The following is a 72,089-nucleotide window of genomic DNA, read 5'->3' on the forward strand; positions in this document are numbered from 1 at the left end:
TACCTTTAAGAATAAAGGATATTTCAGTGGCATTTTGCTGTTGGATAATGCTTTGAGTTCTACAGATGGAATGTTATAAGTGAATGGTATATTAGTCAAAAAAAAAAAAAAAAAAAAAAAAAAGTTTTAATCTTGTGATTTTATCAGAACAATGCATTTGTGAAAGGAATTTTTTACATTGTGCTTTGAAAATTTTAATGTACAAGGTTTTGGATGTTGGAGGGAAGAAATGAAGACCATGAGTGTGTATACAAGTGAGAGTCAAACCCATCAACTCTTGTTCTCTTCTGTCTTACGGGTCAGTTCTTTGTTTGTCCTGGCACATGGCTGCTTGTAAATTTGATAATAAAGTATGGTACATAGAGGCCTATAATTCTGTTTTGGACTATTTTTCACCTTTCCCCTTGGTCACAATAATTTTCCTTGACTAACAGAGCAGGCAATGACTCATAGAGTGCAAATGAATAATACACTGTGCTGTCAGCCATTTGGTATGTCTGCCAGAGGGAAAAGTCAGCTTTCCTTTACTTTCAGCAGGTAAAGGAACCTAAGTGGTTTTACATCTACATGCACACACCATCTCCAGAGTGAGAGAAAGAGAAATATAGAGCAGTTTGCTGCTTTCCCCCCAACCACTTTAATTTAATTTTCCTTATTTTTCAACTGCTCTGGGAGAATTCTCTCTCTCTTTTAATTCACAAGACTACAGGGTGCACTCACATATATCTCTGTGAATGATTCAGGCCAGTAAGAGAAATTAAATTTAAACGTGGAAAACTAACCTTTGGGTAATACCTTCCAAACTTGGTAGTGACTGTGTTTGCCTGATGCTTCCTGTGTAGTGCAAAGAAGTGTCTGATGGATACTTCTTTTACAGAGGCTGCCACCAGTCGTAATGGGAGTATGTGTGCTCTTTCTCATTAGGAATTTCATGTAACAATCTAGTGAGAAATCTCTTTATTACATCTCTCTCAATTTGCTCCAAACTTTTACAAATGCAATAACTACCTCAATGTGCAAATATAGTCAAAATTCAACCATCTCCACCCAGGATTTTTACTTTGAGAAATTCCAGTGAAATAAATGTTTTATCACAGTTTTTTCCAGCCAGTTCTATTGCCTGGTCCTGTGCTTCTGCTCTTTCAAAAGCAATATGACATGAGTCCTGAAATCCATCGCACAGGATGACACCAGTGATAAACACGGTAATTTGTGTGGAGGGGATGATCTGAGGATACTGTGAGCCTGAAATCTCATACTACCCCATCCATTCTAGTACTGCAGTCAGGGCGTAGAACTAGATTATGGGTACATTCTCCATCATTTCTAAATACAGCATTCCTAGTGGGTTGATGCTGCTGACATTTCTGTCTGTAAGCGTTGCTGACATGGGTAGTCTGTAAGAGCAGAGGATCTGGGGCTTGTCCTCAGTTCAGAAACCTTTTCTTATCTGCCACTTGTCACTAGAGTTCAGTTAATTTAGTCTGCTGTTAGTAAAGTGTGAATTACTTTTCCTCATTTTTCACCAGTAGTTGGAGTGCCTAGTACAAAAGAATAACACTTTCATCTATGTCCTGTAACTTTATAGCTGCTCATTTTAGAAAAGAGTGAGGATATGTTAAGCTAACCATGGTGCCAGCTTTGAGAGCTGTAGATCGGCTCAGATGTTATTTTTGCAAGACAAGATCCATCACAAGCCACTCTTAAAAGAAATCTTTGAGCATGAAAATTTGCTGCAACAGTGTTTAGCCTGTAGCCAGAAGAAGCTTATGCTTTCACAGTCCTAATTTAATTTTGCCCTAACATGCTTATCCTTCTCTGGCTTTCTCAGTAAATTCCTAGCTGCTTCAAGTATGCAAATTTTTCTTTACTGATGGACACAGGATGGTGCTGCTATTGAGATGAATAATCATTAACTATGGAGGTGGCTTGGGTAAAATAAGAATCTGCCTGAATTTTCACTTAGGTGCTTTCACTCCAAGTACTTAATCTTAAACCTACCTGCAGGCAGACTTCTGCTGAACTCTGGCTCATTTGAGACCTATGTTTCCCATTCAATCTTGAAAAGTATAATGAATTTCTCTTTTGCTGCTTTTACGTTTCCCCTTTGACTGAAAACTCAGAATCCAGCTATGTTTCCTTGTGTCTTTCTGTCTCACCTATAACTCTTCTTTAAGTTTCTGTATAATTGACAGCCTTCCCATGGACCTTAGATGCATACCTCTTTTTGTTGTTGTTGTTGGGTAATTTAGATTTGGAGAAAGATCTGAGTCTGCTGTCATCTACTTGACTCACCTCAAATGAGCTGTTATGTTGAAAGCTATCCTGAAGAAGTGTTTAGCAGAGCTTTGAGCATTTTTGGTGTTTCATAAATATTTACCTATGCAAACAAATGAATGCTTGATCCTGTTGGTAGAATTGCTGCTGAGGTTTCCAAAATCAAGTACTTTAAAGAAATACCTGACTGAGTGACTGTCCAGGGGGAGTTCTGTATAAATGTTTTGTTACTGTCTTCAATTGCCTGATGATGTGTGGAATATATCAACTGCATATTTCAAGGTCCCTACCATGTTTAATGAATGGGTGGACTAAACTCAGACAATTAGGCAGGGCCATCTACTGAAAATTGTTTTTATCAGTAAGGTGCTTGCATGGCAGATGGTGGTATTTTGTGTGAGAGCCTGGGACTGCAACTATGTCCTCTTGTAGTTTTCAGTGCTCCTTGCAAGACTGGGGTCTGCCAGAATCTCTGGAGTGATTTGGAGCAAAGCATGCTAAACTTCCCATAACTGCCTGAAATGCAGAGCCCAAATTTTCTGTGCAGTCAATGGAGAGGGGTGGTGATTGACAGCTCTAAAGCCAGATGTCTGAATATGAATAATTCTCGGTATGTGTTTCTCACTTCCTGGGTGCACAAATTTAGCCTCTGAGACTATTCCTGGCCCCAACTTAAAACTTTTAAGAGTTGTTATCAGAATGAATAATGTGCTCCATAATGCTAAATCCTGTGAATAATCAGACTCGTGAATTTCAAATGTAACTCAAAATCAGCAGAGACAATTCCACATCAGAACAATTCCACATCCACCTCCTTACCTCTCCTGGAGGCTGCAGAGATAAAAGAATTGCTACTCACATGTGGCAGAAATGGGTTCCACAGAAAATCTTATGCTGAAATGCCCACACCTCTAATCAGAAGAATGAAACAGCATGCAGTAAATGAGTCATAAGACCATGTACTGCATGATACAGAAAAGGAATATTATTTATTTGCTATGAGGCAGGCCATGTGGCAGGAATGTGCAGTGGCGATGGAGTTCATGAACTAAGTAAGCCATAGGCAGGAGGCATTCTGTCAGGCTTGAAAGGATGCAGGCAGGCAAGAAAGGATGTCATGCAGAGGGACACCCATTCAGCAGTGGCAGATGCCTTTGCCCAGCATCCATCTGCTATGAAGATGGTGGTGGCAGCATGCACAGGACATTGTGGTCTGTGTGGGTTTACAACTAGATTGATAAAAAACTATATAGTCGATGGGTCACTTAGGGTAGGGGTTAACAGATTTGCTCTACCAGGGTACCTGTCCTGGGGCTTGTTATCTTTATCTGAAGGAGATGACAGAGTGTGCTCTCATCAAGTTTGCAGATCGCACCTAATTGGAGGGGACCAGCTGATGCATTGAGGACAGAGCTGCCCTCCAGGGAGACCTAAACATGCTGACAAATATCTTACAAAATTTATCAAGGACGAATGCAAAGCTCCGTATCTGTGAAGGAAGAACCTTGCACAGTGCAGGCTGGGGACAGGCTGCCTGAGTCACAGCCCTGCAGAAAAGTACCTGGGGGTCTGGGGTACAATGGGCTGAGCATGAGAGAGCAGTGTGCATTGGCAGCAAAGAAGGCCAAAAGTAACCTTGATTGTATTATCTAGAGCATAGCCAGTAGATCCAGGGAAGTGATTATCTTCATCAGTCATTACACTACATTTAGAGTACTGTGTCCATTCAAGACATTGATAAATGGGAAGGAGTTCAACAGAAGGTGAGCAGGACAGTTAGAGCTTGAGCACTTGCCCTGTGAGAAGTAGCTGAGGGAGCAGCTCTGGCCCAGCCTGTAGAAGAGGAGGCTTTGAAAGCACCTAACAGCAGCCCCCAGCACCACTGGAAGGTTACCAAAAAGGCAGTGCCAGGATATTCACAGCACAGTGGGAGGACAAGAGATGATGGGACTATGTGGGAGCAGGAGAGGTTCAGACTGGATTTAAGGAAAAGCTTTTTCACAAAGAGGGTAACCAGGCAGTGGATCAGGTTGCCCAGAGAAGCTGTGCAGTCTCCATCCCTGGGGGCTTTCAGAGTTTGATTGGATAAAGCCCTGAGCAACCTCATCTAGCCTTACAGCTGACCCTGCTTTGAGCTGAACTGGAAACCTCCTAAGGTCCTGTCCAACCTGAATTATCCTATTATCTTGTGACATGACATAAGGGATGCTGGAGAAAGAAATGGCATTGTATAACATGGACACGGGCATGTGAGCAAATAAATAAAAACTCACTAAATAACGACGATAAACTAAATTACTAAAGAGCTTTTTAAACACTGAGCACCATCAATGCTCTGCGCTGAGGAAGGCCTGGGTCCTATACAAAGATACAATGTGAGGCTTTTTAATTACTGGCTCATAATGAGTATTACCAAAAGAACAAAATTGATTTCATAGGCAGTCTGAATTTCAACATTTCCTGACATTGTGGAGCTTGACTTTTCAGCCTTAATGTCCTTTTAACACAGTTTTCCTGTAATACTCTATAAACAACAATACAAGAGGTTTAACACTGAAAATATGTTTAGATGTTTTTTGTTTTGTCATTCTGCAAAAGGTTCATCTCCTTGACAGATTGTCGCACTGATATGGCTTGCTTTCCTAGCACTTAATCATGCATGAAGCATAAACAGGGTGAAGGGTGTTTTATTTCAAAGTCTATGAATGGTAATCTTGCTGGCTGCTGCACTGGCCAAGTACATTAGGATGTTATGCAGTCTTTTGGTTCAAGTGGCAGACATGTTAGTCCCAGGAGATAAATGTCCATATTTGTGTATCCTCATGTTGGTCTCTGCCAACTGGACCTGTGTCAGGCTGTTTTTGGATGCTATCGTCAACAGATCAATGCATCTGTATTCACACTCACATCAGTCATCTTTTCTATAATGAGCTAAGTCCCAAAATCCCTGTCTACAAAAAACTCTCACTGATATCATCAGGAAGGCTGCAGGATTTGATAAAACAGTAACTGTTAAAAGCAGGGAACATTTCAATAAAACCTAAAATACTGTTCTGCCATTAAATATAGAAAACATCTCAGTACAGTAGTAATCTGTACCTAAAGAAACGTACCATGATCTTGTAGTTATGTACCTCTTCTATACTTCTGTACAGCCTCTGCTACTGGTAACCCCTGGTCATCTGGGCCCAATCCATGCATGGAACTTGTATAACATATTCCTCTGGCTAAGAATGTAGATATACAGCACATATGAACTGTTATATTCCACGTAACTACTTTTGAAAGCAGGAAACAGGGATTATTTGTGTGTGTATACATACACGTGTAATTTAAATCAAGACAATGTTGACTTCTGAAAATAAGTAAAGGTGTGAAGATGAAAATGCAACCTATTTTCTAGTGCACAGTACACTCCTGTCCTGCAAGATAGGCATATGTCTGCTAAACTGGAACTACTGCATCTTTACTGATGTTTCTGGTAGTGCTTATTCATCTCCTATCAAAGAGCAACAGCAATGACAGGAGCAAGGTTTGCAGAGTTGATTATTATAAATTATCTTCCTCTTAGGTGGCAGACTATCCTACTTATAAAAAAATACATACACAGGAAACATTGTTTGCATCACCACCTGTCACAATAACATCCTTCTATTTTTAGAAATAAGATTTTTAATAGTGAGTGTATTAGTCTTTTGCCAGAGTCTGCTACAACTTGTATTGTACAGAAATGTCATCAGGGAACCAACCTGTGCTTGGAGGACCTAAAGCAGCTGAATAGGTCTGATGTAATTGGTGTCAGATGTCACAAAACCTTTGTAACTGAAATTTCTGATATTCTGGTTAAAATGGCAACTAAAAATAGCATAAAGTCAGCTTTTGCTATTTTATTTTTATTTAATTGCTAAGATTTCTGAAGATTTAGTGTCATGAAACTGTAGTTGGTCCTTCTTATCTAGTATCTGGTTTCTCACAAGGCCAGAAGAAGGAACAAAGTTGGAATTTAAGAACTCACTTGCATTTTTCTAACCTAACTGCTAATGGCATAAGATTTCTTCCATCAGTAGAGAAGTACACTACTTTTTCAGTAGCTTTAATAACCATCCCCTGTCACTTTAGACTACATTTTCAAATCTGACACATATTTCTGACAGCTGGGATCAGTGGTTAAGGAGGAATAACTGTTGTAGTGATGTGACCATGCAGTTCACTGGTTTCAGACGTATGCATGTGCAGCAACTGCCATCTTAACTGTTAGGAGGCAGTGAATAGACCATTTCCAGCCCTAAAAATATAAGTCTCTTCAGCTTAAACAGAAGGACTACATAATGGAGATTGAAAATGTGTATAATCTAGAGATCAGGAAGAGAAAGGGACTTAAAAATCCAATATCCAGCAGGTAACCTATGGACCCTTGAGTAGTTTTTCTTAGCGTATGGGAATTAAATGTTGATTTAGTAACATTATTTTAAAGGCACAATTTATTATAAAAAACATCGTGGCTGAGTTCCGAATTATATTTCATGAGCTAAAGATTTTACCTGAGAACAATGTTCTTGTTCTGAACACAAGACATATTTATTTGGTTTGCCCAGAAGTATAGATATTTTACTGCTTATCTCTATTGAATAACATGTTTCATTTAATACGTAAAGAGCCTACTTACATGTAAAATTGAAATCTAAAACTGGGTTCATGAGCTGCTTGGAATGCAAAGATACCAATTTTTCATGTTCAAATGCCAACTGGAACCCAAAAAGATGCAGTTAATGCACAACAGGTGCGCACACACAAATTTTACAGAGATACCTTAGGCCTCACACTTTCAAAAATTTGGCAACTCTTTGGTAGATACAAATCAGATCAAAGCTATCAAATATCATAGGGCAGTGAAATACCATCGTGTAATTTCCAGTGCTGAAAATACTCTCTTGAGGTATGTGTATATCCTATAAAAGAATTTGTTTGTTTCTACATGAGTTCAGTTGACACATTCAAGTGAGTTGAAAGGTAGGATTTATATACAAAGTTATTTCTTCTGATAATTATTCTAATGATTTTTAAATGCACTTAGATTGTTAGGTAATTTACAGAACTACAATATACATAACATAGTTGTCTGTAATGAGCAAGAATGCATATTTTAAAATGTCAGACCTAAAAGTGCCCTCAGTGCTTCACTGTTCACTGAGAGATTATTCCACTGTTAGTGTTTCTAGATATTTGCATGTCATGAGGGATTCATGTCAAAGGAATAAAGGAAAAACACTTCTAACTACAGCTGGTCTTTTTGTTTTTCTTCAGAGATAGGTAAACTCAGCTGAATCTCAGCACCATCCTGGAGTTCTTAGGTCAGGTAGGGTACTTAGGTCAGGTAGGGTAGGATACTGCCCCTTTTAAGAGAGAGAGAGTCCTCTCTCTCTGAGTTGTCTGTCACTCCAAACTTTAAGATTTCTTGGGAAAACAGGTAATTTCCAAGCTGAGCAGATGAGGGAAAGAACTTGTGAATAACACTTAATTGTTTTTTGTTTGTTTGTTTGTTTGTTTGTTTGTTTCTATAAAACTCTACAGTTTCTAAGATTTCAAAAGTCTGATCTGAATGAAGACAAGGCAGACACACTGTGGCAAAGCATATCTCTGGCTCCTCTTCCTACATTGAATGGCAAGGGTATAGATGGGGAAAGGCTCAGCCTGAACAGGAGTGGAAATGTATAAGGGATCCCTTATTCTGTATTCCCCACCAGACAAATTTATAGCAACACTTGCACCCTACTAGTTGGGTGACTTCTTTTGGTGAATTGGTCAATCAAAAAAGCCTCGATGTTCTCATATTGGACTCCACAGTCCTCTGGGAGGATGCACTGTTCAGAGCTGTGTGCAAAGAATTTTATTCCTTAGGGCTACTGTTTCATGTTCTCTGCACACTCAAGTGAATGACAGTTTTTCAGTGCATTAGTCACATTTTCTAGCTCTCTAATGCTCTCTTTTTCAGACAGAAATGTGGACTATTAGATCAATCTAGATCATATTTATATCACTCCAGAGCCATGGTGTGGATGTTAAATTCTTCACGCTCCATCTAGCACAACTCACACATACTGCTCAAGATGTAATAAGTCTTAAATGTGGTGTTTTCTCTTCACTGCAATGCAAGTCAGAAGGGGAAGGATTTTTCTGATTGACAGAGTAAGTGTCAGAAGTTGTGTGAAAATGTGGCAGACTCTAAATGTGTCACTCAGATAAATCTGGGCCATAAGTTCCAAATTCACTCTTATTTGTATTTTATGTCATGAGTTGAACATGCAGGTTTCAGCTTCATCATTAGTTCAGGGCCTGTTGTTGTCGTTGTTTAAAAGAGGTCTTTTTAAAACTAAGTAAAAAAGCTGCCTGGTTTATTGGAGAATTTGCTGGGCAAAATCCTCTGCTATACAAGAGGTCAAGCCAGATGAATGCGTTGGTTCTCTTTGGCTCCAAAATCAATAACTCTTTGGAATTATTGCAAAGACTTGGTGTGCTACTGCCAACTCTTCAAAAGAAAAAATCTATTTTCTGTGTCCTTATACTCACCCTGGCCACTTTTAAATTATACTGCTCATTGACAGAATTAATGCAAGTGCAGTTTCCAATTTAATTGAAGTAGCATTTTTTTTTTTGGTGTAGAAAATACAATTCTTTGTAGTAACTGATTTGTTACAAGTAAATAAAGGGTAATTATGTAGCCTGCTGTTCATTATATTACACAATCCATTTAAGTTCCTGCTATACAGATGTTTAAGTCTATACAGATGCTTGGCAGTAGACTAAGAATGTATTTATTGTATCTCTGCAGCTAGCAGGGACCAAAGTCACTAAATCTGTACAATGTGGTAAGAGATCACACAGATTTTCTAGCTGGTGTCCAGCATTTCATAGATGCTTTGTAATGGAGCTGCACACAACCTACTTAGTCCTACTTGTGAAGGCATTAATTAGCTGAGGGAGAGTAACCTACAGATAAAGCTAGTCTTGCTTTCAGATGCTAACTCTGTCTGCAGCTTGTCTGTGTGCCTCAGCATTAGAGCTCCCTGCACTTCAATTTGGATGCCAGTTTTTCCTCTAATCTAGTGTCAGCTGTTTGAAGGGAAGATTTAGAAAGGAAAGCAACCAATGTAAAAGAAAATTAATATTTTAGAAAGTTTAGCTTTGCCTGTGTTAAAAGTGAGGCTATGTACAATGACCTGTAAAAATATGGCAAGCAATGACAAGGTCTCAACTGATATTATCTATGGGAAATAAACCCCTGAAGAAGCCTTATCTGGCTGTCAAAACTAGCCTAGACACAATACACATGGCTCTTATGGCTAAGAACCTGGAACCAGAGTGCTCTGAAGTGCTAAACCAGCTTTTGACAGAACTGGCATCTTGCAGGACAGAGAAAACATTTTTTCTTTCATTTCAATGCATTTTTTAGTTCCATTCAGTGCATATGTAATTCAAACCTGGAAAGCCAGCTGGGAATTAAAAAAGCAGAGAGGCTGATATTCCTCTTCAGATCTGTTACAAACTGGAAGGAGAAGAGAAGGAGTCCTACTACCACTTCTCAGAGCTTGGTGAAATTGTGACCAGAAAGAACTACTACCGTCCAATTCACTAGTAGATATTATTTTCCCTGTTTAAAAGTTAGCTAATTATAAAAGTGAAGCTATTTTCTCATTTTAAAGAAAAAAAAATGTTCTCAGTACATTTCAAGTAGATTTTTCTTCCTCTCTGTGATTTCTAATTGTGTTTCAGTTGTTCTTCCTATGAAGCTTGGTCCAAATTATCAATAAGAAAGGAACTAGCATCTGGTAAATAAGAAATGAAGTGGTTTCACAACTTGTAATATAATAGAAATACTGGAGATGGAGAATAAGAATAAATACTAAGCTGCTTCATTGTTTCATTCAGGAGGGTTTGACTTGTGATCTGCAAGGTCTGTGCAGTCTGCCAAGACAGCTCCTCTGGCTCACAGCCCATCCCTCATTGCTGTCTTTCCTCGTGATTTCTCAGGAGAAACCTGCAAGGCAGATGAAATAAATGCTTTGTTGGCAGATGCTTCATCCAAACTACCCTCTTTCCTAGGAATGCTGACACTGGATGGGTGCACATCCAGGTGTGTTGCAGGATAGGGACTGATGGAACTTGGGGAACGGTGGCAGCTGAGGGTACACGTCAAGATTTTACAACATGTGAAGCTCATGGTCCAATGGGACCCAGATCTCAGGAGCCCTGAGGAACCTTTAATCAATGTGCTAGCAAGTAACTTTGTCCGTGTTTGTGAGTTATACATGCTCTCATGTTTAGGCCAGAAAACCAGCCCATTTCTAAGCAGAGAACAAAATAATGTAAAATCATTGATTTCCTTCAGGGGATTTTTTCCTCTGTGTGTGAAGAGGTTCATTAGGAGACTGTATTACTTTTAGCATATCTGAATGAGAATTTAGATTCTTGCAGCAGAAGTGCCAGCCATGAGGTGGAATGAGACATGTTGATTAAAGGGACTCAAGAGAATGAAAAAGTATTGGTTTTTCAGAGGTGCAAATTGCAAGTCAGGTCATGTCAAACACACTGCTTGTCTGCACTGTTTATTTCATAAGTTTTAAACATCAAAATTCATTTTGGAAAACTGGCAGATTACTGGAGCTGTGGTAATACTTCGGACTTCACAGTTTTTATTCATTTCAAGCTGTTTCTTCTCACTTTTATAAAGGTTTTCTAGATAACAAGAACATAGCAATAGTATGATTGTACTGGCACCACTTACATGACAGACAGTGTCTTGACAACAAGTCTTCTGGACTTTAATAGATCCTAAATGGGCTCTATTCTATATAAGGCTATCAAGAAAGTCTTGAAAAAATCTTTGCTGATAGACAAGTTTTTTTTTTTTTAAATATATGATGTACAAGAACAAAGATATAATAGTAATTATATTGAAATGTAGTTTCTCATTATACTTGCAAACAAGTTTCCATGATGATATGTGCTGGGGACCAGTTCTGTAAGCTAGATAGACACACTTGAGAATCATGACCTTATATCCTCAAATTTCCTTAGGCATACAAATTGTATTACCTAATTAGGCTTTCATGATGAAGGAAAGGGAAATGCCTCTGACCATTTGGTAGAAGAAGCAGACAGTTAATGTTGAGGTGGAACAGTGATTTATAATAGCAGAAAATTTCTATTCCCTAGTATCAAGCCAGTGCCAAGTGCAGGAAATTGCTAGAAAATAATATTAAGCATTGATGACTTGGGGCTGAGTTTTACTAAATTGTTGATCATCTCCAGCATACTTTATAGATTTTCATTATATTGTACAGAAAGTAGTTTCATTATCTGGCTCTGTCATTAAAATCATCCTCATGTTATAAACAAGATAGATAACTCCTGCTAACTTTGATTTCTGAAAGCTAAGGAGCAACTCTTCCCCTTTCAAAAGATTTGCAAATACTCTATTATGTTCCTCAGATAGAGGGTTGTTGTGGGAGGATTAAAAAGGGAGATTTCAGAGCATGTACCATTCTGCTTCTGGCTTCCTGGAGTTTTTGTCTGCTGTACTCATTTTCCTGTTATTAAACCTCCATTCTGGAAACAGTGAAAGCATTCCTCTTTGTTATTAGAAAACCTAACCTGTCCGAGCATCATTTAGGGCAGTAGTCTCCAAACTGGAGTGTGCATACCTCAGGGAGTGTGGAAGAAAAGCCAGTGGGGTGAGGCAATGAAATATTGTTTGCAAAAAAAAAATAAAAATAAAAATAAAAATAAATAAATAAATAAATAAAACAGTTTAGAAATTGTGTTTATTTCATCTTTATCTAATTTTTATGTTAATTTTTATTTCTCTTTATGTTTTATACTTCACATAATATACTAGTACTGGAATGAATGTATGTACTTTATTAATAAATATGCATATATTGGGGTGCATAGTCAAAAATCCATTACTGATACTGGTGTATAATCAGAAAAGTTTGGAGACCACTGGTCTAGGGCAGTATATCTTGCAAGCCTTTGACACTTGTCAGTATCTTATCTATTTTTTCCTGCATGTAGCTGAAATATAGCTAGAACAGCAAGGATTTTCCTCACAGTGCCAAGAAGTCCTCTGGGGATTCTGCTTGGCCAAAGAATAGTTTGTTTTCCTAGCACATACTGACTTTCACAACCCAACATTTTGAGCCAGGTCTGGACCAAACAGAGGAGGAGGACATGGCTGCAATGTTGATAACTACAGCACTGATTCTTCCAGGCTGGCAGATACTATGTGCTGTGACTGTTGGAGAATTGTCACCTTACAAGCAAAACACCAAAAGGGTGGACATACTACCTCAGTAATTGCATTGCTCCATTTTCCTTTCCAAACTACTTGGTGAGTTTTGTAGATGTGGTTAAGTGTTTACATTCCTATGAAAGAAGTGTTGGGTGTTTGTTGTTATTGTTTGTTTCACAGGATGGGGAAAATTCAAGGAAAAATTTATCCTGTTGTTCACAGGCTAGGGAATGGCTACCTAAGAAGTTTGAAAAATGTTTTTTAATAGCCAAGGAGAGATAAAGACTTGATCAGAAATTTCAGTTGAGGGATTAAGAAAATGCGACTCAGGAATAATCTGACAGAAGCAGTTTTTCTGTGAACAAATCCACAAGAATGAGACACATGGAAAAGGACTGACTTGAGATTAGGAATAATGCCAATGTATAGATAATGCCAGTATATAGACAAAGGAAAAGTAAAGGCATCTGATGTATCTAAACAACTTTTATATGTTTAGGCAGAGACTTTCCACTTCTGATTTCAGACAGACATGAACGTTGATATTTCTTTCCTTATGTTTTGTGCTCTGCCATTCTTTTGTTTTTCTTGATCATCAGTCACTAGTATTACAAAAATTACACTATTCAGTTATCACTATTGTCACCTCATTTTATCTATAATATCCTGATTTGTTTTTCTGCCCATTTTAACACATGACTGACATCTCTTAAAACATAATTTCATCTGCTCATTCCAAACACAGGTAAAGTGTCAAGTGAGTTATGCATTGCATCAGTGGATGACATTGCAGTATTCCAAGAACATTAAGCTATTAAAATAATGAAAAAACAAAACAAACAAACAAACAAAAACAACAACACCATGAATGAGAATTTACGTGTAACATCTGAACTTAAAGGGATTTGTGATCCGGCAACCAATAAGGAATAGAAGGAGCTTCAGTATGGAAAAGTGTTTAACTTTTGCAATCAAAACACAGTCTAAGGTGTTTAGAGTAACAAGGTCAGTGGTGTGAATGGAAAACACCAAAGTGGAGAGTTGGCAGATCCTGTCTCCTTGACTTTAGAATGAGGGTACTGAGCTTGATTCTTCATTTTCTCCTATCCAGGCTTGCTGATCTGAGAGCAAAATGGTAAGTAGGCACAGCATTTCCCAGCTTGCCAAGGCTGCGGATGGGTAGGAGCAAAAGGCAGAGTGCCTGCAGTATGTTGCTCTACAGCCCAGACCCATTGCATGTGTGTGGGTTGAGCTCTAGATGATGCACACTAAGTCCTTGCCTTGCAAGGCAGAAGGAGACACTTGTCATCATTTGTGAGCAAGGCAGCACCAGGACAGGCCATGGATAACTAACACAACCCACATGTTTAGCACACGGATTTAAAAAAAGAAGCAAACTTCTCACATGCCTCCATATGGTCACGTGTGTCAGCTCCTAGTACTCACTAGGGAGGGCAGCTGCAGGAGAGCACCATCATCAATCTCATCATCCATCTGTGTTTGCAGGCTTTTATCTATTAGAGGATGAAGTTTATGGTGGCTATAAAACCCCACCCAGAGCTAAAAGGCAGAGCACGTATGGTAGGCTGGAAGCCATTCGTGGAAGCATGCATCTCATATACAAATGGTTACTCAGAATTGAAATTCTCTTTCCAGCTGCATCTGCTTTTTGAAGCAAGAATGTGCAATTTTTATAGATAGCTATGTAATGACCTTGTTAGAAAATGGGCATTATATAAGCAAGATGCGCCATAAACAGTCATTACTTCCAGCACTTACTGAAAAAAAATACCAATATTGACAAGGATTTGAACAACTTCAAAAATTAAACTTAGATGATGAAGGCCTTAGAATGCCATAATAACAGCTCTTCCAAAAGCCATATATGATGGAATAATTCTCTCTAATGTGTTACCCAGTCATCTGGACATGCTGCTAAGTATCAAATACAGCACAATGATAGATCTTTCTCTCTCAAATCAAGATTATTCCGTTTATGATTTCCCTCTGGCTATGTCATAATGTAATTATTTTGCTTATATTAAAATTTCTTGCTGAATGTTTTTTTCTCACACTGCAGCTATTTACAGTCACGTGGTGAGATTTAATCTTCTTTACAAAATAATTTAAGAAGGCTAAAAATAATTTTAAACAAGCTTTTAAGCTCATTTTCATTTGCTTCTAAAGCATAAACAAATAACTGTTTAGCAAAAACATGGTGTAAAAATTGAACTTACCTGGCAGAGACAGATACTTTAAATAAAAGAAGAAATATTATTTTGAATTCAGAACATTCCTGAGGCTTCAAACTAAAGAAAACACATTTCCTGAATTTCTTGAATTTTCAACACTTTCCTTCATATATTTAGTCTTAGAAATATAGTTTCTTTCTAAAAAATGTAAAGGGTAAAATCAATGGGGAAGGTAGCAACACCATAACTAACAAGTGAGAAAAGATTTTCAGAAATAGTTGATTGTGCAGTCTTTCTGGATCAATTTTCCAATTTCTGAAATGTTTACAGATGGGAACAACCAATATCTTCCCTGGTTATTTTATTTTGTGCAGTTACATTATTTGTAACTACACAAGCGATCATTTCTGTTTATCTTGAAAATCTTTGTGAAAGACGCATCTTTAGATCTTGTATCTGCCTCACTAAGCTACCAACTTCCCCCTTGTAAAAGGGAGTTATAGCATATTGTAGCAGCCCATTGTCCTACAGAAGTATAAGCTAATGCTTTAACACTGCCATCTGTGCTAAGGCTACATCCACATTAATATACTAAACATGACAAGGACATACTCACAATGCACTTTATTTGTTCATATACTTCTTCCGTATAATTTTGACCAAAGCAGAGACAGTGTGGGGTCAGAGGACAGCAAGGGCCAGGGACTTACTGTCCTGTGGGCATCAAATGGGCCCAAGCAATGTAGTGGAAGATAATTTATCTATTAAGGTACAAACTATGCAATAACACTGCCTACTGGGCTAGAAGACAGGTACCATAACACTTCATTCACATGCTACTAGGCTACCATGATCTGTGTGTTTAACAGCACGTTTAGCAGTATGGGACAGGGTCTTTCTGTCACAAAAAGGTGTGTGAGCCAAGAAGTTTTGAAGCACATGTTTAAACTTACACATTGCTGACAAAGTTGTATTTTGACACGTCTTGGCTAGTTGAGATGCCCAAGGCTAAAGCATAATGTGCCTGTATACATAGAAGTTTGACAATACAGTAATTATTTGTAAAATATAGTTAGTGTGTTGTGATGTGGTTTATGAGAAGTTTGCTGGTATTTATTACAGGAAAAATATCATTTTTTGGTTACGTCCTTATTTTTTGATTTTTCCCACCTGTTTTAACATGCAGTCTTCATGCTGTCTGCTGGATCAGAAAGCAATCAGCACTTGAGTTGTTAATACATAAGCAGGGCAGGATAAAACAAGGTGTCATTGCTCCCTGGCTTCCTCCTTCAGGCCTCTGCATACCCTCACACTCAAGAATTTTTGGTCAGAATTTCCAAATTCTATTATCCTCCTTTACCCACCCCATTTTAAATGCCCTCCCGTGGTTGCTGGGACTCATGGCTTGGTGCGCCGTAGTCCTCATCAGCTGCTCCAAGAGCCTGCTGATGTTTGCCTCCTTCCCCACTGGGAGCCCTTGAGATGTATGCCACAAAACACACACAGACTCTCGACAGGAATCCAGCCTCCTCCAGTGAGGAAGAGGAAGAAGATGAGGAGGCAAGGAGAAATAAATGCAGCCTTCAGCCCCTTCCCCCATGCGGCCTGGCCCAGCAAGGCTGCCATCAGCTGCCTGCACTCCCCTCCTCCCTGCTTCTGCAGAGGCTACATGCCAAACGCCTGCAAATCGAAAAACATTTGTTCTGTACTATAAAAACCAGTGGCTAACAGCTGCACATGTTGTCTCCAGTGTTGTAAACCTGTCATCAGTGCTGTATTGTTTACATATGGCTACAAGGCCTCGTAGCCCAGGATCCCCGCACAGTGCAGCGGCAGCGGAGTTTTTTGTGACAGCTGTGTCAGCTGGAAGCAGCACAGCCAGCTTATTTGTTTCGGCAGAAGCCTCGGTAACCCCCACCCCAAAGACACAAATCAGATTCTTTCATTTTTTTAATGAGCTCACTGTTAATAATAGCTCAACTGCAGTGCAGATGCTGGAATGGAAATAGCTGGCATTTCCCTAACAAGGCACATAATTCTATGAGAAATAATGGATTTCAACTGAAATAGTTACAGCCAGCCAGGCAGCACTTACAATTCATGACCAAGTGTCCAAATGAAATCAAAATCTGGGAAACATGCAAAGGTGCTAATTTTCTACATCAGTGGAATTTATCAAGTTCCCACTGATTAATATGAAAAGTTGTTGGGTTGTTCAATTGATAGAGCTTTGTTTTGCTTGCACAGACATCTGAAAGACATTGATTTAGATAACACAGGAACTTCTAGATTGGCAGAATGCTTTTAAAACAGTAAATCAATTCTCTCTGCATTATAAGTGGCAGTTATCAAATAGGGGAAGGTTTTTTATTTTATTTTATTTTTTCATTTTTTCCCCCTTAGTGACAAGTATTGTCACTAATATATATTGAGGTAAAGAGAAGGTGTTTTTTGTTTGTTTGTTTGTTTGTTTGTTTGTTTGTTTTGGTGTGTGTGTATATTTTAAATATATATATACACACACATATGAAGGCTTTTCTTGAAAAGCTGGATTTTCGTACATTGTTTCTTCCACCATCCTCTGTAACCTTCCCTGTTTAAAGGGGTCATTTACCCAAGGTACTTTGCATAGTATGATTTGAAGTTGCTCAGCAAGAGGAAAGAATAAAAGAGAAATATATAAGTACACATCCACTTCAGAGTACATGCCATTCCCCATAACTCACAGCAAGTCCCTAGATATTAAAACTGAGGTTAATTTGTTTACCTTCATGTCAAGGATTATTCCAGAGTTATTCCTTAGATGTAAAAGGAAAAAGCACAGGAACATGTTCTCCAACTCTGCCAGTGTACATTTTATCCAAATGCTCTAAATTTTGCTAAACAAAATCTCCATTCCTTTTGTGATGGAATAGTCAGAGGAGTTGTCACATGGTGGAACAGTGTCAGATTGGGAGTAAATATTATCACTAATTTCTGGAATGAAGTGGTCTTCTCTCTTTGTTTTCCAAGGACTTTATTTTGCATACCTTCATGACCTTTAGGCCTGTTGACAACCTGTAGTGAAAAGCTGCAACATTCCCAAGTCACTGTCAACAAGAGCTGGTGCTGGTACCCGGCACAGAATGGAGCAGCATTGTGGGTGCCTATGTGAGCTTTGAAAGCACTATATGCTGTTAATGCTTTGCTGATGTGATTATTTTGTTTTGGTTTCTGGGACAGATTTGGGCAGCAGGCACTGGTTTGGACTCCACTGCGTGGTGCCCATAATCCCTCTGAACACAAGCCTTTAGAATAAGTAAGACCTGATCTTGCAGTGTGCTAAAATGTCTGAGTGAAGTGCAAAATATTTCATACCTCAGAGGTTTGCAGCACCTTGCAGCATTGGGGTCTCCTATACTTCAATTCCTCAAACATTACTAATGCTGTCCTTAAGCATTACTAATACTTCAGTTAATTAGGAGGGGATACTTAATCACTACTGTAATACATGTAGTCCTGTTTTGATAGTCTTTTCCAATTTGGGCTACAAAAGCCATGTTTTTTCAAAGCCCTGAGACTCGTACAAGAAAAATGCAGGCTGAAATGTTGTAAAGGTGCTAGAAAATTTCATTGCTAGGAATGGCTGGGAAGTGTGGTCTGCAGATGGAGTTCTTGGATAACATTACTCTATTTGAAAAGGATGATTTGAGTCAGTTGTTCTTCTGTAAGGACATGTTTTGGAGCAGGTCTCAGGAATATTGTCTGATTTTTGTGTGGTGGTGTGCAGACACAGTAGTTGGACTCAATGATCCTTGTGGGTTCCTTCCAATTCAGGGTATTCTTTGACTCTGACTCTAGGTCAAATACCTGCTGAGCACAACTGTGCTGGGCAGCCACCACTCCACTCCAGTGGACACTCCACCAGTGACATCCGTATGCTGTGGATGTGGGCTCATTGTCCTGATGGCCCGTGTTGCCTAGGAAAAATGTCAGCCCTCACAGTTATCTGGACAGCACACTTCCTCTACCGAACCACAGTCACTTTGGGTGCTGCTTTGATTAGTAGTCCCTGGATCGATGGGTGGTCACCACACTGCTAACTACTCTTTAGTCTTTGTTCTACCCAAAGGGCATTGATTCTATTTTATCTAAAACATTTTATTTAAAGGTTTTACCTTTGAACCAGGATTGAAAGCAGCAGCCTGAACTATCGTTTAGTCTTATGTATTATAGATTATGCTAAATTAGATAGGATTTGAAAAATACTTATAAATTTCTCATAATCATTAATCATTATCCGGAGTCCTTCAGCCCCCACAGGATGATCAAAGAACATTTGTTGCCTCTGTAGTGTGTTGCTAGATACTGGTAAAGGTTATGATATTTTCATTCAAATGCATTTCATAGCATTAATGACAAAAACAGGCAGCAAAAATATAACATTTTTAAAATAGATTAATTTTATCCCCTATTTGTATTCATTTGTTTTATTAAGAGCATCACATGTCATCTGATACCGTCTGGCATTTTAAAAGGGAGGATGACATTCTGATGTAAGGGCACTTACTTAACTGATAAAATAGTAAAATAATATCGTATTGCAGCAGATATCCACAGATCAGCATTTCTTGGAACTAGCTTTACTGACCAGCCATTTAAAAGGGAATGAATCTGATTTACTGTTTTATCATTTCTATCTAGGAATGTGTATATTAGTCTTTATGTGAAAAATATACTTAAGTGCCAGGGCACCTTTTTCATAACCTTAGTAATTAGCTGTTGCTTGATGTGAAGCTATGACACTACTTAAAAGCAATTATAATGTATCATGTATTGGCCCAGTCCAAGATTTAAGTTCGGAGCTTTTTGGCAAGAAGTACTACAGTTTTATTAGTTGGTTATACTGCAGCTGTTCCACATAGAACAACCAAAAATTTTCATGAACAGATTTTGTTGAAAGAAGAGCATGAAAGCATAGTAACAACAACTGTAGTTGTAAAAAAGACACACAGTTTTGAAATTTGGGGTACCCTCAAAATAGCATCAATCATTCTTCTCCAGAAAGAACATATGGAATGCATCACCTGTTTTAGATGTTAGGCGTGAACAAATATGGAATTGTGTTTTAAGACCCCTTCTAACCTTGCCTTTTTTAGAATATTCCTCTTTTTCTTTACTTCTTTCTTCTGTCATTGTTTATTTTATTTTTTTTCTTACAGAATCAGCGGGGCCCCACAGTTACATATGGCATCACATTTTTAGGGGTTAATTGTGTATAACTCTGAACCACAGCCTTCCATTGAACCAAGGTTTATAACTAGAGTTCCAATTTTTGAGATGTTATTAAAATTATTAAGATTCAGATAATAAGAAATGGATCAATTTTTGAAAAATGATTACAGGCACTTTTCAGGCATCTGTGTTTGTATTTGAAGCATAAGTACACAGTGAGCTAATTACATGAATTGCCTTAATCAAATTCAGTCTTCATAGTACTTGCAAAGGTAAGTTCAGCAATGGAAAATGAAGGATAGAATTGAAAGTGTCCTAATGAGGATGTGGATAAAAGCATAAAGCAGGAGTTGTTGATGAACAGTCTTGGGTATTTTTGGATGGCAGAGATGAAAAATATTGATATCATGTAAAAGTTTTAATGTAATTTAAATATATCATGGCAAAATTGTGACTTTCTAACATCTCAGTGCTACTGGAGCTGAACCAATGAGCAGAAATATGTTGAAATGCCACACTGATTTAATTGCCTCTGATTAGATTCTAAAATGGTACCCAAGTCTCTAGCACCAACAGGTTTCAGTACTAGTAAGTTATAGTAAATGAAATCTTGACACTTGTGTGTCTTTTCCGGTAAGGAAACAGAAGAAGGTTCACTGGTATGAAGTACCATTGTATTGCTATCACTAGGGTTCAAAGAGCTGATTATTTCTTTTAAAATAACACATCTTTTAAACACAGTGATATGCAGCTCTGTATAATCCAGATTTCTGTCTTCTGTGTAAATTGTATATGTTAAGTCCTGATTTGCTCTGTCAGTTTGGCTTGAATACATGTAGGTGTTCTGAAAAAGAGTCACATGATCATATGGTTGCTTGCTTTAAAACCACCAGTAAATTGTGTAGTTTTTCTCTGTTCTCAAATTGATCAAGCCTTTCATGAGTCAGAAAAAACAAAGCTTTGGATTTTTCTCTTTGTACCCTTGTTCTGACTTCGTCTTGATGTCCAGTTTTCCTTTTTTTTTTTTTTTTTTTGGTCTGAATTACACAGTTGGTTTTGTTGTAATTTAGCTGAATCAAAGATCTGATTTCATGAATGCCACCAAACTGGCTGAAATCTCCATTTCATGGAGAGTGCAGCTGGCCAATACAAAGGTGCTCTATCAGTATTGATTACTGTAATAACAGAATATTTTTCCAAACAAATGGTGCTAGGGAAGACCAAAAAATTAGGTATAGTCAAATCCATAATTTGTGTGATTAGAAGAATAAATACAATCTAGTGGATCGTATGAATGTAAGGATTTATTTTCAGTGAAATCTGCCACTAATATTGGTGTAATTTTTTCATTTATAGGGACAGAGCTGGCATTTAAGAAGAGTGATTGAAAAATATCAAGTGAAGGATACCTCTGTTATCCTTCCTCTCAGGCAATGTTGGCGGCAAGCACACACACAGTAATGTAAGAAACTCTAATCTTGAAATGGCTTTCCATCTTGAAATGGCATATTCCAAGAGCAATTGTATTACCTGTACCAACAGATATGTGAATTTGTGTTGCGTTTGGCTGTAGTTACAAGCTGTATGCTGTTTTTCTTGGCATAAGGAAAATCCACATTCTGGAATGTCACTGCTTGTTTGCACACCACTCCCTGACAAACTCTGGTGGCTCCTTTGGTGATCTGCTAGCTTGAAGCAAGGCAGGGATAACATAGAACAAGTACATAAGATCTATGTAAAATAAACCTAAATTCTAAAGACACCAAAATCAGCACCACAATTGTTGGAGTCCACTCATTCTGGTATCTGAAGCCTGCACTCGTAGAGCTGGGGTCTCAGAAAGCTGTGCTCTAAGAACTGAGAATGCAGAGATGGGCTGCCCCATAACAAAACAAAACTGTGGGTTTGACAGGAAGGAAATGTCAATTCCCTTTAAAAGGCTATATATGTGAAGGTTTCAGAGGAAAGATTATTCACAATAAATTTTGATTTGGAGGTTCCTGTTCAAGTTTCTTACCCCTTTGGCCTGTCTGTCCAACATAGACAAAGAAATATCCATATGAAGAGTTCTTTTAAACCTTAGTAAGAAAAGGATCTGCTTAACTTAGTATGTTGTAACAAGCACAAGTAAACCAATGAGGAAAGCATTCAGAACAAAAAAGAGCAGGTTTGTAAAGAGCAGAGCACTGAATTTCAGACATTTCCTTCTAGGAGGGACAATGCAGATGAAAAACTTGAAAAAGTTTTATGATGAGGGTCATGAAAAGGATTTACATGACAACAAGGATGTACAGGCATAGTGAGCAAGGATGTCCCTTCTCTCAAGTTTTCCAACTACATTTTAAAATATGTACCCTTACCTTGAAGTAGTTCTGGAGTAGAGACTAGATTCAGCTCAGTGGGCTCCCTCTTTTAAAACTGATATTATTGTACGTGCCTATAGGCATAGATAAAAAAGTTATGAATCAGTGCTTTCAGTAAGTTACGTAATGAGAATGACAGCTGAAACAAATGTGTTAAAGTCCTCTCCTCTTTGTGCAAGGCTAAGCAACACTGCTTGTAATCAGTTATGTAGGTTGCGTCATGGGATCCAAGTTAAACTCAGAACTTTTGACAAATCTGAGTGGTTTGTATACTCCTCAGAATGTCTGCTGTTTCTAATCTAGCTGCTACCATCTGAGCATGTGAACAAGAAAATGCACAAGATCTTTGGTAAGCTAAGTCAAGTGGCTCCCACACCACTTCCAACAGCAAAATATCTGTAGAGTGAAACATGGTAAAGTATGCAATTGCTTTTTCATTTAGGTTGAATGGTTACATGCATTCAAGGGATGTACATTATGGTTCATACCCTGAAGTGGGTACAACATTATAGCAAAATTCTCTTTGAAGTTGTCCAGCAGCTGTTCACACTGTCAGCAGTTTTCATGGATTTTCAGTCATCCTTTCCTTAGGCCTTAGCTTGAATGAGAGCTTCCCTGTGGAAAGATCTGAATGTGGTCTTTGCTTATTAAATGACAAGTCATTATTACTGTGAGCCATGAAGCGAATAGTTCTCACCATTCTGGCTTCTTTAAAACATATACAGCTATTGTTTCTCCACGTTTTCATGTGTATACATAAATATGAATATTTGTCAGAGCCCTGCTCTATAACAAGGAGCAGATACAAAGCAAGACACCATGATGATGTTTACAGCACTGCTAGTTTTCATATATCTTGTTGGGTCCTAAGGAAAGCTTTTATGTAACCAGTTCTTCTCACCCTTGAAAACTGCACCTTAAACTCTGTCCAAGATCAGGGACATGCTGATGTAATGAAGGCTCTGAGATCAGAGTGGACATGTTTGGAAAGAACATGATCAGTCTGCTTTTGCTTAACCATATCACTGCTTTGGATGCCTTCCTGTCCTACTTTTCTTTCTTTTGGTTGATGGCGTATAAGATATACTGAAGTTTTTAGCTTGATATAATTATATAATTCCTGTGAACTAACAGTAAAGTTATTATGTGTTTTTGTGTGTGTCCCCTGAAAAAAAAAAAAAAAAAAAAAAAAAAAAAAAAGTAATAACACATTTTCAATGTGTCATTAATTCACTTTATTGTAACCATAAAATGTATTGACTAGGAGTAGTATTAAGTATATGTTTTTCAACCAATTTTTCTTACTACAGAAATAATGCTTCAGCAAGACTAAATTTATTCTACTTCGTGCTTCATGCTTCCTGCACAGTCATTCTTCTACTAAAATAAGTGAGGAAGTTATGATGCTGAAAGCAAAACTTTCACCTTCTGATTTTTCACTCTGAAAAGGCTGTTTGATTTAGTTGCTCTCTTCATTAGTGTAACTGAAAAAGGATTAAAAATGTGAAAGTTGCTACCAAAGGGCAAAAGCATGATCTATTCATAAATCAGTAAAGGCTTGAGGACCTTTAAATTATTTATTTTTAATTATTATAGTTAATAATAATTTAATGTAGCTAGAATAAATTAATTGATTATTATTGATTTTTGTGATGACTTCAGAACAGAGAACTCTCACCCTGGCTTAACAAATTGACTGATAAACTGACTACATTGTTAAGCATTAGCCTGGAAGTAAAAGATAAGAAAGCGCATGCTTTGTCCTCTGATCAAGCAAGTTGTCAGTCAAAGTTGCAGAAATATAGCTAAAGAGTTTAAGAACTGAGGGAATATAAGTTCAAGACCCAGGAGGGGAAACATAAGACCAGACAATATGCCAATTAATGGAATTAAACTGCAAAGATTTAAAAGGGGTTCCCCTCAGGAGACAGCATGAAAGAAAAGACAATGGTTAATTCAATAAGGACAAAAGCATAAATGAGCTAACTATGAAAAGATCAGAATATTTACAGATGATGGTGTCTGAAGAATTAAGGAACACTAGCTTGCAATTACTGTGAATTTATTATGCCCCAGTAGCAGATTCTAATTTGGTCTCCTCTATCCTCTGAACAAATATGCTCATCTTCAAAATCCAGAGCAAAAGAAATAATCCCTTTCTAGTTGCAGTCAGACTATGAAACCGATTATGATCAGCAAAAATTCAAAGACTTTAAAAAACAAAGCCAACTTCACTGAAGTTTCCTGCCCATCATCTGTATCAGCGTTTGCAGGCTTCACAGCAATTTAAAATTTATTTTAGCAATGTTGCGTTTGTAAAGCCCATGAGCAATGCAGGTGCTTATGATTCCCTTCCCATGCAATGCAAATCAGAGAAGGATAAGATGGAAAGAAGAGTGTAGCAAGTTCCCTTCCCATACAGGACTGACAAGCATGAGTGTGAAGGTGTGCATGCAGACAGTAGTTGTTCCTCATGCTGTGCCTGTTGCTGAGGAAGCTGAGATGTCTACCAGCAAAGAGACCTTGCAACCCAATAGGAGATACCATTCAGAGGAGCTTCACAAACTCTGCGAGGAACATGTCTGCTGTTAATAAATATCTGAGGCTCACAAATCATATTTTACCTTACAAATTGTGGAGCTATTTAAAATTTAAAAAAGGGAAATAAAAAAAGGAACGTAAGATAAAGTTTTAGTATCTCTCTGATTGAGTAAGAAGGCTTCAAATATTACAACTTTACAGAACTGTACGCTCAGAAATTTGCATGAACCAAAATCCTTCCCAAGGTGAAAACTGATGCCCAAATATTCAGAAGGTCCCACAAATACAATTTGTGAGAGCAGTCATATCTCTCAGTGAATTACAGAGCTCTGAACTGACAGGGATGCTCAGCAGCCCCTCCAGGACAGAGGAATACATTGTTAGTGTGCTTTACTCCCTGTCACTCCTTTTGAAGGGGAAAATCTTCACCCTTTTTTGCTTCTGGCTTCCTGGTCTAAGCCATGTCAGGCTGGTCCAAAGCAAATCAGAACTCTGTATTACTCATCAGCATAATGCTAATTACTCGTCTGTGTGTTCTTAAGAGCAGTGCTTACTTCACATAGGAAGGAAACAGTGAGGTGGCCCCTCAGCTTCAGTGAAGCCTCAGTTTTAGAGAACAGTACTGCGGAATTTGATACAACAGAGATGGCTTTCCCACAGCTTCATCTTTGCTAAAAGCAAAGACAAGGAAACCAGTATCAGGGGTCATCTAAGGCCGCATTCTCTTCAGTTTGTGATTACCTTTCTGTTTCCAGCTTTGTTTCACAGCTTCACAGAGTCACAGAATGGGCAGGATTGGAAGGGACCTCTGAAGATCATCTAGTCTACCTCCCCTGCTGGGCAGGATCATGTAGAGCACCTTGTGCAGGATGGCATCCAGGTGGGTTTTGAATATCTCCACAGAAGGAGCCTCCACAACCTCTCTGGGCAACCTGTTCCAGTGCTTTGTCACTCTCACAGTAAAAAAGTGCCCCCTCATATTGAGCTGGAACCTCCTGTGCTTCAGTTTGAGCTTGCCTCTCGTCCTGTCGCTGGGCACAACTGAAAAGAGATAGGCTCCATCCTCTTGACACCCTCCCCTCAGGTATTTATAAACATGAATGAGGTCTTCCCTCAGTCTTCTCTTTTCCAGGCATAACAGGCCCAGTTCTCTCAGCCTGTCCTCGTATGACAGGAGCTCCAGGCCTCTCATCATCTTCATAGCCCTCCTCTGAAATTGCTCCAGTAGCTCCATGTCCCTCTTGTACTGGGGAGCCCAGAACCAGACACAATACTCCAGGTGAGCCCTTACCAGGGCTCAGTAGAGGGGAGGATCACCTCCTTTGACCTGCTGGCTTTGACCTATCACCCCATGATGCTGTTAACCTTCTTGTCTACAATGGCACATTGCTCATGGTCAGCCTGCTGTCCACCAGGACTCCCAGGTCCCTCTCCACAGAGATGCTTTCCAGCAGGTTAGCCCCCAGCCTGTACTGGTGCTTGGAGTTATTCCTCCCTAGGTGCAGCTTCCCCCTTCACTTGCTAGAATGCAGCTTCTTTGCATCTGATGTCTAGTGAAAAGCTTTGGGCCTCTCAATACAAGAAGGACATCATGGCCCTGGCATGTATCCAGAGAAGGGCTATGAAGCTGGTGAAGGGCCTGGAGCACAAGTCCTATGAACAGTGGCTGAGGGAGGAGGCTCAGGGGACACCTTATTGCTCTCTACAACTACCTGAAAGGAAGGTGTGGGGAGCTGGGGGTTGGCCTCTTCTCACAGGTAACTAGTGATAGGACTAGAGGGAATGGCCTCAAGTTGCACCAGGGGAGGTTTAGGTTAGTAATTAGGAGACACTTCTCAGAAAGAGCAGTCAGGCATAGGAATGGGTTGACCAGGGAGGTGGTGGTGTCACCATCCCTGGGGGTGTTCAAGGAATGGTTGGGCCTGGTGCTTAGGGACATGGTTTAGTGGGTGACATTGGTAGTAGGGCTTATGGTAGGACCAGATGATTTTGGAGGTCTCTTCCAACCTTAATGATTCAATAGTTCTATGAAAAGGCAGGAAAGTGCAAACTGCCTAAGGTCATTCTGCTCCTCCGGAGTTAGGAAATTCAGATATGCTGGCACAGCAAATACAGACAAGTTTGTAAATGCTAGGAGTTGGAAATTCCACGTTGTTGGGCTCAGTTTCCTACCAAAACAATTCCAGAAACAGGAGAGCATTTTGTATTAATTAAGCAAGTATTAATTGCCCTTGCAGCAATTAACTTATACCTCTCTTCACAAGGACAAGCAAAGTGGAGGTCACACAGCCCTAGGAAATCCTGTACTATTATAAGCAGGTACTCTGCCATTACATTAGGTTTTTCTCCATTCTAACAGCTATACTTCTATCACTTCCCCAAAAAGAATTGCAAAGCCATTACTCTGTGTTATGAACTAATCACTTGCCAAATTAATTCCAATAAATCAAATCCCTACTGAGTCATGTACAGAGTTGTGTAGGTGGATGGTAGAAGAGGGGAACAAGAAATATTGGCACTCATAAATTTAAAAAAGAGCAAATTGATTTTTTTAATTTGTTTAAACAAAAATTGTTCCCTAGATGGAACACTGTGTGCTGTGTTTTGCCTCGAGCAAATGTTTATGGCTGAGTTATAAAATAGAAGTTTGTGACATAGCACTGCACATGCACACGCAGACACACGGACACACACAAGCCAGCTTCTGTCCAATTGCTTTACATCAGATTAAATCTCTGCTGTCTCAGCTATTAGCGGATGTCTTGGAAGGCATCAGGTTTGAAAAAGTCCTTCATCTGAAGCTATCATGTGTCAGCTTGTTATTATGATGTGTGGCATGCTTTTGTTATGCCCTCCATGGCACCTATCAATACTTCAGGTAACAGCACAGGGAACCAGAAGTAGAGTAGTCATGTCCAGAAGAGATATTTTAATGGCAACGCTAGAAGCAGAAACAGTGTTTTAATTTATCAGAATCAAGTGATTGCCGAACCTTCTCTTGGCTGTGTATCTTTATAGACAGTACTAACTGAAAGAACGCAATAGTCACTGGTGTCATTCTGAAGGGACATGAATAATATAAGTAACATCAATAATTCATCTTATTTACTTTTCCCTTTTACATCACCTACGGAGAAACTGAAGAGTTACTGCTTTTACAATTTTTTTTCCTAATGAATACTGTACAGCAAATGATCATTACATGGAGCAGTGCCAACCTGTGGTTCTGCAAATTGCGAATGTTGCAGAAGAGTGGTTCATCAGTTGTCTTGGTCAGTGTTGCAAAACTAATTTTCTTTTTATATTGAGAGAAGTGCTTGCTGCTTTGACACAACATAAGCTGTTTTGCCTGCACTGTATAATAATGAGTTTAGTCACTAAGGTATGATCTTAATAAGCAAAACAGGCAGAATAATAATACAGAGATTGTGCTGACTGTGGTCTCCATATAGATTTTGAACTGCCACTTGGGCTGTTGTGTACATAAAAATTTACACTGTAAAGGGGAGTAAGGTGGAGACTGTCTTGCTTTAAAATTGTCTCTTGAAAGCCACAAAGTTCAGCTTGTGCTTAGGGGTGCCCCCTTCCAATAGGAGGAGTCCGCTTCTGTCCTGCACAGAATCATGTGTCAACTGGAGGACAAGAAACAAGTGAGAGTCTTTCAGGAAAGGCTCCTCAGAGTGATCTGAGGTTGTGATGTGGGCTGAATGCAAAGTCTCTCTGACTGACAGTCCTATTACCATTGATGATTCTGGATGCCAACTGAAACTTCCAAGTTAGGACACTGAAAAATATTTATTTCCTTCTATCTTTCTCATTCACACTCAGGCATACACATTCAGTTTTTAAGAAAATTCAGCAAGATACCCCTCTGGAAGTATGTCTTTGGGATCAGGTCACAGTATCCTTAAAAAATGTCTTGTTCTTTCTAGGGAAGTCACCTTCCTTTTAAATTATTTTAACAGTAAAAAAAAATATTATTTACTATTGATAGTAAGGATAGCACAGGCAACACCAGACAAGACAGACCTAGGAAAATCCCTGGTGCAAATGCATGTAGCTCTAAAGATGAAAAGGCACTACATGAGTGATGAAGAAACATGTCTTTTATTACAGATACATTGGAACAATATCTAGGACATAAGTTTCACTCCATAAGAATTTTGAAAATGTGTCTTTGTTATAAAAGCAGAGAACTTCAAAATAATTTATAAAGGAAATGGTCTCTTTTGAAGTGAAGTGTATGAGTTGTTCAAGAGGAAAACAAAAATTCCACCCACCTATTACTACTTCATAGGGGATACCCACAAAACCCTTCACTCCATTGAACAAGATAAGTAGCATGTAATCTTTCCTTAAGCTGCTACTTTACAGAACTCTCCTCTGGCTCACATCGCTGTCTTCCTTCTGCTCACCACAGTGGTTGATGCTCTCCAAAATGGAATGGCTGGAGCCCAAGAAACCTAGCAGATGGATTCTAAGAAGGTAGATGGCCAAGAAACCATGTCTCCTGACAACATTTCTCTTTGATAGCAACAACAAGGAACCTGAGGTACAAGGCCAGTTTTTGTACCTATCTACAGGGAACATCAGTCAATTGGCTTTTTCAGTGTGCTGAGGGCAGGAGGTGATGTGTTTTTTTGCATTCTGAATTAGTTTTTAAGTTTTTCTATGTAACTGAATGGTGTGACTTTCCTGACTGATCTGAAAATTTCAGATCATGACATGTTTTTAGCCTGATACTCAATTCTTTTCTGATTTATATTAGAATAAATCACAATGAAGTCTAAACCTTTAGTATGGTAAAAAGCAAACTGAGTTCAACGTATGAAGTGTTCTGCAAGCATTGTCCCAACTGAAAATTAGTTCTGGTTCATGAAGAGCCCTCCGGAATAGCAGCTGAATTACAAATCTTTGTAAGTACGATAGTGATCAGCACCTGCTCAGAGGCATAGCAGTTGCCAGTGCAGTCTTTCTGTTCTACAAATAATATGTACTCATAAATGCATGTTCTCCTCTCCCTGTTGTTAAAAGCAATGAAAAAATGCAGAGCAGTGAATTTTCATCAGTCACTTGCATCTTGAAGCCTATTGCCAAATGCCTGTCAATCAGTTCCGGGGTGAGGGCAGGAGAGAGAAGCTGTCTGGCAGATGGGGGAGCAGATGGGGAGGGTGGGTGAGGAGCCACCTACCCCACCAAAATGCAGGCACAACAGGACTGATGCCTTCTGGAAGCCAGATGTTTTGTTGGTTGCACTTTTTAGAGTTTTTTTGTTGTTGTTGTTGTTGTTGTTTTGTTTTTTTTTGTTTTTTTTCTAATAACAGATACAGATAATAACAGATACATCACCTTTACCACAGCCTGTTTCAAATTTCTTCATGCTGGCTTTCCAAGGGTGTTCTTCAGTGCATGGTAACAAGTCTTTAAGTCTTTTTTTTTTTTTTTTTTTGGTCACCTGAAAGCATCCATTACAGTTGACTAAAAAGAAATAGAACTTGCTTGGGGATAGGACTTTGAGAAAACTTTCCCCATTGCTCTTCTTCCCCTGGCCTCATTTATTTAGCCACAATAAAATGGTCTCTCTATCAGGTTTACAGCCTCCAAACCCTCTCTCTACTTAGCCTTTTTTTTTTTTTTTTTTGAGTTAAAGAAGACACTAAGACTGAAGGATAGCTGTCAAAAAACAACAACAACAACCACAACAACAACGAAAAGGACAAACTAGTGAACAAATTTAATTCATTAAGCCCTAAGAATATATCCACTGTGTTTCTTTCTGTGTGTATACAGTCCAAGAAACAGTCCAAGAGAAGACTGTAGTTCCCTCCCATGTTTGGTCTCAGAAATTATTTACAAAGTTTGTTTATGTCTTCTGATCAGAAGTAGTGGTCTCAACCCTTAGGCTATTTGTTGAATGGATCATTTTGCCATACAACTCAGTCTTCTGTGTAAACAACATTTCTTGTGATTTTTTCTATTCACTTTAAAGGTGTATTTGTGTGTAGCAGCTTTAAAGTGTTTTCTCAGCACTTGTGGTTAATAGAATTTGATCACAGCAATCTGTAAAAATCAAATCAAACATAGAAGAGAGTGTCAACCCAGCAATGTTTTAAAATGTGCATGTATACTCAGCAAGGTTTGGGGAGGGAATTGCTTTCTGGATGGTGGGGAGAAGGTAAAGGAGGATGTTCACCTGCTTTTCCAATATCTCTTTAGCTCCAGAGTATTTTGTAGCCAAACATGTAAGTCATAGAACACATGGCCAGGAGGAACCTCAGAAGACCCTCATCTTCAGTTCTTCATTTCAAAGACTAAACTACTGCAGACAAATGTTCATCAATCCCATTCTTGAGATATTCCAAGAGGTTTTGCAACCTACAATTCATTTAGTCTTCATATTCCTTTAGACACTCACTTTCTTAGTTAGAAAGTATTTCCTGATGTGTAAAACCAAATCTCTTCTGTTAAACAACTGCAATTAAATTGCTTCAAGTTACATTTATTACATCTTATCCTACCCCCCAGTGGACTCAGAGGACAGCTTTTACCCTTTATCATTGGGATCACATCTGGAAGTGCTTCCTCTGTTTTCTGCTGTGTAGACTAACTAAATCCCAAATCTTCTCCAAATGCCATCATGTTTCTTAGTCTTCTGGTCAGTTTTCCTTTTCTCCCACGGTCTTTACCGTGTCTGTCTCCATCATAATTGTGGTACCAAAGTTGGACATAGTGCTCTAATTGAGGATCTGCCACAAAAAGCTGTTATAACTTCTTTAGAAGTAATGACATCTTGAATCTTTATCACATTCTTAGCATAAATAGGATTTATTTCCATCATTAGTAGAGAGCTACTGAAGCATTGCAAAACCAGTTGAAGCCAAATATTCTGAGTAAATTTCATATTATATCTTCCACGTGAGGTAGTTGCAATGCATTAAAAACTGTCATGATCATGTATACCAAAGCTTGTACTATTAATAGTGTGTCAGCTGAGAAAGAGTATTTCACTAATTTTTCTCCAAGACCCTGCTTCAAATTACCCACCAAGAGTACAGTCTTAGGCTGTCTGAAGTCCAATGTACATGGGTTTAATTCTAATTAAAGAAGAGAACCCAAGTTGCTTCATTCCTTGTCTTGTACTTTGTGACAGTATATATATTCACAGGTTTCCAGCTGTAGATTGTATCTGTCTGTATGTTAACAATACTACAGAAACAGGTGCACTGAGCACTGATACATGTTGCAGCAATGGCAAAAGGTATGTTCATGCCTTTGGAACAAAATGTTTCAATATTTTACTTTTAAAACAAGTCTTTTTTTATTGCAGAATAAATCTCTTCCCTTCCCTTCCCTTCCCTTCCCTTCCCTTCCCTTCCCTTCCCTTCCCTTCCCTTCCCTTCCCTTCCCTTCCCTTCCCTTCCCTTCCCTTCCCTTCCCTTCCCTTCCCTTCCCTTCCCTTCCCTTCCCTTCCCTTCCCTTCCCTTCCCTTCCCTTCCCTTCTCCTTCCCTTCCCTTCCCTTCCCTCCCCTTCCCTTCCTTCATTTCCTTTCTCCTGAACCACCTTAGGACTGTCTTAAACTGACAGTCAAACCCACCAGAGCCAGTATCCTCTTGAACTATTATGTCCACTGCCTCAGTTTGCCATCTGGCTTTCTAGCTTAAAACCCTACCTACCTAATGTCTATTTAAGCTAAGATGTGAGCTTTTGGGAACATGCGTAGTACTGGCAGCAATAATTGTTTTTCAGACTCTGCCCTCAAGTAGTATCCTTCATCAGAAAGGTGACCCAGACAGCCAAGGAGGTACACTGCAGCAAAATTTGTTAAGGGTTATCTGTCAAAGTGCATTAGAAACATGCTTTAATACCTCACTGAACCACATTTAAAATGATAGCTGAGCATGAGCTTCTAGAACATCTTTTTCTCTGCAGACTTATGCTATTCCTTACTTAGACAAAAAAAAAAAAAAAAGGAAAATGGAGTTTTCATACAGTACTTGTATTTTTTCTGGTCCCAGCCCAAGGCTGGAACATAAAATGAAAGGCCAACAGCAAGGAACAACTGTTCTTGAATGTCTGAAGATTCATGTTGAACACACGGCTTTCATCTGGTTTTGTTTTCCAGATTGCTTCATTTCTTTTTTTTATTCTGCATAACAAAAGAAAATAATAATAAAAAAACAACAACCAAAAAAAAAAAAAAACTTAAAAGTGCATATACACACCTGTATAAGTAATTGTATAAGATGATCTATAATTACAGAGTTAGTGTTGCTTGGAAATCAGCAGCCTAAAATGATTGTCTTCTTTCATTCACTCTGTTTTTCTTCCCAAATGTTAAATGTTTATCAAAACAAGGATAAGAATAGCTTGATTTTATGCATTACTGCTTCTCCACTAATACTGATGTTGACGTCTCTCAACATTTATCACCTTCTCACCACATTTTTCCTTTTAATATTTCACATCATAAGACTTCATACAAAGGCACAAGGACAAATAAATATTTTTAATTTAGTGCTCTCCTGAGTAAGCTTTATGATAGCATTTTTGAGTGACCTTTTCTGTTAAATAAAAATAATTTCAGGACCACATCTTATTTATTACATCCATAAATTCAGATAGCAAAAGCTTTTTTTTTTTTTCATAAATTTTGCCATGATCAGAAATATACCTATCTAGATATGTAGTGGTATACTGCAGTACACAGTATTATAGTACACAGTCCTACATGTGGGTTAAATAGGAGCCAGCAGTATGCCCTGGCAGCAAGGAAGACTAACAGCATCTTGGGCTGTACTCTACAGAGTTTAACAAGGGTATCACTGAAAATTATTATTTACTCAGCACTTGTTAGACCATACCAGCAATAGTGTTTCCAATTTTCAGTCTCCCCATAACAAGAAGAATTTTAATAGAGTAGAATAAGTTCACTGGAGGGCCACCAGTCCAGCCCTAGTCAGGGTCTGTAGCACTCCCTCTCTGAGGAGAGACTGAGGGATCAGGGCTTGATGGCTTGGAATTACTAACAGGGCACATAACAGGGGCTTCCTTGTACCTATGGGGAGGTTATAAAAATGACAAAGGGGTTGTGCATAGTGGGAGTATGAGAGAAAATGGACAGAAATTAAAACAAGACAGATTGAGATGTCATATAAGGAAAACTTTTTTCCTTATAATAAGCACAGACAGGCAATGGAATGGGCTGCCCAGGGAGACTGCGCAGTCTCCATCTCTGGAAGTTTTCAAGATCCACCAGGATAAAGTCCTGAGCAACCTGGTCTCATTTCACAGCTGATCTTGTTTTGAGCTGCTTTGGCTGGGCTAGAGAACTCCCAGGGCCATTCCAACCTCATATTATTAAGACATTCCCATATTGAGCCTTGTATGCATCGTCTTTGTAGTAGGCTAAAAGATAGGTCTTGAACTTGTGTTTCAGGTGATTGAAACATGTACCAGTGTGCCATACCAATAACTTACAGAATATTGAACATTTATCAGTACTTTCAGAAATGGTAGCATGCAACTCAGTCCATTTGTGGGTAGGCTGTTCTCCAACAACAAGAAGTCCTCTATTCATCTTATTGTACCATTATTTGCTCATTCCCATTTCACCTGTCCTCCTCTCTGCTGTGCTGGCTAGGACATTTATTCTGTCAAGTAGGAAGCCACAGAAAAGAACACATCCAGTTGAAAAGCAATAGGCCAAAGTGGGATAAAAGGATTTTTAGGAGTGGGTTACTATCCTGAAAAAGATAGAAACATTTAGTCTCCAGTGTTTCTAGATCTTGTGTAGGATGTGTGTAAAAATAGCTGCTACTTATGAAAAGTTTAAAGTAGGAAGGACGGTACTCAAACAATATGTCATTAGTGACATGGATTGACATGCAATGAGAGAACAAAAGACTAGCCCAATGGAGTTAATGTAAAATTGTCAGGCTAACAGCTGAAACCATCACTTTCAAATATGACTCATAGCCCAAACAATTTTATTTCCAATAGTGTTAGTAAAGCTGACTCACCCTCAAAAGGGTTTGCTTTATAGGAGGAGCTATGTATTATCTTGAGATGAATTTGGGAATACATTCTCAAATTCAATGTATTTATAAATAATGTTGAAAATACAGTGAGCAGTGAAGTATAAAGACTGCTGATGTTAAAAAGTTTTTCAGTGTAATAGGGAGAGAAGAGGTTAGGGGAGTGTCCACATTAGCCTTTTAGTTTTTATCAGGAATGTGCTTTTGAAGCAAATTTTATGATCCTCAATTACTGCACTATACTTGCATTGTCAGAAAGTCTTTGAGTGCACAGTCTAGATTGCAGCTTAGGAGAAACTTAGCTGGAAGATGCACTCTGACTACTAATTAGTTTTTCATCCATGTTCCCAGGCTATTTCCAAGTATCCTCCCATATATACACCCCAAATGCATGTACTGTGGATTCTCAGCATCATCTGGTTCAGCCTAAAATTGTTTCATTCTAAAATGTGTTCCTACCAAGCTGTACCAGTTACTAATGCACACATATTGTAGAAAGAATTGCAGAGGAATATTATAAGATTAGACAACAAAACAGAGTTGAAATTCAGTTTAGATAAACATAGAACAATGCACTCAAGAAAGGTGGGGAGTCACCCCGGGGTTATGTGTAAAATGATGGGGTCTCAGCAAGATCTTGGGGATATGCTAGATCCATGAAAAATTAGCTCTTGTACCTTAAAATGGATAATCAAAAGCAAGTAACTACCTTTCTGTACAAGGAATGACTGAGTAGTCTAGGAAAACAGTTAAAACAAATCAAATCCACAATGTCCTGACACAGCTGACTCAGAAACTATGGACAGGTGTTGACTCTTCACAGTCTTTTCCAGTAAAAGAACTGTCAGAAAACAACTGGAACAAAGTAGGAGCCAGGTTCAAAACAAAAGGTAATTCTTTAACCATCAGAAGTACACTGGTGGAAATCATGTGGGTAGAAAATATTTTTTATTCTCTCGGTATTTTATTGTGCCCACTGCTAGGACCAGACTGCTAAACTAGTTGGACCCAATGAAATAAAAATGATGAAAATGCAGCTGAAACTGAAGGAAAGTGTGGGCCTAAAACAACTGCAAATCACTGTTTTAACATTCATTTGCAAATTGTCTGTTCCATGGTCAAAATCTCTTTCTGTCCTCTCAGCAAGGTCAGTAACAAAGTACAATTGGATTAAGAATCTCAATGACTTATTCCATTATTGTCATCCTGAACATGTGGTTTACTTAATGTTTTTTTTTATAACTATGCATTCTTGGTTGATTGTTGTAAGTCACCAAAGGGAAAGGTAATTTTTAAAGCAATGAACCTTTTTGAGCAATGTTTTGCAACCTGTATTCCAAGTCCAAGAAAGCCTACTGTTAGTAAATGCTTAAATCACTATATAGGAATGTTCTCACCTTCACTGCAAGGCTTTTAGGATACCTCAGTCTGAAAATGACTCACTCAGGAATTTAAAGGCAGATCTGTTTCTTTTCAGTTTGGGTCCCTGAATACTGTTGAGTAACAGCCAGCTTCAACAGTAGCTGTCACTCTATCAGACTGAACTCAGAGCTGGAGGTGATCAAAAAAACAAGAAAAATCTGTGTAACATAAAGAGAGACAGAATGACATTTAAAGACACTTTCCCCTAGCAAAGCAGAGTCCCTTCCTGAGCACTGTTCCCCTTAAACTGGTGGGATTTGACTTGGTGAGAAGGGGGCATGCTAGGCAGGCAATGTTAAAAAAATATTAACATAATTGGAAGATGTCATTTGCAGGAAGCAAAGAATGGAGCTCTTTAGTTGTCATTAAGTTTGTGCTGGCTGAGAGAACCAATTGTCTGCTTGTTTATGCAGACAATTGCAGAAAGAGCATTGCTCTTTCCACTTCTTTTTGCAGTTTTGAATATATGCTTCCTGGCCTTGGAATTAACGTACCATCTGAGGCACAGCAGCTCTTAAAAGTGGAGCATCTCTCACTACTGCTGCAGCATACATAATTCTCCTTGTTCAAACCATCCTGATGGGAGACAACTGAATATAATAGAGTTACCCCAGGGAATAATTTGGCCCATTAAGTTTAGCAAGACCTTATGGTCCATCAAACACGGCCTTATAAACCCAAAAGATAAAAATCCACCTATGTTTTATCTTTGCTTTTTAAGTCTCATAATATAGATAGCTGTCATTTTCCAGCTGCCTATTCAGTTGATTTACGTTACTTATCTTGATGACTTTAGCACTTTGTTCCTTTTGTGTGAAGGAACTGGACTGAGATGCTTATTGTCTACTCACTGCTTTAACAACTTCAATACCATAAACTATGTGCAAGGGCTTTGCCGAGAGTCTGGCATTTCATTTGCTTCCAGCTGAGTGCCCTACCTTGTGGTGCATTTTCTTAGCAGCTTGGACAGTCTTGGCCCCCATTACAGGGACACAGTCAGAAGGATTCAAAGGGGTCCTGAGTGGAGGACTTAGGACTCCCATAGCTTGTGAACGAGACCCTTGTTAGAGTGAACTACACTGAAGTGGAGAGTATTGACAATGAGACAATGAGACGTGATTCTGTATTGGGCTTAAGTGGCAAGGTTTTGGTAGCAGGGGAACTGTAGGGATGTCCTCCTTGAGCAGAGCCCAGCAGCTGTCCCACGTCAGATCAGAACCACCTCCAACTGGCTCCAAAAAGGACCAGACACTGAACAGAGCTGAGCCAGTGAGTGACGCTAGTTGGGCCTCTGGGAGAGGAGACTGAAGAAAAGGAAGAAATGGTAGAAAACAGCAGATGGGAGAGGGGAGTGAGAAAATGTGTGAGAAACAGCGCTGCAGTTGCCAAGGTCAGTGAAGGAGAGGAAGGATGTACTCCAGGTGCTAGAGCAGAAGTTCCCCTGCAGCCCATGGGTCCCACATGGAGCAGATCTCCATGCTGCAGCCCATGGAGGAGCCCCCGGTGGAGCAGGTGGATGTGGCCTGGAGGAGGCTGCGGCCCATGGAGAGCCCCCGCAGGAGCAGGCCCTGGGCGGGAGCTGCAGCCCGTGGAGAGGAGCCCACGCAGGAGCAGGGCGTCTGGGGGGAGCTGCCACCCACTCGTGGGGGCCCTGTGCTGGAGCAGTTTGCTCCTGGGGGATGGATGGACCCTTTGGTACAGAGCCGTGTAAGAGCAGTTCTTGAAGAGCTGCTGCTTGTGGGCAGCCCCTGCAGGCTCAGTTCAGGAAGGATGGCATCTTGTGGGAGGGACCCCACGTGGACCAGGGGAACAGAATGACCATGAAGGAGTGGCAGAGACAAAGCATTAGGGACTGACCACAGCCTCCAGTCCCTGTTCCCCTGTGCTGCTCAGGGAGAGGAGGTAGGAGAGGGTGGATGGGGAGAAGGTGGTTTTACGTTGCTCTTAGTTTTTTGTTCCTCTAGTCTGTTTATCAATAGGCAATAAATTATATTAATCTCTCTATGCTGAGTCTGTTTTGCCCATGACAGTAAATGATGAGTGATCTCCCTGTCCTTATCTCAACTCATGAGTCTTTTTTCATCATATTTTCTCCTCCAGTTCTTTTGAGGAGGTGGGGGGGTGTGTGTGTGACAGAGTTACATGATGAAGCTTTGCTAGTCATCAGGTCAGAGACCACCACAGATTCCAGACAGACAACTTTATAATTTGAAAGAGATGCTAATTTGTACCCATTGAAATGGAAGTTAAAGTAAGCGAGCTGAGAATGTTCTCAGTCTTCATCAACTTTTAAGCAATATTTTTGAAAAATCCCCTAGCAGCATTTTTCCTGAAATGATTATGAATTCTGTGGACATATTGCTGCTTATAGCCAATCTTCTTAATTAAATCCTTCTCAAGTGCTTGTGGCATACCAAAATCCAGAAAAAATGTTGTGTTATAAAATGCAGGACTGCTTGCACGCATGCACATGTAGATCAGAATGGAAATTCAGAAGCCCCAGTAAAAAGAGTACTTGTAAAGGTAAGTGTAATGTTCAGAGAAGTATAACGATGACAACTGCCTTACACTGGCTCCTTTCAACAGCAAGTGACTATCCAACCACCACTGTAGAAAATTAGCTGCACCTTGTAATTTTACTCAGTCCTGCAATGACAGACCTCAGTGAGAACCTGCACTTATGTGAAAGCTAAAGGCTAAACTATGCAAAGATAATTTATAACAAGAGGTGACCTGGGGTCTGACTAATCATCTCGTTTCCTTCTCACATCTGCTCTGTAAATTCTAATAGTCAATAAATCAGTTAACTGCTAGATATGACTGGAAACTATACTATGTCCCCACACCAAGGGCATTAGGGTAGCCTACTTTCTCAGTTCTCAAAGAAATCTGCAGAGAAACAGATCCCTAATAAAAGTTGCAAGGGGCCCTGAGATCAGGTTGGTCCTGGCCAGGCTGTCCTGCAGGGCATCTGTGGGTGCCTCCCCACTGCCCCAGCAGGACTGGGTTGCTCTCATCCTCACTGGCTGGGAGCTGGTCCCAAGAACAAGCTCCAAGCAGGATGCTCTCGAAGCTCTTAAAATAGTAGGGTGTGTTCTCATACTAGTGTAATTTGCTTGAGGCATTTTGCTCCAGCACACCCAAACTTAGATAGTGTAGTAGCACAAAGAGTTCACCCACATAAAAAGCTCTCCCTCTGTAGTGGGGCATAAAAATGCAAAGATTGTCTGAGTTCATGGCCTAACAATAAAGCTCGTATAGCTCTTTTTTTTTGAAGTTGGTGCATAAGGGAAAACTTCTCAGTATGTAAAAGCGGTCCTTTAGATAAGGTTGGTAACAACTCCAAATTAGTATCTGGCTATGTAGTTGCATGAATTTATGGCAAGAATGTGCGGTTCCATTATGAGAAATGAATATTGATGTCTGTAGTATATAGAGACAAATTGAGCTCTAATGATTTCCTAATAAAGTAATTTGTTCATAGATCACAAGAGGATACAAGCAAGAAATTTTTAATGGTAAGGCCAAGGTAATTATTTTTCAGCATCTAATTACACCTATACAACTGATTTGGGCTACATTTGCTGAACTAAATGATGATATAGACTGTCCCACAGAGGTTCACATTCATCATTAAAAGCCAGTTCCCAGCCTTTGACAAGAGGGTAGAGCAGCTCCTGAGAGGTAGTTTAATATAATTAGGAGGATATTATGTTTACTATCTGCACACTGCGCTTGCTTTAGATTAAATTTGACAACTGGAGAAGTAGAGGGATATTTTTCCTAAAATTAGTCTTGTCATCTCAAACTTTGCCTGCAGTTTATTCTCTTCCCACCTATAACACGGAGCTAATGAGAAGGAAGAAGCCCATACAGGAGTCACAATAACAGTGTAGCCTTGGTGTTACTAGAGATCCATAGCGTCTTGTGTGTAAAGTTTGCTGAAACACACGGAAGTGCTAGTCTGGTGTATTTAAACACACAGATTGGTATTTTCAGTACACAGCACATTCTTCACAGAAATTTTTAAAAGTTTAATATTTTGTTTTGTGCATCTGTTGACAGGCTATTGAACAACAAACTTTGCCTTTAAGTTTGTTTCTGCTAATGCATCCAATTTGTGCTTCATAGTATGAAGAAGCCACTTAAGCGCAGCTTTTTAAGACCTGTTGGTTGCTTTTGCTGTCTGAATAGTCCACACACTTCCATGGTGCTGTTTTTGTTCTGAAAAGGGGTTCATATACCTTCCAATGAGAGGAAAAATGCCATTGTGTACATGAGGGTAAATGCACTTTGAGAAATACTGAGTTTTTGCTCTCCATCCTGGAACATCAGACAGACAAATTTAACTATTCTGTTCTTTATTGCAATGCCTTGAGGGAAAAGGGCAGTGAAGGAGCCAGCAGATCTGACGCGGAGCGAGACAGAACAGAACTTTTCTTTGGAGTGGAACTCTTCAAGGCAAGGTGAACAGCAGGAGATGGGAAATTCAAGATAGTTTAATGACACCCAGCAAAAGGGCTTTCAGAAAAAAAAAAAAAAAAAAAAAAAAAAAAGTCATGCAGTTTTTTCACATCATCTTGAACACATGAAAGTTTCTGGAAGCCAAGGCAGCAAGATTCCCATGGGCCAAGTAAGAGCACTGACAAAGGAGATAAAAAGAGCATGGTCTGATGGGAATTTATTTAAATGAAAAGACTTCTTCAGTAAAACATCCACTTCTTATGTTCTCCCCATCTACTCTTTAGGGATCTATTTCCCACAAGGCACTCTGGTCTTTAAGCACATCTCCTCTGCATAGGAACAGATCCAGCCTCCTGCTTTAAAAGGAAGCACTCAGACTGGTCCTTCGGGGATGAAGTCCTGCTGGTGAGGTCTGCAAATCTTCTCTACCCTGCCACTTTTCCTCTGAGGAATCACATTGCAGCTGGTGGAAAGAAGAACAGTGTGTTTTTCTTGTTGAATTCAGCCAGCACCTTTGGTAGGTGGACAGTCCTGGCTTGGTTTGGCAATAGGCTCTTTCACCTTTTGCAGACTCCACTGGAAGATGGTCCAACATCAAACCCAGATGCAGGTTTAGAGCTGGTCTTCCTACCAGCACCCTGTACAGAGCAGGTCTTCCTCCCAGTGCCAAGTGTCAGTCCCTCTTCTCACCCCCACTGGTTCATCTCTTCATCCCAGTCTGCAAAATAAATTTCTAGGTAGCTCCTGAGCTGCTGCTGCCTCATGAAGAATTCAGCTCCATCCCCAAATCAGCCTCACTTCCCACGATTATCTCCATGAGGATTATCTGAAGAGATAGAGTCAGCACACATTAGAAATATGATTTCTAATTTAACAAGATTTTAAAACATTTATTTCCATTACTCAGTTCAGCATAATAAGCATGGTCTATCAACAATGAAGGACATTATGAGCTAGATATTAAAAGGAAAGGCTTTTCTACTCTCTATACAACTGGTACTGCAGGGTGACATTGTCACCCTGTGACACATTTTATCCTGTAATGCCATTAAGAACAGTATCAAAATACATTATTTGGTTTTCCAGTAGCAGTCACATAAATTAAAGATGCCCAGAAGCAGCTTACATTCATATCTAGCAGCTTTAAAAAATGATTTAATTTTGATTGCAAGTAGTATAACAATCTCCTTTGTGATAAAATTCTTTATTTGGTATTTTTTCTTCATTCTCCAGCCTCAACTTTTGTCAGGTACAAACACTAATAACCAATTTCTCTTTACCACCTTGATACCATCCAGAAAAAACAGAACATGGACAATTATTAGAACTTCTGCTTAGTTTTCCTGTATTTTCAATGCAAATTTGGATCTGTTCACTTAAGGAGGATATAGAATTGACTACCTTTACTGTTAACATTTCTTTCCATCCAGGAGAACTTCTTTCTGTTTCAGTGACGTGCCTAACACTCCTTATTTGCAAAGTGTGACTAAATATATAGTCATGTGACAAGTCTGCTATGAGTTTTTATGTGAGATGACCATCTTATCAAGTGAGCCAAAAAGAAAAAAATATATATATTTATTTTCCTAAGGTTAGTTAGACTGTATAGTAAAATCTTTATTTTAATTATTTTTGCATGTTGTTTTTTCCTGCGAGTAGCAGGAATAAACTTCCCTGCATCTCCAAATTCTCTGGTTAAAAATGGGTACATCTGTGACATCTTACTGATATGAAATCTGCATAAATACATGAGGCATCTCAACATTAAAATAAACAAGAAAACCCCAAATCTACAAGGAGTAATATATTTCAGTCATCATTAAAATGTTGGGTCAGAGATTGGTATATTTCTCCTTGTGGGAAGATCTAGATGATTTAGTTGCGCATATGTTATCAGACTTCTTAACATTCTGATTTATTTTCTTCATAAAATAAAAATTTCCTAGTTTAATTTTAATTTTGGAAATACCTTTATTGGCTATTCTTTGCTCAGTACACTACATCTCCCACAGCAAATGACATTCAGTCTCTGATTCAGGACACATCCAAGCAATTGCTCCTGCTTTGTCCTGCTTACAGAATTGATAGTGCCTGGGATGGATCTTTTGTTTTATCAAATGGATTTAGTAGCAGATTGGAAGATGACTGTTTAATGTGATAACACCTTCCAAGGTGTTGAAATTTGTCTTTATTTCATGTCAGTCACCCTTAGAACAGGGTCATCTGTGCTGTGGGTAACTTAAATACAAGGCTGCAAACAAAACACGAGCCTCTAGCCAGCCAATTAGTCCAACAGGGAAAAGCTCTGGACCACATCTCCTTTCAATCTGATCTTCCCATAACCTCACAAAGGCAGCGTTGGGCCAGCAGCCACTGCTTTCCCACCACAGCTGCAGGCTGGCAGGACTGACAGCCATTGTAGGCAGAAATCTGCTATTCACCTTCTCTTGAGCCCTTTTCCCTGGCACTGATGAACCCTGGGAATACGCATGAGTTGGTGGCTCCCAGATGTATCTTTAAAGCAGACAAACCAAAAGACTCAGACAGTGATCAGAGAACAACTGATGTAAATCAATGTGCACTGATTTATAGCAGCTGGGGATTTGGCTCAGGAAGGCAAGCAGTCGTTGATGGTATTGTGAAGGTGAAACAGCAGACAGAGTGAGGCCCACCACATTTATTATGTACAATTCTGGGATGCGAGCACTGGTTTCCTCAGAGGGAAGCATCCTGGTCAGCCAGGTGCAAGTGCTGTCTGGAATTCATCAGCATCTGAAAGCTTACAGCCCTGTACTTCAGTGCTGTAAATCAAAGGCATGCACACTAATGTTGAAGAACGTTGTGTGTGTCAATTCATTAGTCAATGGAGTGGGAAAGATCAGCATATCAGTCATGAAGATATATGAAGTCTGCCTCTTAATGATGTTAGCTCGTAGGCAGATTGTGATGGAACCTTTGTGGCCTGATGACTGTGTTTAATATGTGTAATCCATACCTCAATAAATCTGTGGCTGGCAAGAGAGCACAGCCGCTTTGTTCAGTTTATGGAAAGAAGCACACTAAGCACTGTGGGCAGCATTAACATTTAACAATGTTAGGCTTGAATATAGAGACTCTTTTTACTGGAACCAAATTAAAAAATAATAATTACCCAATGAAAACAGTCAGTATGGGTTTTTTCTGCTTTCCAGGGCAGGGTAGACACCCATCCGATCCCATTATTGTTGCAGTCACATCAGTGTCTGTAGGACTTGGATATTCCACGGACAGTGTGCAGGATTAATCAGGCTGGAGTTTGTCCCTGCTCAAGGTGGAGCAGCTCAAAGTGCAGGCAGGGACTGACTAGCATCAATAATGTCATACTGACACATTGCTGAACAGAAAACAAACAAACAAAGAAAAAATATAGCACAATACAGATTTAAAACACTGTTCATTCCAAAAATGTATACTAGAGAAAAAAAAAAAAAAAAAAAAAGCCTGGCAGAAAAATTACTTATTTTTAAATAACTATTCTTCAATGTTTTAAGGACCCTAACAGGTGCCAGATCCTCAAATGAAGTGAATGGACTCTGCCAAGGTAAATGAGACAGCACCAGCATGTACCAACAGAGGACCTGGCCCTGTTAAGTGCTCTACTTTCATTCTACTGTGGTTTGTCACTGCAATAATGTGAGGAGCTCTGATTTACCTTTGCTTCATTCTGTTCCCACATGAAAACGTAGGAATCTCATTCCAGTTTTTAGAGGGCATGTGAGTTCAGGAACAGCTGTCTGATAAAGCAGCAATAGCAGGTGGCAGCAGCTTACCCACCCACGCAAACTATCTTCAGTGACTGGAGAGACAAACAAATTGCTCCACAGCTAGGACAACAACAGCACATACAGGAGTTAAACTGAATGCAAGAATGAATTGCAAGTGTTCTTTTAATCACTGTATCATAAACTGGGAGCCCTGGTTCTGTTTTGCAAACAAACAGCAGTGAAATAGCTGGAATACTTGGGCCTGAGCATGAACGGCCCATTAAGATTGACAGAGGAGACCATACGTTTCAGAGAGTGTGTTGTGAATTTTTGGTAGTCTCAGAAAAGTGCATGACATTTGGTTCAAAGTTATAAGAATTTTTCATATCCTTACAGATGTTAGCTTTTTTTTTGTAAACAAAGATGAAAGCAATCAGGCCACCAGAAAAACTAATCTGGTGCACTACTGAGTACTGGCTTAATCTTGCTCCTGGACACATATTGAACCTGGAAAATTTTTTTTGGTTGAACTGCAGAAAGTGTTAAAATATTTCTGTGAATATGAGGTAAGCTGACTGAACTTCAGAGCATATGAAAACTCCAGATAAAGGTATGGAGACTTAGCTGACAGCACTGAAACAAGCTTATCAGCTTCTGAAGGTGTTAGCAGTAATTTTAAATACTGCCATTTGAGTGACATGGAACACAGAGCTGTACTTTCAAATCTGGATAAGAAATATGCTTATAGAGCAGTGCCTTTAAAAAAAAAAAAAAAAAAAAAAACACTTTTTATGTGTCCTTTGTTATAATCAGATACGATATTTTTCATACATATGTTTGTATATATTCATGACAAAGAAAAATGAAACCCAAAACTTCTCAAATGTTTAACAGCATGTATAGAAAGCTAAATCCCACCTGGAAAAAAATACCTGCTGTTTATCAATATTTTTGCCTGGTAGCTGCAGTTTATGATGCTTATCCTTCATTTCCTGTTCTAAATTGCAGGACAGATTATGTCCATCCAGCATTTGACACATTTTTTTACCTTACAAGTATCTACCTTTATTCAGGTGACATTATTCCTTTAAATCACACTTGTATCAGTGTGAGGAATTAAGTTTGCAGCTAAATTTATATCTGCTTTGTGTCAAAGCAGCCTCATTGATCATGCAATCAGGGGGAAGTGCTGTTACAGAAAAGGTTGGCCACCCCTGATTTTATGTACATTCTTCAAGGCGGGATCATTAGAAAACAACAGATCAGTGGCTGGAGGACTTCATTCAACTGACATTCATTTGGGTTTGGATAGGGAAGTTTTGTGCTGGCAAAACACTGAGGTATATACAAAGAATACTTACCATTTTGAGAAGAGAGAAAGGCAGAAAGCTTAGACAAAAATCTTTCTTGCAACAGAGAAGGCGCTTAGTTTCTGTGAAGAAATGAAGACAGTGATTTACTTAGGCTTATTTATCATTTTCCAGATCTATATGTCACCGGTACTGTTTGAAGCAGAAAAATTGTTTTAGATATTTCTCTGTAAAATCCCTGTCATTTTTCACCATAAGAACAGAGCTATTTTGAGTCAGAGCAAAAGCTGATCTATCCCAGTATCCTCTTTTGACAGAGGACAATATTGGATACTTGGAAAAAAGTTTTGGAACATACAGTAATGCTTATTATCTTAATCACCAGTGATCTACAGCTCAGAGACTTTCTCAACTACTGTTTTCTGCTTGTTTTTAACACTTGCTGGACAAGTTTCTTACATCTTGACTTTACCTAATGCTACCTAATTACCATGTCGGTAGAACTGCATTTGGCATCCTGACCACGCCATGACAATGATTTCCATAGTTTGATGCATTTTGTCTCCTCTGAACCTGACATGGGGTTGTTTCATTCCTTTGTGTTTTTTATGCTCCCATATTCACCTTTTCCAGAGTACCCCAGAGAAATGTATATATGAAGCTTTTTGGCAAGGACAGTGGACTAACTCATGGAAAATCTCAGGGATGCAGAAGGTTTTAGCATAGGAAAGCTGAATCAAGGGCTCTCATGGTGCAAGGTATTCTCCCAGAATAAGTCTTGGAGTGTAAGACCAAGAAGTCTGCACAGAAAAAAAAAAGAAGAGCCAAAACCCCATGAATTCTGTGTCTGCACCAAACATTCAAGTGTAGTGAATGCTGGGGGTGGGTGGGGGGGGAGGGTGGTTACCAGGGCTGTGACAAATGGTGATGGAATTTGGAAGACTTCCAAAGGAAATGCTAGTACAGGATAATATACACATACTTAAGATGTACTCACAGTTCTGGTTTTGGGCAAACCTCTTTATGCTGCAGGTGCATGGTTGGTGATCAGAAAGTTAATGCAGCAAAGCACCTCTTATTATCTTTGGCTCTCTTTTGCTAACTGGCTGTCATTCAGAGAATAGGAAGCTCAACACTGTGTGGAGAATTGTCCTCTCCACCTGTCAGTGATTAATTTCATATATTCAGCCATCAGGGACACTGTAGGAGATTCTGGTTATTTTTCTTTCCTGTCTCAAACCAGAATTTACTCTCTGTACTTCATATTCACTTCTAAATAAATTTTCATAGTTTTGGGTAAAAAAGCCTTATTATTTTTCTACTGTTTAATAATGTTTTGGAATTAAAGTTATTTGCATTCATTGCATTTGAACCAATTTATGGTTTTAATTTTTCAAATGTGTTGTTAATCATATCAACACAAATAATATTTGAGCAAGGTTCAGAATCTTTTTTCCCTCCTTTAAATGAAAAATGAGGCATATATTCTTTTCTCCTCTCCCCAGTGATGTGAACATGGATTTCTTATGCTTTTGACTGGCCAAGCAAGACCAGGTCTAAGAATCAAATTGATGATGTTCCTCCTTTAGTCCACAGTACGAGGTGGGCAACACTTAATAACAACTCCTCCTCTGACAGTTCTTTGATGTTCCAGGCATTGAGAGGAACATCTCTGTTGACCTTGGTACAACTCAGGAAATCCTCCAGGATCCTTAGGAAATCCCAGTTCTGAGAAACCAGCCACAATGTGTTGCAGGTAAACAAATCTTTCTGCTGTTTCCAACCCTGAAGTTCCCTGTGTTGATCAGAGGCTTTAGCTTAATTTGTTTTTTAAGAGATTGTGGCTCTAACAGGATTTGTAAAAGAGCAAGGTAATGGGGAGTAAGGGAAACTGCTAAGAAGACAAAGGTGGCTAAGATCCAAAACATAATTGGATCTGAACAGAACAATGTTATTGGTGAGAAAGTAGCTAGAGAGGAAGAGCAAGAGGTAATTTACCTGCTAACTGAGAGCTGAGCAAGAGGAGAGGAAAATAGGAATTCAGATGGAGAAACTGGCAGAAAAACTAGCATCCAAAAGGTGTGGGAGGAAGGAGAAATTGAAGTGAAAAGGTATTAGGAACCCAGTGTACTAGAAGTGGCTTTATTGGTGGAGTAGCAGGGACTTGAATGTATGGGGCATGGGGCAGAAGTGAGGGGAGAACACAGGGCAGAAAGGACTGGAGAAGAGTGTTAGAAGGGGAAGTCTGTCTTTGAAGGAATAGGAAGACAAGCAAGGAAACAAACATTGAGAAAATGCTGGTAGAAGGCATGGAAATTCAGAGATGTTGGTATTTTACCCAGAACCAGTGTTTCATAGGGAGGAGGATAAAATACCCAAAGCTTTGGCAGCATAAAAGCTAAATGCCTGCAAATTGCTAAGGATCAGTGCCCTAAGAGAAAGGCCTTATGACAATGCTACAAGCATTGCTCTAGAGAACAGGGTAACTGATATCTTAAACATCTACTTATAATATGTGGAAAATGCAGCATTTTATCATGGGGGACTTCCATCTGAGTGTCTTGTACTGCTAGTCTCATGCTGCCAATAATAAAAGGTCCTTGGAATTTTTAAATGTTATAGATGACAGTTGCTTAAATCAAAAATTGCTGCATCCAGCTCAGGGGACTTTTATATTAGACTACATCTTGAAATAGAAAGAAGGATTGATTGGTAGACCAAGTTTGTTGGTAACATCTGTGCAAAGAGATCTCTAACTTAACATTCATTATGGGCAAACAGAATAAAGCTCATACTGGTAATAAACACATTTGAATTTTTAGCTTGAAAAAAAAACAAATCTCACAAAATGTTCATTAAAACATGAGTATTAACTGGGAACATTCAAGAATGTTCTATTACATATAGACAAAACAGTCCTGCAAATAAGGAAGGAGTAAGCTGCCTAGAGGAAAAAAAAAAAAAAAAAAAAAAAAAAGGAATAATAATAATAATAAAAAATAAAATTGTCAAATTTCTTTTTTTTTTTTTTCTATTTATGCAGTGTCACATATACATCAGAAATTGAGTATTACAGAAAACTGGAAAGGAAAGTCAAATGACAAAATTGTAGCAACAGAATGAAGAAGAAGAAATTCCTGTACACAGTTCTTCATGATCTTTGTGACAATGGCATGATCTCATTACTAGAAAAATTTGGTAGAATTTGAATGTGCAAAAAAGACTAAACATAATTATATTTCTCTACATTTGGGGAAACATCCAGGTGATGCAGTCATATATGAGCACAAAATATTTTCAATTCTAACAGCAACTAAGGTTAAACAGCAGATAGAAATAATTAATCGGCAGGACTCGGTATTTTGCATCTGAGAGTGTAGGAAGAGATGGCCAAGAAATTTTCTGACCCTGTAGAGCTGAATTGTCAATATTTTTCTATGTGAAAAGCTCTGGACAAATTATATGGTGTAGGTTTTTAAATACTGTATGAAACAATTCACCCATTTAATTTTGCACCTTGTAACTGCTATTGAAAGTTAACTCTATAGCACAGTATTGTTCTGGTTTTCATCTGTTCCCTGCTTCCAGTAAGAGTCTCTGAAATGCAATTGAGAGAAAGAACTATCAGGAACCCTTTGGAAATGTCTGTCAATCTGGGTGTCTATGCTAACAAAATGCCACAGCAAGAAACTTGGTTTTACTTATGAGGCTGGTAAAGAAATATTTGTTTGATGTTGAGCAGTTCTGGATGGTGAGAAATTTTGATGACTTGATGGCCAGCTGGGAGGGGTGTCTCCCATGGGTTCCAGTGGCCATTTTCTGGCCAATGCAGAAAACAGACCACATACAGATCAAGGGAGAGCCTAGATTTCTGAGAACGCATGTACTCAGTCTTTCAAAAGTATCCAGGTAAAAATGAAATTGAGTGAGAGACTAATATTAAGGTTTTTTTTGGATTTTTGCAATCCAAGGGAAAAAAAAAAAAAAAGGTATTAGAAAACTTATAAAGAAATGGTTTTTTTTTTGTTTGTTTGTTTGTGTGTGTGTATGTGTGTGTACACAGGAATAGGGCCTTTAGGAAGTTTGTCTTTCTAATACTGGAAAGTCTGGGGATCCTGGTAGTTAAACTGCAGTACAAGCAACATGGATACAGTGAGTGAGGAAGTTTTATTATTTGGCACTGTGCAACCTATACTAGAAAACTGTGTCTGTGCCCAGACAATTGTGGTTTGGGAGAAAGTTCTGGGGATTATTAAAGCACTAGAAAGCATGACTCATAGTTCAGGGTTCTCAGGTGATTTATTTTAAGGAAAGACTAATGTGGGAATTGTCCTTAGAGGACGGAAGGCTCTGTGCTCTTCATCAAAAAGCATAGCAAGGTCTAGTAGTTGGAAGCAAGAAGTAAAAAAGCTCTCTAAATTATAATGAATCAATTTACCTGTGTTTGCTTGTGGATTCTATATTAATAGAAAGATTCAAAATTAAGCCTGGGTCTTCTTCTAAAAGATGTGTTCTGAAATACAGGCATATTTCATGGTCCCATGCTTTTGAAGAAAAGAGCTCACATTAGGTACACATACTGGTTCCTTTTGTCTTGCAATTGATGCAAAGTTCTTACACATGGGATTGCTGTGACAAAAGAAGCAGCAGAGGAAGATATCAGTCCTTTCCAGTGAATGGATTTTATTTATCCAAATGGTCAAGAGAAGAAAAAATGATAGGGTTTTCAGGTTAAGAAACAAGAAACATAATTTGAAGAAGGCAGAAGAGGGTAGGACATAAGCATAGAGAGAAGTAACACTAATTTTTTGAGCTTGTATCATTGATAGGAGTGTGAAGTGCTAGACTGGATATTGAAAAGGAAATCTTGATAAATCCAATGTTTGTTATTGAACCCCAAAATGCAATTAGGAGAGGTGATATTCTGTTAGCTCTGACAGGATGCCAGGCAGAGGGCTGCAGGCTGAAAGCTGGGGGAAAGAAGTCAGACAGTTTCTATGATTGCAGGCCAGGGTTGGTATTTAAACAGGTGTAAGTTGAAATGACTGACCCTGTGAAGGTAACAGGAGACGGACACTGTGCCCTGAGAGCTCAAGCAGAGCCAGAAGAGCTCTACACTTGTCTGGAGCACCCGTCCCTGGAGAAGAGGGATTTAGGACGTAGAAGCAATGTGATTCTCTCTGCAACAGATCTGAGGTTCTAAGAAAGATGTCAGAGACAATGGCAAGGAGAAAGATGGATACAGGGTTTTAAAATGTTGCTATTTTTAGGGCAAGTAATGCAAAACCTTGTCTAAGGCTGATGGGAAATGGCTAGATCACTGAAGGGAGCTGAGAACAAGTGAAAGTGAGGCACTATGACAAAGAGCAGGGGAAATCAGCTCACTGAGGGAATGAGGGTTATGGATGTATTTCTCCTAGGTGGAGATTAATGAGGACTTTGGGTTAGAGTTTGAAACTATTACAACAAGTGACTAAGAAACAGCAGAGGTAAGAGTTTGAGAGGGAGGAAGGGAGGAAGATTTGTGTCTCAGGCAGGCAGGCTGCTAGCACATTTTTACAAATGACACCTGCTCTGAGCAAGAATGTTCCAGGGGGTTATATTTCAGCCCAATCCATTCTTTTTTAAAAAATGCATAATTTATTCCTATAAAGGGGACACACTGATCTGATTTAATTAGGCTAATTAGAGGTCTGTGTCAAATACAGGAGTGAAGCATGTGGAGGTGGGTAGAAGGCGTAGGCATGAAAAGATCAGGGAAAAGTCCTTGTAAGCAGCATTAGTTTTCAGTCAGAAGCAAATGACAGGAATCTGGGCAATACAGAATGTGAAAACCTGGGTGCTACAGAAATCTTGCACAGCTGGGTGCTAAGGTACTTAGTTTAAAGCCTGAGGTAGACTGAACCATGGGAAACCAATGGTTTTGCTTGAATATAAGACTGCAGATGTACATGGGAGGGGATGGATTTCCAGAGATGTGTATTTCTTTCTATTATTTCAAGGTCTTTTGGAAATGGCCTTTGGCAGTATTTTTAGAGCTGAGGACAGTGAAGTGGAAAAGATGATAATACAGAAACAGGAAGGGGGAGCCAAAAAGAAAAGGGATTCAGGGGTGCTGGTCATGTGATGCAGAGGATGGAGTCATAAAATGAAGTGAAATGAAATAAAAGAAGTTTAATATTGGAGACAGAGCCACTGGAAGCCATAAGGAGATGATAAAGCAGAAATTACTGGATTATCTATGGTCCCTGAAGGATCAGAACAGTGCTGGGGAACAAGAAGCCCATAAAGAGAGTTAGCAGGACAGCAGGGCAGGGTTTCTTATTCTCAGTAGTTCCAGGCAGGGGATCTGTCCTTTGTTTGAGAGGGAGAGCAAGACGCTGGAACAAGCTGAGTGTCTCAAGTACATGACAGGAGTGATTTAAGGTAAGTTTCTATCACCACTGAAAATAACAATTGAACTAAATCCAAGATACTGACCTCTGCAAAGGTATTTACTGCATCCTGATGAAGACTGATAATGTAGCTATAAATATAGCAAGTATCTGGAAATTCACAGTTGAGAAATACCAAGAGCCCTTGAGGCTTTTCCTCCCTCACAGTGGGTAACGTATTTCAGTGAAATGTGAGAACAAAAAGATGATAGCCCAAAAAGATTTATCCTCTTACTTGGGCCCTGTGTTGCATATTGAGCTTGGATTCACTTCAGCCAACATTTCTGTGATATAATGTTTCTTTGTAAAAAGAACTTTACCAAGGAGATTCAAATAGAAAATTATGCAATCAATATATCTGGCTTTAAAAAGCAATGAAATAGTTAACTTGCTTTTAAAAATGTTAATTTTTAGCTGTTCTGAAGAATAAAGGGACAGGAAACTCTTTATCATTTTCATTAAATCATTCCTAAACTAAAACATTGTAGGCTGACAGCCAAAGTGATCACCTTACTCTCTTGAGATGAGCAACTTTTTGCCATGTTTAATGAACAGGGAAGTTCAGCTATGGTGAAGTCCTGAGAGGGACTGAAAAAGGAGGGTGGGTTTAAAGCACAAGGCTTTACACCCAAGCAAAATACTGTTTGTGTCCATACTAGGAGCTGGAATAGAAGACAAATGGAAGACAAATGGAAAATGCTGCCAGCCTCTCCCTTTTATTTTTTTTTTTTTTTTTTGGGGGGGGGAAGATTTGAATGAGCAGTCATAGAAATAGGCTCCCGATCCTATTGCACTGCAACCCTGCAACTCGCTTTCCAAGAGCATTTAAACACCTGGACTTTCCTTGCGAAAATGGTCATCCTAAACATATTTTTAGTGCCTTCCTCATCCTCCCCCCAAAATCACAGCCAAAGTATATTTTGAATTATATTCTTGTTCTGAAAGGCATTAATAGGCATAGTCAAGAGGGTTTTGGTCTGTAGAATATCGACAGATTTGAAGCAGACAGGTGTGCTAAGCACACAGGCTGGTGCACCACAAAGACGGGTGTGCTAATAACCCAGGCTGTGAGGAAGGATGAATTAAGGTTTGTAGTTTGATAACTGGAAATAATAGAAGCCTGTGTTCTAGTAGTTTGCGTGGCACAGAAGCTAAATCATCTAAGCTATTTGTAAGCGCGAAGGCTAAAAGATTTATTGGGCAGACTATGCAGAAGGTGATGGGAAGGACAAAAGAGGCTGTAATGTCTTTCAGAGAACCAGCATAGCCCTAAGGTGTGGAAAGAAATCCTGAATAAATGGCTTGACAGGCTTGGAAGTTTAACATACACACCCTTTTCCTCTAAGCAGCAGAACTTAGTGTGGATTCCTCAACACAACCTGAATTGCTACTATTGCTACTATTGCTATCCAATGCGCAGTTGAAGCTGTCCAATACCAAACTAGCAACTGTTTATTCACTTACTTAGATTAGGTACTACATGAATTACACATTTGGGGCATGTTTCACTGCTGAAAAATTAATGAAAAATTTTCAATGAAAAATTATTATTAAGAAATTTTATTAAAAGAGTAATGTAATGTATCCATTTCATGAATAATGTTAAAATATAACAATATAATGTTTAATTGTTTCATAATTTTTCTTATTAAACTTCTGAGTAAGTAGATGAAGTTTATATGCAATATAAACTTTATGCAATGTGCATCACTGGTGAATCAGCACTTCAGTTGAGACTTAAAATATTGAAATATTTAGGACAAAAATAACTACATGCTTACTGTAGTTAATATAAATACAATGCTGACAGTATTCTTCTGATTTTGCCATTACTGAAAGGACATCTGAAAGTTGTTGAAACAAATTTAAGGCAATGTGGGGAGATGGGATTGTGAAAGATATTCATACTTTGAAAGTTCCTTGCCATTGGGGTTTCAATGGAAATTTTCTCTCCATCAATTTAAGCTAATATCTCTTTCTTGTGTAAGACAGAAGGACATCAGTGTTGCTGAGTGTGTGTGGCACAGTGCCGTGAGGACCAGATAAGCTCTTCAAGAGAAGTAAACAAATGATTTGCTGAAGTATGCACACATGAGCATTATCATCCTTAAAAGCTGCATTAGATTTTCAAATGTATCATTTTGCTTGCTGTATCAGTGCTTGGCAGTCTGTAAAAGTCGTTAGAGAAAATCTCTACATTAGGAAGGGGGAACAAAGAGACTGGCAAAATTTTGAATATCAGTGTACTTCCTTTGATTAAAAAGCTGGGCTAATTCTGGGAGAAAAACAAAGCTTAGTTTGCCTTCTAAATGGAACACATTTAAATGTACAAAACTGATAGAATTTGAAAAAAAAATGTATACAATAATCCTTTATATAAATTTATAATATATTTTAACAATTTTACTTGTTTGATTTCTTTGTAAATGAACTCCAAATTTGATATGGTAACTTTATTCACAATGAAAACATAAAGAAAGAGTGAAGAATTCAGAAATACGGGACTTATTACAGATTTCATCCTTGGATAGTTTTATCTCAAACAGCATCATTTGTTTTCTACTCATTTTCATTTCATGCCTAGCCAGAATGAGACAGATTGGGCTCTGCCTTTATGCTTTTACTGACAGCCCCAAGCCTGCAGCACAGATAGACTGCTGGTCCCTGGGTAACAAGTTTTTAGATTGGGGCCAGAGGTGTTGGGTCTTTAGAGCACAAAATGAAACACAGTTCCTTAGTCAGCATTTTGAAGCATGGAGAGGGAGGTGGGGATGGAGGAAAAATTGGATTTGAGTGTATCTTTATTTTTGGAAGGAAGCAATTTTTTGAGGTTTTTAATCATTGCCATTTGGCTTAACGTGGCTGATTCTTCATAAGGTTCTTTATGTGTTCCTTAAGGCAAAGGAGTGGATGATGCTTTAAAAGATGAAGTGAAAATTATTTATTTCCTGCATGCCCAAAATTGTTTGGAACGAGCAGAAAACCTCCATTGGATGTCTTGCGTGAGGATGGAGATGAGCCACTGGGCTTCCTGCCTGGGTAGACGTAACTTGTGAAGATGGACACTGGATGTGTCTGGAGTAGAAGCTGGACGTGATTAGCCCTGTGTAGGCATAAATAGCACCTTAGTGCTAACCTTAGCATTTCTAATTGCTCTTCGGACTTTCTGAAGCCATTAAATGAGACTATCCTTAGCACAGTATATGATACGCAGCACATATACTACAGGCCAGACTGCATCTTGGCCATTTGTGTGCCACTTTGAATGTTATTAAAAAATGAGGGCAAATCTCCAGCTACCTGGTCACTCTCTCTCTCACACACACACACCCCAAACCAAACAGCAACAACAACAACAACAACAACAAAACAGGCAGGGAAAGGTCTTGCCAGTTCTTAGACATACAGGCCACTTCCATGGCAGGCCACTTCCATGTCAGGCCACTTCCAGTTCTCCTTGACTTTTGGGCTGAGGGACAGCTACTGTGCTCCTGATGCCAGTCTGCATTTCACCCTGCACATTTTCCAGTATCTGGCAGTAGGTCCTGAGAAGAGGATGCCTTAATTCCTTCCAAAGGCTATCATCAAAACTGAAAGGTACTTTCTAGTGCACCGTTGAGCATCGCTTGTGTTTCCCTTACTTGTGCCAGGACTCCTCGCTGCTCTTACCAGCCACAGACTTGCTGAAGAGAAGGGGAAAAGCCTGTGTAGAAGTTGAGGTTGTATAATGACACTGGAGCATGTTACATAAACCTCGGTACAAAGAACTTGTTAAAATGTACCCAAAGGGTAGAAAAATATTCCAGATCATTTATTCAGAGCTTGTTTCATGATCACGATCGTGTTTTTTTTTTTTTAAACCTCTGGCAATATTTGAATTTGATTATACTAGAGCTAAAATTTCACTCCCGTTTATGGCTCGTCCTTGTTTCACACACTGCAAAGCTCGTCTTTGTGTTTTCCATAGTACACATAAGCAGGGATGACATGATCACTGTGCCAGACAGCTATGCTCCTTCAGAGAAGGGACAAGACCATGCACAGTAGCCTTTTGACTAGTGGTGTGATAGCAAGGGTGATTAATCCTTTCTCACTGGGTATGTAAGATTTTATTTCTGTAGCCATGTGGCTGCCTGACAATGCACAAAAGCAGAGCAAGTTGCACTTATGAACATACTTGCTACTGCTATTTCCCATGCACATACATGTTTCAGGCACCCACCCTGTGTTGCGTGTGCTTTGCAGACACCTTCATCCCTGAGCTGAGCAGGATTTGCTGGGCTCCTGAAGGCACTGATAAGAGCCTGCTACGTTTGGGCACTGGACCGAACAAGCGGAGAGGAGCTACTTTCAGCAGGCTGCGTTAGGAGGATGCTAGTGACACCTAGCGTTTAAAAATAAAACAAACACAAAAAGCACATAAAAATGCCAGCAAGCCCGGCGGGTTCCCTTGCAGAGCTGCGGGCGGCAGGTAGCAAGGCCCTCGGGACATGGGGACAAGGAGCAGGGGACAGCGGGTCCGGACAGCATCCCTGCTCCCCTGGTCCACCCCAAAATGGATCTCAGCCCATCTGCTCGAGCAGAGAAAGTGTTTGGGAATCAATCACCCCAGAGAGCGAACAAGCAGCTTTGAAGGGGTGCTTGCAAGGTGATGGCAGCCTTGTGTTCCTCTCTGTTTGCATCCTTCGTTCTTGTCTGCACTTTGCTAGCTAATAAACTGGCAGAATATTTTGACTTTGTACTATTGTGCATACACTGAAATGCAATCTGGTAACTGATACCCTCTCTGTGTACAGGTATCTAAACTAATTGCAGGCGGAAGGATATAAGAGATGATGCACTGTAGCTTAATTTTAACAAGGAAGAAAAAACAGTCTCTGCAAACAGGATTACAATAAATTCTGAAATAAAATTCTAGTACATCAAGGAGCTCAAAGCTGGTGACACACTGCCCAGATTCAAGGGAAGGGGAAAGAATATTCCAAGGGCATTTGATATCACATAGCAACAACAGTTGTAAGTTGATGAATTCAATGTTCCTACAAGTAACCCTGGCAGTCAAGCAGCTCTTGCAATTTTTTATTTTTTTTTTTTTTTAACGTTTGATTTGTTAAAATTATTTTTTCTAAAAATAAGGATAAAATGGGTTGTGAGATCATAAACTGTATAAAAACGGATGTATGCTTAATGTTGTGCAACAGTTAAAGAAGTTAGCATATGAATAACTAATCATCACTGCAAGTATCTCAAGACATGATTAATATAAAAATACTGTAATGTTGCTGGTAGAAATAGAATATCTATTTGAACTATATGCAGATGTTTGACATTTCTATCCCTTTAGATATTTACCAAATTCAAGAAAAAAAAAAAAAAAAAAAAGTAGCAAAATTAGGTTGAGTGAAAAAGTTACTGTAAAAGTAGCAAAATGGACAAGCTCACAGGCTGGTGCATTATGAAGGATCCAGACCAAAGTTTAAGGCTCTTGTGGCTCCTGCAGACTTGAACACATCCATATATGATTAGATTACTTCAAGGCTTCAGAGATGCAAAGCGTTTCTGAAGCAGAGGCAAGCTGTAGATCTGGTGTCTTACATTAACTAAGCCTAATATGTTTAGTGCTTTGAAAGTCATATAAAGTCACTAGAGACTTCTTGAATTACCTTTTGGAATAAATTCAGCATCTGTGTTGTTTGATAAAAGAGTGGCATAGATGTCTGGAGCTTCTGAAGGTGGGGATCATCGGTGGAGGTCATTTGAAGAACATCATGGGTCACAACATGGAATGACTACGATGATCCTAAAACATACACGGGCACCTGAGAAAAACCTTGTTTCAGGGAGATTGCATCTGTTCCTGAAGTAAAACGGTGTTGCTGCGTCAGTGTAATATTTTAGTTTAGATTGCTGCTGGAAAACTGCTTATCACGAGTTAAGGCAAGTTTAATGGAAGTGTGTACTTGAAATTGAAAGGGCATAAGTAAAGTATATTCCGGAATACTACTCATTCACATGTGGAAGAAAACAAGCCAGTGCAGGAATTAACATATAGTATGGATACATAAGTAAGACAACATTGTTTGTGCTGAATGGGTGAGGGCACCTGACATGGCTATTATGGACGTTGAATTTCAGCAATAGCATAAGCAAAACCAAAATGCATCCATAACTGTTGGTCATAAAATCAAATGATATTTTAAAAAGTGTTACTTTTTGAATGACTGTATTTCCAGAGATATCTTCTCAATATGTTAGGTACTTCCAGGTGAAAGAATTAGAATAGGTAGAAATTTTCACTAGTTCTGTTTTGTGCTTAAGAGCCATTGTTTTGTGCTTAATAGCCATAGTGGATCCTTATTCAGTATGCTCTTCTTTGGGATCAACAGGAGCAGAAAGGAAAAAGATGCCGACAGGTCTATGGTCATTATATTTTTGTAGGGTTCCCTTATTTTGATTACTGCTGTTACTCTGATAATTTTCTGAATCTCTGAGTTTTCAGATATCTGAAACAAAACTGCAGTTCTCCACAGTTCAAGCCAGTCACTGTAAGGCACCACCAACTTGGCATCACTCTCAAAAGCTTTTGTTAAATTGATGATGACACCTATTGTGTTCTAACTAGCAATGTTTTTATGCTTGCTATAAATAATTACTTTCATTAGCTGTTTTCTCAACCATATATCATTGGAGAAAGATGCTGCACACTCCAGGTCTTCATGCATATTAACACTGATTTACTGTTTCACCTTCTTCACCTGATATAAGAATAGTACAGGAAGAGTTTACATGATTTGATGTTTTTCTTATTTTTCTTATTTTCTATGTAACTTTAGAGTCTGACTCCAGTGACTTTGGGGATGGCTTTTGCATTGTCTTCATGTGAACAACATTTTTGTAAGGGTCTATTGGCTAGATTCCCTTGTGCAACATAGCTTTTTGCACTGCTAAGGCAGCAACAAGAAGCTCTAATAGGACCACAAAGTGCTAACAGACAATCCCCTAGGATAGGAAAGTGTGCACAGCTTGACTCCAGCACTGCACTTCTGAATGCTTCCATGTGGATAATGGAAAGAATATACCTCAATGCCAAGAGAGGACACACTGGAGATGTGGCAGGGAAGACTGCATCTCTTAAGGAACTACACTGAAGGTTATGGAACAGAACAATTTTCTGGTGAAGGGGGTAACACTTTTTTTTTTTTTTTTTTTTTTTTTTTTTTTAAGAGTTAAACAGTTGAGAAAGATTAAACTGCATGAGACTTGATCTGGGAGTCCTTCTTGTCCTTGCTCTTATCTTGTGGAGCCACATCCTATGTTGAGGATGCTGTTCCAGGAAACCTATTCTCCCCATTTGTTATGTACTGGTGTTGGTACTCATCTGACCAGGTTCGCTTCTCGTGTTTCTCTTTCATGTCACTGGGAGATGAAATACATTTCTATGTCAGTACAAGGGAGTGCACAGGGGTGCAGCTGGAAAAGGCATGTGAAGAGAGAGGAAGGCATAGCACCCCAAAGCTGCTATGAAACCACACCCATGGAGAAGCTGCTGACAAGTCTTCTGACTATTTTGGGCAAATGGTAGAACTGGGATGGCACAGTGCAGACACTACCATGCCTTTTTGACATAAAAGAAAATAGCTAGCATCCAGCCCTAGGTATAATCTACTGCTCATATGTGAGGTCTGGGAAGCATTCAAAGCAAAGTAACACAAAGTAATTCTATTAAATGCACTTATAGTCACTCACAATCCATTATATACAGGTCGAATGCAGGCAACGGCTTCACAGTTTTTTCTTGGATTGTGTATTTATGACAGATCTTCTGTCTTTATTTTTCCAAAAAGATGATTACAAATAAGATTTTTATGAATTAAAAGTATTTGAGGGATTTTTTATTTTTTTGGTGGGAACAGGTAAGAAATTCATTTCTAACATATGCTTATCTTGACAGCGTCACTTTAATTTGCACTTAATTGGCTGTCTGAAAGGCTGTTTCCATGACAGCACGGCAGATATACAGTAAGGGCACTTATAAACAGTGATAAATAACGGATCATTAGATTTCAGGGAGAATTCTTCAATAGACTGTTGCTGCTTTTTACATTTGTTGGGTGGAGACAACACATCCACCGCCATCCATGACACAAAGATAAAAGCTGCCCAACTTCCAAAGACCCCGTATGCTAAAAGACATTTGCTACCTTTGAAAGTAGGTCAAATACTGCCTTTAAACCACATCATGTTACTTCTTCTAACTGTTAGCTTCCTAACTACAACAATGTACAATACTGTGTCTTACCTACACTTGTCAAACCAGTCCTAAGTCCCTGCCAAGCAACAGTGCTTTGGGGATGGAAGTGGCTTCTCCTGACATACTCTAAAATATTTCCAGTCGTGCTCTCTGACAGAGAGAAACTCTTACAGAAAGCAATTTTTCCCTCTGGTTCACTGCTCTGGGGTTCGCTGTGCAGTCTATGTGGAAAGGTGTTGGGATCACTCATTCTGCTGAAAGCCATCAAAGAGGATGCTCTCAGGGGGAGATGAAAGTGGAGATGGTAGCTGTCATATGCAAGGTAACCCTGGTGCCACGAATAGTGTTTTACCAAGATCCACTTTAGCTCAGCCTTGAAACATACACAGATGTCAGAAGCAAGCCTGTAATTGCCATTGCTCAGAGTAATAGCAGTTGAAATATTGCTGTTTCAAAGGAGGCTTGATAGTGCTAGATGTGTCCTAGTGCAAAATTTAAATACATCTGTTTTGCGGGGATTTAGATTAGCACTGTAGAAAAAGATCGGATCTCTTTCCTCTTGAAGTCAATGACAGTTTTGTCAAGAAAAACGAAGTCGGAGTTTTCTTCTTGTTCTGTTGCTTTTTATGATAATTTTCTGTTTTAATGAAACCAGAAGAGGCAGTGTTGAATAAAATATTAAAATAAGAATAATTATTTGCTTGTTTAGACAATCTGGAATGCAGATTGAAACAGGAAGGTCATCCACCTGCTCCCAAGTTTTGTGGAAAGATTTTCTGATGCCATAGTTGCCATATGCCAACTATGATACATTTAAATTTCTAAAAAGTAAGTGCTTACTGCTAAGACCAACTAGTATCCTATCAGAGAATGCCAAATCTTTGCTACAACTCTTGTAAGAAAATAGTGGATTTTAAATCAGACTTGTGGCTTACCTACACTTCTGTCATTCAAACTTTAAGCATATAATTTAACATATATTTATTTTTGTGGCAGTTCTTCATAACTTTGCACCTGTGATCAATCCTCATTCCTGCTTCTCCCACCTATTCTCCAAATCACAAGGAATGATGCTTTGTAAGACTGCATGTTTAATCAAACCAGGGATTTAAGCATAGCATTTTTTGCTTTTTCTTTTTAAATATGCATTGGTTTTCATCTCATCAATTGCTAGCAATTGCAAATAACAGAAATTTCAGTACATGTCTCATCATTTGAAAAATCTGTCTCCCTCAAAGAGAAAAAAGGGACTTTTCTTACACTCAAACTGAAGGTAGCAATGCACCCAAACACTATTTACTTTCTGGGGTTAGGCTACTATGTAACCTAGTAGCTTCAGAGAATTTTGTTAAAAAAAAAAAATCACCTCTTTAGGAAGAAATCTTTTTTAAGCAGTAACACTCAGTTGGAAACACTGCTTTGTTTCATTTTGTAGAATATATGACTCCCAGAGAAGATCCAAAATCATTTCTGTCCTCTTCTGAACAACTCAGTGGTTGTATGAATCTACAAGGCTGTTCTGCAGGGGAAATGTGACTGATAACTTTCATGCTCCGGCACTGGAACTTTTTTAGTGGTACACTGCTGGCAACCAGGATAATACTGTGTAATAGAGATGTGTGGCATTTCTCAATCATTCCTATTATACAAGACAGAATGATATACTGACATGGTGAGCCATCTGTGCTAATGCCGATGATGTTATTAAATCATTCATAACATTTCACAATTTTTATTGGATCATTTAAATTCTTATTTTTGGCATAGAGTGTAGATTTCTTCCTCTAGAAATATGAACTCAGTATGCAAATGTGTTTGCCCTGTTTCCTAATAAATTCATGACTTGGTTGAACATCCTTGCAAGTGCTGTGGCTCATGTAATTATGTCCTCATATCTTGATAGTAGAAACAGAGAGCCAGATTCTTGCCAGATTAATTGATTTGTTCTTAGCACACATGGATTTGATCTATCTATTTCTGCCCACTTGTTCTGTGCCTACAAGACGTGCTGCTACTCAGAGTTTCACCCTGTCCCTCTTATTCCCTTCTTTCCCACTGAGGAAAAGTATTTCTCTCTCACATTTTATATCACTTACTAGTAGGAATATTGCCCTGAAATCACATTGTAGCTGCAAAACAACACCGAGTTTTCAGTGGTCACCGTCTTGTCATGCACATAGTATACTAGCTGACCTATTTATTCTAGATGAGAGCTAAGAATACTGCTAAGTGCACATCACACTGGGCACTGTGCACACACAGCATGCCTGGAGACCTCACAGCTTGGGTAAGAGTGCAGCGCAGAGCAGGAAGTCGGACAAAGGAATGGATAAACAGGGAAAGAAAATGATGAAGTTACAGCAAAATTATTCCACCAGAAACTTTCATTGACTACCTGCTTACACATCTGAGAATTGCTATGGAGACACTGGTGGTCTCTGCATAATTAAAACTGTATTATGATTTTCATTTGAAAGAGAACAAAAACCCTTTCCATACAATTTAGTGATTATGTCCCAACATAGTACAGTAAACCATCCTACGATAACCAAATTTTTCTTGTTTGTTTTTAAAGATTGAATAACCTTGCAGATGAAACAGAAAAGCATATATGTGTCTGTAACTCCCTTATGGAAGTATAAAATATTCAACATCAGGGCATGATGTTTGGCTAGCTAATGAAAAAAGTTATCTCACTTTATTGTCACAGACAATTTGCTAGAAAAAAAAAAAAAAAAAAGAACTGTAGGTGTTTTGTATGATTGCACCTTTCATGAAAGAACTGTATATGACCTGCAAGTGCATAAGTTCATATTTTGCTTCAGTGCAGTCCCCTCCAGTCTTTTGAAGTGCCTGTAAACAAAAATAAAACATAACCATGAGGTGGGAGTGGATGGAGAATTGTCACTGTGTAGATTTTACACCTGCTTTCTAAAGCATACATGTGATAAAGGAAAAGGGACTGTAAGATCCCCTAGGTTAATTGCATGCTTGACAAATATTTGACCACATTCAATGCACAGGGCAACAAGCATCTACCCCAAAAGAATATTTTTAAGTCATTTTACTTGTAGCAGCAGGCTTGTGAAGAGGCTTCTGCAAGGTTCAAGCTCTGTGGCTCCAGACTATGTATGTGAAGCACACTGGTGTAAGTATGGCTTAAAAGTGCTTTATGTCTGTACTTTAAAGGGCTGCAGCATTCAATTGTATTTTAAGAGAATAATCTCTTCATCCTCGAGAAGGTTTTACTTCAAAACTCAGGTGTACAGGGTCTTTTCATTCTGCATGGGCTCCTCAGAACTGCAGGGATGAGTGATACGAACACAACATTTCAGAACAGCTTCAAATGTCGTGCAGCACAAATGGCATGATGGATCATTGAAGTTCTTCCAGAAACCAAAGTAAACACAGAGAGAGAAAGAGAGAGAGAGAGAGAGAATAAATAAATAAATAAATAAATAAATAACAACAAACAAACAAACAAACAAACACTCTCCTTTAAGCTCAGGTCCTGTATAGTTTCCTGATGGGTAGCAGGTCACAGACCCCAGAGTAGTGAATAGTTTTACCTTCAGCCAGTGGAGATTTTTCTGACCAGCCTATCTCCACACTTTTTATTCTTAATTCCAGATTATCTTCCCAAATGTCAAAACCATAGCCATTTCACAAAGAGTCTAGTTTCAGGCTGAGCCTGTTCTGTTTTCTGGGGAGGGGAAGGGAAAGAGAGGAGGAATGTCAGAAAGGCAGGAGGACAATGAGACCTTTAGTGAGATGTGACACAGCTAATTTGTATGTGATGATTCTCCAGGCTATGAGCTGAACAATGCCAGCTTGTAGGGTTTGCCCTGACATCACCTCTTCAGTGAGAGGAACAGTGTAGCTGTGGAAGTCCCTGCTTGCTGAGATGATTTGGTCTCTTACATGGAAGCGCTTTCTTGTCTTTCTGTGAGGAAATCCTAATGGAGCTGCTGCGGTCCTTTTGCTTTTAAACACCTCTGTTCTGAGAGACTCCTGTTGCGCAGGAGACGCAGAAAACCTAGAGAGCTTCTTTCACCTTTCATAATCTAAAATATTTGTGAGCATACAATACAGCTGAGAAAACAATGCTGTTTGAAAAGCACTGCTCTTTTGATCCATTTTTTATTCCTATTTCACCAAGCACAGAAAATTCTTCATTTTGACTTTGTCCACTAACATTAACAATGCCTCATGATGTTAATTAATACTGCAAGAGGCTAAACCTCAGGCTGACTGCTTCACATGTGGGAATTAGTTGTGTGGGTTTGCGGAGCAACATCTGCCCTTGAATAGATTTTTTAAAAAATAATAATTAAATTAAACAAAAGAGAAGCACTAAACTGAATCTGTACTTAAATGATTAATACTGCTTCATGTTTAAGATTTTTTTTTCCTAGCCTATTTTGTTTAATGATTTTCAGCTATGAATATTGCATGTCCTTCTGCAGTTAATTATTTATGCTGATGAAACATGGCACTCTCTGTACCCGTTTTGGATTCTGAATGGAAAGGAGCACAGTTTCTAGATGGCTCCTTCTGAATAATGATGGCTTACAGAGGCTTCTTTCATCAGAAGCAGGGTCATCCTCTAGCCAGCTTAAGGAGGCTTGAGGTTCACTAGCAGAAACTTTTGTGACAGCAGAGTCTTCACTGCTGGCCACCAGCTGTGCGTGCCAGGCTGCCTGCCCCATGCTTCAAAGAGCCTGGCTTCAGAAATCTTCTCCTTCCTGGTGGGAAAACCTTCCGCATGAAAGATTAATTAATCAGCAGGGTTTGTATTTCAGAAGTTGTGGTGCTTCAGGAATAGTTTGCATCTGTGCAGTATTTTAAACTGAGCTTGGAGTCTAGCTTAGCTGAACTTTAACATTTTGAGCTTTCATTGCCAATTAGCATGAAAGTGGTCATCAAATATTGAAGTCCTCCCCGAGCTGGAATTATCTTTTTTCCACCCAACTCTGATAGTTACTGTTTATAGATATCTTTGCAGCAAGATATCCCTCACCCCGTAAGCTGATCTAGACAAGAGCTTTGGCTGAAAAAAGTCTGTAGATATTCTCTCTGCTACCGTGTCATTTTAGTCAAAGAAACTTATGGCTGTCCTGAGCCATAAGACCCCTGATTTACCAAATCCCTAACACCGCTTTTGGATAAGTCAGGCCTTCAGAATTTCCTAATAAATCAGTGGTACTTGAATAGCCTGAATGATGAGGAATCTTATGAAGAATAATCCCTAGAGAAATTAAGCTTGCTTTGACCAGCCTGACTACAAGGTACTGTGGTATTCCTGTCCCACTTAGAAACTCAATGTACCTTAGCATTCAGGGAAGCACAGAGAGGTGTTACAAGCTTTATAAACTCTAGCTATTAAGTACACATGTACTGCTATTAAGTAAAGGAGGATCCTTCTCCAGGGACAACAAAGAGCTATTGTAAGGAATGAGAGAAATGCATTTTTTACTGAACTCAGCAGTAGGATATAAAAATAAAATTTGGTGGGACTTCTCTGAATTAGTACGGCTGGTACATCGACTGTGATTCATGCCTCTTTAGTTAATCCTTTTTGGTGGTGACTTTGGCAATTCTCTTTAGCAGCCATAGAACCTGGGCACTGCAAAACTTGCACAGATGTTGTTAAGCATGGCAGCTGGAAGTAGACCCAGAATAATACCAGAATGTCAAGCACCCATCACCCTCTGGACAGAGAACTTCTGAGAATGGCTCGGCCATGGGGGGACCAGTGTACCAGCTCTATCACGATTTTGCCCTGAGGTTGCTCTGTGCCTGCCCTTGCATAGGTCCTGCTGACATGTTTGGCTTTCTGTGTCCTTCCTCTCCTTGTCCCACCTATACGTCCTTTCAAGTGCTTGTGCCCTAAACAACACATGCAATGTTATATAAAATAAGTATAGAATACCAGCAAGAGCATTTTGGATGTCCACTTAATATATGGGCTGGGCAGAAACAGAGACAGAGATGTCTCAGGTCGAGGGCTTGGCACTCTGGCTGTAGACCCTGGCATGCATTCAGGCTTGGACTCCTGGGAATCAGCCAAAATTGTGCCTGTAAAATAAACTCCAAAACCTATGCTATTCTACGTGCATCAACTATTCATAAGGAAGTTTGTGAATATTCTTGACAATGTTGTGTGATTTTTTCCCTGTGCAGAAATTGATGTTATTAAATAATTGAAAGGAAGGTAGCAAATCATGACGGTGGATTCTATTCAGATGAAATTTTCAAAAACACCTGAGTACTTTCAAATACATTTTATAATTCCCTATTTTTTAACAGGAATGCTTAGGTTGTATGAAAGTTTGTGCCAACACAAGCTGTACTATTTCCAGTACACTGATCTAGGCTATTCTGAACTAACTCCAGAAGCAGCGAGTGCCATGTAAACATATTCTCAGTTGCTTTTGCACATTTCCCCTAAGTATCTTTTGCCTTGAAATGTTCCTCTTCTCAGGATTGTCTATGTTTAAAAAAAAAATAAAAAAAAATAAAAGTTTTTTCAGACTCCTAACAATGACATCTTAAATAAAATAACTTCCTGTAATTCTGATAGCAGCTACCATCCTTATTTCCATAGCTTTCATCATTCATCTCTAATCCTCTTTCTTTCTTGCTTGTCATTATTTGTCTTTGCCTTTATTCTTTCTGATCACTATTGTTATCCAATTTCCTTCCTTCTTTCATCTTTCCCCAACTCCCACTGCATTTGTGTCCTGTCGTGTTATAATTTTGTTTTTACTCCCCATGTAGCTTTCTATCAAATATACAACTTTGTAACTGACTTTACCTTCATCTTCCTACCTTTTTTCCCCTTTTCTTAGTCATGCTCTGGGGATCAGACAAAGGCCAGCAATGCAGGCAGTTGAAGACACTTCTCACACAAAATCCAAAGAGCTCAACCACTCAGTGTGTTTCCCTGATGAATGGCAGAACAGCCTTTGGCTTCATTTGTTATTCATATTAGGCTAAAGGCTCTGGGGGACAGCAAATATGTCTTACTGTATGCAGTGCCTGGAACACTGGGGTTCTGATTCTAATTGGGGTGGATGCTATTGAAGCAATAACAATAATCTCAGAGTGTAGGGTCTGGCCTCGCCATCAGGCTTTGGCTCACTCAAGTGATGGTGCTCACAGGAGCACCTCTGCTACACTTGCTAATCAAGCATTTACTTATTCATTTACTTAGACTAGTTAAAAAAAAAAAAAAAAAAAGAGAGATAGAGAAACCATAAATGACTCAAGGAGTCTTTGCCATACATTAAATTACTATCAATGTAATGCTAATGGTCAGGAGTCAATGTCTCTACCACCATCTCAATAAAAACAGAACTAGGAAAAAAAAAATCTCTTTACAGAGATTACCCTATCCCAGTAATGAGAGTTAGTTAGAAGTGAGGTCCATTACATGACCTCATGCTGTGTTAGAAGGAAGCGAATAGAGGTGATAAAGATGTTTGATCAGCTTCTCCCATATTACTTCCATGCTGGGCTGTGTCTGTCTTACTCATTTGAGTTTAGTACTTTAGATCACTTGGCTACGTCTGACTTGCAGCGATTTCTGAGGGGAAAGATTGTTCTCAGGCCTGCAATCATACAAAACTGAATAAATCTTCTGAATATATGAGGGAATTCCCCCTTCTCCCTTTTCTGCTTCCCAGGATAAATGGTCTAAGTTCAGAGATACACTCTCAAACCGATAGGACATGAATATTTAATATGCCTTATGTGGAATTTAAGAAAATGGAAAATAGGTCATTAGCTCCAATTGCATGCCAAAAATTTTCTGTGATACTGAGTTAGTTGACTGAAGTTCTCAAATACAGTTGTATTTGTTTTAGTTGTCAAATATGGCCTTACTGATTTCTTATGCGGTTCTAAGAGAAAGCGATCATGTCTTCCTCTTGAGAAATACTTGTCCTGACAAAGGTGTCAGGGTCAATTTACTTCATACAGTTCAGAATGCAGCTCTTTGTCCCTGAAGCCGTTCGCTCAGCAAAGACAGACAACTCCAAGATGTTTCTCGAGAAAATTGAACTCCTAGTCTATGAGACTGGGAACAGACTTGTCCTAGAATACTCCCATTTGGGATGAAATCCTGCTCACCTTTTCCTGAATCATTCTTTTGATTTTCATTGTTAATGTGTGAAAGACTAAGATTTTAGAAGGTGTTTTCCAAGTGGAGGGGCAACACTGGATCTCTCATGTAGACCAAGTATGATATACAAACACACTGGAGCACCAGCTGTGCTTCTCAGTTCTTTTCGTTCTTGCTCTCTCTGCAACTCCATTTCTTTCTTGTCTCAAAGGAAAGGAGGAGTGTTTGCTTTCAGAAAGTTCAGGTTTCAAGAGGCTCAGTCTCAGGTTGCTGAATTGTGCTGGGTATCCCATGTCCAGTAGAAACCCTTTCTTCCTGCAGAAGAACACCCTACCCTCGCTGATACATTTATTTGAGTTATACAAGAATAGAATGACTGTATAGATAACTGTGAGTGTACATGGTGGTAAGGGTGTGTAAATGTAACACCATATTCAGGTATTCATGTAATGCCAGGGATGAGCAGGCAAGTCCTAAAAACTTATGGTTTGATTTGACCCAATAATGGTCTTGAAACATTTAAAGATTTTAGGGGTGCCAACTTAATGCATATGAATTAACTGACTGAGGAAGTCAGGCAGTTTCCCTCTGTAGTCTATGAAAATGAGAAGTCATCTCCAAAAGAAGCCCTCCCCATCCCCAATACAGCTGTTTGGAATTGCCCAGATGAGAACTACCCTTACATTAATTCCTCTGTGTTCAAAAGGAATTATGGAGGCCAGCTGCGCAGCCCTGCTTTGGAGCTGCGCAGAGTGATTGTCCCCAGCAGTGACGAGGCATAGCCAATGCAGCACGGCTGAGGCTAAGCACAAGCATGCCATGGTCCTGGTAACCTCTGCATGGGAATCTGTGAGCTCCTGTCTGGGAAGAGGGCAGGTTGCAGGCACAGTGAGAACGGGGTGGCTGGGAAGTGAAACAGATGCTTGCCTGTCATTTGACCTGGAGAACACGCTTCACTTTACAGTGCTCATTAGGGGGAACTACTGTTTCCTCTGCCAGCTTGGTAAATCTGCTTTCACTCAGAGTGCATGCTTGATGAAATTATTTGTCCTGTAATGAATACCAATTTAAACTTATCATGCAAACTTTTGCCTGTCTTAATGCATGATTTTTAATTGTGTCTATGCAAAAGCATCTCTTTGTATTGTTTTTGTGCAGCACCAAGTACCAAAGTGCTCTCAGCCTGGAGTTAGGGTTCTTGGGCCCCCAGTAATGAAAGCAAAATTAACATTATTTATTTTGTGGTATTGCCTCTAGGCCTCAATCAAAAATGACACAAGACACCAGATGGATGCAAATACACGGGGGAAGCACAAGACAAAACATTTATTCTTTTAGTAAGCATCAGCCACAGTGCACCAGCTGCTTAGGTATTAAATATTTTGTAGGCACTATTGTATAGATATAAAAATCATAATAATCATTGCTATAACTTAGCATATGTGAGAAAAAAAAAAAAAAAAAAAAAAAAAAAAAAGATTTTTTTCTTGCTGTTGTAGCATGGGACTGGAAAAATGTGGCCATTAAAAGAAAACACCTCTGTAAGTATAAGCATTCAGTCATTCTTCAGCTGTAAACATTACATTATCCTAGATTAAGTTGAAGTTGATGGTTCTGTTCTCATTTAACAGCTGATAAATATCATATTAGAATGTTGAGATGAGTGTGTCTGCAGTATACAACTGGTTACAATTTGCAACGTTGGCTAATTTTACATCTGTTCAGATATCTAAACTGTTCTGAAAAGAAAATTCACCCCTCCCTAAAATGCCCAGAATCATATTAAAGTAGGATTGGTACATGAAATACATAAAGAGGAAAAGGGGATGATGAATCTCATATTAGAACAATATTTTAAAGATAAACTTATGAAAATGTAGAAATCATAACCATAGATTTTATGATTTCAATAAATATATTTATTGATTGTTTCTGAAGCCTGGCTTAAGTAGAAAAAAATTACATCCCAGGCTTATGGCTCATATACCTCTTCAATGGCTTGCTGGTTTTGCTGAATACATGGAACTATTGGGAATATTCCAACTGAAACTTTTTTTTTTTCTTTTTTCTTTTTTCTTTTTTCTTTTTTCTTTTTTCTTTTTTCTTTTTTCTTTTTTCTTTTTTCTTTTTTCTTTTTTCTTTTTTCTTCTTTCTTCTTTCTTTTTTCTTTTTTCTTTTTTCTCTTTTCTTTTTTCTTTTTTCTTTTTTCTTTTTTCTTCTTTCTTTTTTCTTTTTTCTTTTTTCTCTTTTCTTTTTTCTTTTTTCTTTTTTCTTTTTTCTTTTTATTTCCTCCTAATTGGAAAAAGTCAGAACTGAAATTGTTCAGGGCACAAGACTGATTAAACTTTGCTCAGAATGATTTTCTCAGATTTGTAATCATTTTTCTGCTACAACTAAGGGGAAGAATCCAATGGACCTAATTTCCCTATTTCTTCCGTTGCCAAAGTTCCATGATATATGCTGTGTGTGGTCCTTCAGTCATTGCTATGGCATGTATTATTCCATGTCCAAAAATTAAACTGAAAGATATTTCTCAAAAGTACATTCCTTATTACAAGGAGACAGGGAGATTTGGTTTGAGTCAGATTCATTTAGATATAAAGTAAATATTTTTACTAGGTGATTTTGAAAAATTTGCTGCCCAGTTATTTTGTTCAAAGTTTGAAAGTTTCATTAACTGATCTCAAATAAATTTTATAACTAACTTTTTTTTTTTTTTTTTTTTTTTTTTTTCACCCAGGGTTGTTTTTATTGTCTTTTTAGTCTGTTTTTTGAGACCAAAAATATTAATGGAAATTTTTCCCCCTTACTTTTCAAGGACATTGTTAAAACAATTTTACAGGAAAAATATGAAACAAGTAAAAACACATGAGAAGGGAGTTTATGTATGTAGTACGTTGTCTGCTTAGCCAACATATTTAAGGTTTATTCCTAGTTCCAACTATTTCTTTCAGTTTTTCATAAAGAGGGAAAGAATGGCAGCAATACTGATGGGTCCATGGAATTAGTTCCATGTGTGTTAAATAATCAGGAACAGATTACAAGCTAATGTAACTAACCACCAACTGTAACAAAGGCATGTCAGATAAAGAAGCAGCACTCTAATTTTTGCCAATGCTAGAGAGATATGACATGAGATTTGGATCTGTTTATATGTGTTTTTTTTTTTTTTTTCCCCTCATCTATAAAAAATAACTATATTTCAGCTATTCATTCTGTGTTTTGACAGCTGATCAAATCTGCAGAGTACAGTTCCTAGGTATATGAATTTTGTGAGATCCAGATGCAACTTCCCTGTGTAAAAGTTTTGCTATACACTCTTTAGTATTCTCATTAGCTCATTTTTCTTCTGCAAGTGGTTTTACTTCTAGGACAAATGGAAGTAGTGAAAACCTTGGCTTGCTCCCAATCGAAGGAACGTTTGTGT

The sequence above is a fragment of the Aythya marila genome, assembly GCF_965140915.1.
Source record: "Aythya marila genome assembly, chromosome: 2".
NCBI classification, from domain to species: Eukaryota; Metazoa; Chordata; class Aves; order Anseriformes; family Anatidae; genus Aythya; species Aythya marila.